Source organism: Pelophylax lessonae, assembly GCF_965119305.1.
Source record: "Pelophylax lessonae genome assembly, chromosome: 4".
Lineage (NCBI taxonomy): Eukaryota > Metazoa > Chordata > Amphibia > Anura > Ranidae > Pelophylax > Pelophylax lessonae.
Window position 1 is genome coordinate 671667631 of NC_138771.1, and position 72089 is coordinate 671739719.

Here is a 72089-nt window from a genome sequence, read left to right on the forward strand (position 1 = left end):
CATTTATTGGGTTTTAGGGCTTCAAAATTGTGTTTTTTTGATTACCGAACTTTGGGTCCCATTGATTTCAATGGGGTTCTGAAGTCCGGGCCGAACTTTCGGGAAGTTCGGGTGTTCTGGTCGAACCGAACTTTTGAAAAGTTCGATCATCCCTAGTAAGGACATGGAAGTGCAGGAGGCGGAATTATGAGCGGGTGGAGATGTCAGGTTTTCTAGGGTTCATCAGTCCAGTTCAGGACAATGTAGTGAAGGAGGCGAAGTGATAACCTGATGGGGATATCAGTTTTTTTTTTAGGGTTCATCAGTCCAGGTCAGGATACTGTAGTGCAGGGGGCGGAGTGATGAGTGGATGGAGATATTGGGTGTTTTTTAGGGTTCATCAGTCCAGGTCAGGACACTGTAGTGCAGGGGGCGGAGTGATGAGCAGATGGAGATATCAGATCTTTTCTAAGGTTCATCAATGTAGGTCAGGACACTGTAGTGCAGGAGGCGGAGTGATGAGAAGATGGAGATATCAGATCTTTTCTAGGGTTCATCAGTGCAGGTCAGGACACTGTAGTGCAGGAGGCGGAGTAATGAGCGGATGGAGATATCAGGTGTGTTTTCTAGGGTTCATCAGTGCAGGTCAAGACATCTTCTTCTCACAGATGTATGGAAAATTGTTGGAACAATGGGATTTTCTAAGTTCATTTTCATCCCTCAGCAGCCCGCACTCCTCCCATGTTCCATATTTCTCAAACATCCATTGGCTGTGCCAATAATTGGTCTCAATGTTCTTCCAGAACCTGCAGGAAAGAAGAGACATTACAGATCAGATTGAGGCTGTCACTGACCAAAAGCAAGGATGGAGGAAATCCACCTCTGGAGGAATCTTCACTGTCCATCCAGGGTGCTGACCTGACTTTCAATCGCTACAGTTAAGCAATACAGCCTGGTCACCTCCCACCCCCTGCCTGTGATTGGACAGTGAAGGAGCAGCAGTCTGATAAGCCCATGTTGCACTCTTGACTCTCTCTTGTCAGCTCTCCCAGTATAAGTGCTGCTGTACAGGACATTTCAGGATCCATAGTCTGGCTCCAGTAACAAGCAGAGATCTGTAGGGAGCGTGTTCCCCAATCTGCTCAGAAAAGGATACATTTTACTTTGATGGGACTATCAGTTTCTGTGCATTGAGGGAGGGGGGAGATGTAAATATTTGGGGTTTTTGTCTCTTACTTGGAAGTTTTGTCATAAGAAGTCCCATCCACCCATTTCCAGGCAGAGTCCTCCTCCTTCAGACCGATCCACACCCGCCAAACCGACTTCATGATTGTCCCCAGAAAACCCTTCAGAGAGACAAATACAACATTGTGATGGCGGCCATTTACCAATATTACCTGTATAGGTATTGACAACCAAAGGAGCTTACAGTCTAATGTTCCCCCACAGTCACACACTATTATTATTCATATAAATTTAAATAGCTCTAACATATACCGCAGTGCTGTACAGAGATCACTGAGCCAGTCACATCAGTCTCTGTACCAGAGGAGCTTACACTCTAATGTCCCCTCCCCCACAGTCACATCAGTCTCTGTACCACAGGAGCTTACACTCTAATGTCCCCTCCCCCACAGTCACATCAGTCTCTGTACCAGAGGAGCTTACACTCTAATGTCCCCTCCCCACACAGTCATATCAGTCTCTGTACCAGAGGAGCTTACACTCTAATGTCCCCTCCCCCACAGTCACATCAGTCTCTGTACCAGAGGAGCTTACACTCTAATGTCCCCTCCCCCACAGTCACACACTATTATTATTCATATAAATTTATATAGCTCTGACATATACCGCAGTGCTGTACAGAGATCACTGAGCCAGTCACATCAGTCTCTGTACCAGAGGAGCTTACACTCTAATGTCCCCTCCCCCACAGTCACGCCAGTCTCTGTACCAGAGGAGCTTACACTCTAATGTCCCCTCCCCCACAGTCGCACCAGTCTCTGTACGAGAGGAGCTTACACTCTAATGTCCCCTCCCCCACAGTCACATTAGTCTCTGTACCAGAGGAGCTTACACTCTAATGTCCCCTCCCCCACAGTCACATCAGTCTCTGTACCAGAGGAGCTTACACTCTAATGTCCCCTCCCCTCACAGTCACATCAGTCTCTGTACCAGAGGAGCTTACACTCTAATGTCCCCTCCCCTCACAGTCACATCAGTCTCTGTACCAGAGGAGCTTACACTCTAATGTCCTCTCCCCCACAGTCACATCAGTCTCTGTACAACAGGAGCTCAGCTTACACTCTAATTTACCCTCCCCCACAGTCACACCAGTCTCTGTACCAGAGGAGCTTACACTATAATGTCCCCTCCCCCACAGTCACATCAGTCTCTGTACCAGAGGAGCTTACACTCTAATGTCCCCTCCCCCCACAGTCACATCAGTCTCTGTATCAGAGGAGCTTACACTCTAATGTCCCCTCCCCCACAGTCACACCAGTCTCTGTACCAGAGGAGCTTACACTCTAATGTCCCCTCCCCACAGTCACATCAGTCTCTTTACCAGAGGAGCTTACACTCTAATGTCCCCTCCCCACAGTCACATCAGTCTCTTTACCAGAGGAGCTTACACTCCAATGTCCCCTCCCCACAGTCACACCAGTCTCTGTACCAGAGGAGCTTACACTCTAATGTCACCTCCACCCCCCCCCCCCCCCAGTCACATCAGTTTCTGTACCAGAGGAGCTTACACTCTAATGTCCCTCCCCCACAGTCACATCAGTCTCTGTACCAGAAGAGCTTACACTCTAATGCCCCCCCCCCCCCACAGTCACATCAGTCTCTGTACCATGAGCCCTCCTATTGGTGTCACTCACCAATCTTCTCATATACAGGTATTGGGGTCCAGTTGAGTGACCGTTAACCCCCTTTATCTCTTAATGAAATCCCACCATCACCCCTCTATTCTCACCATCTCCTCCTCATCGTTGATGACCACCAGGTGACTCTTCCTGTCCTCGCAGTCCTTCTTGGCAGATGACCATGGCTTGGTACTTCGGATCACCAAGTAGCAGCTGGGGCCATGGTGTACCCAACCCCGATCACACGATGGGTCAGCGGAGCCTGAGGGGAGAGGAGAGGATGCTGAGACGTCTAGAGGTTTCTTCTGGTCACAGTAGTCAAGGTTGTTGAAGTTGGTAAAATATTACTAATCTGAAAATAATGGAGACATCTGTTTGGGGTGCAGCGCTACCCCTGCAGGAGCCACTGGTGAATAAGGGATCCCCCACCCTGCACAGCCAGGCAAGAGTCAACAAACAGTCCTTGCAGCTTTGTTTTTGTATTATTATTGGGGGTATTAAACTTGGGTGGGGATAGGGGTATTATGGGATGCCCAATTGACTTTAGCAGAACTATTTTAGGGACAACTTCTTCTGCACAGTCTGCTTACACTCTTCAGCTTCTCCAGCACAACTCTTGCTTAAAGCACATTAAGCAAATTCCCAGGACCATCTAGTGATCTGACATTAAGGCTCAGTCAGATTTCAGCAAATGCCCTTTACAGGCAGGGACCATGGGCCCCTTGTTTGTGTAGTAATGCCCTAGTGCCCAACTGTCCTCCTGTGGCTACTGATCCCAGCACCACCTCTTCAGGCACTGCCAGCCCACCTGGCTGTAGCTGTCTCTTTCTCTAGCCCTCCTGGCTATGCTTCCACAGTCCTCCCAGACTGACTCTGCATCCATCCGAGACTGTTCTCATCCAATCCTCTCAGTCCTCCCCGACTGTAACATTCACCAGCCCACCTGGCTGTCTTTTCCTTGGAGATTTCCCGGATGTGCTCTCTGGCTCCTGCTGTCCTCACACTTGTTTTCATGCCACTAAACAGGATTTCTCACTGGGATATCAGAGGATACCTTCTGCACCCGAGCTCCCAGGCCCAAGGTCACCCCCCAGACTAGGGGGGTTATCCCTTAAGGGCCCAACAACAGCCTCCATCTCCAACTTTCACCTGAACTCTCCTGCCCAGCTGGGCTGACCCTAAGCATGCCCCCTGCCTACCCATATGTTGGGAATAGGTCAGGGTCCTCGTGAATACTCCAGGCAGCTCCTCCTATCCTCCTTCCCATTCTTCTGGAAGGTTCTAGCAAGTTCTAGAAGTAGGGGGAGGTACCAGAGATGCTGCCTAATAAGTCATACCAGCCTCCTTAAGTCACTCACCCGACCCAGATTCAAACACAGGCTTGGCTGCCAGCTAAGCGAAAACCTTTTCCCTATACTAACAAAAACTTAACACTACCTACTCTAGCACACTAGAGGGTTCTATAGGGGTTATAAGAGGGATTTTAATATACTGGAGGGTTCTTACAATGTTGAAGACTATAAAAGGAGTTTTATTATACTTTTATTATACTGAAGACTATAAAAGGGTTCTAATTATGTTGAAGAAGACTATAGAGAAGGTCTCATTATGTTTAGGACTATAAGAAGGGGTCTCATTATGCTAAAGACTAGTGATGAGTTGAACACCCCCCGGTTTGGTTCGCACCAGAACACTGCAAAAGGGGGAAAACTTTGTTAGAACTTTCAAACTCCATTGGAGTCTATGGGACTCGAACATGAAAAATCAAAAGTCCTCATTTTAAAGGCTTAAATGCAAGTTATTGCCCAAAAAAAGTTCATGGGGGCCCGGGTACTGCCCTGGAGGACATGCATCAATGCAAACATTTTTTTTTTTTAAAAAGGATCATTTTTACAGGAGCAGTGATTTTAATAATGCTTAAAGTGAAACAGTAAAAATTAAACATTTCTTTAAATATTGTGCCTGGGGGGTCCCCTGAATGTGCCTGTAAAGTGGTGCATCTGTACGATGTATGGAGCCTGCTGCAGCAATACTGACATTTCTAAAGGAAAAAATGTAATTTAAAATTGCTCACGGTTGTAATGTTCTGTTGGCTCCCGACAATACAGATGAAAATCTAGAGTCCTGTCTCTTATTGGGAAAACTTGCTACAAGAGATTGCTATGCTCTTCATACTCCCTTGAATAATCACTAAGCTTGTTCCGGTTCCTGCTTCACTCTCTGGGGAAAGAGAGGTTCACCCACTGGAACCTGGAGCTTTATCGTAGGTCCAGGGTGGGTAGGAGACGGCGAGACCCCAACCAAGCTGCGGGGGTTTGTGGGATCAGTGGTGGTTATGGTATCTGGTGGAATGCTTGGAGCCCTTGGGAAGCACTAGGAGTATCCGTCAACGGAGGTACCCAGTCGGGGTGCCAGTCAATCCGTCACACCAGGCCCTTCGGGTATGGTACTGATTTTATGCCAAAATTGAAAAAAAAATGATGTGGGGTTCCCCCCAAAATCCATACCAGACCCTTATCCGAGCAAGCAGCCTGGCTGGCCAGGATGGGGGTTGGGGGCGATCTCGTCCCCCCCCCCCCCCATCCTGGCTGATATATACTATACTGTTGATATATACTGCACTGTTTAATATATACTGCGCTACTGATATATACTACACTGTCGGATATATACTGCATGGGGTGATATATACTGCTCTGTCTGATATACAGTGCCTTGCGAAAGTATTCTGCCCCCTTGAACTTTTCGACCTTTTGCCACATTTCAGGCTTCAAACATAAAGATATAAAACTGTAATTTTTTGTGAAGAATCAACAACAAGTGGGACACAATCATGAAGTGGAACAAAATTTATTGGATATTTCAAACTTTGTTAACAAATAAAAAACTGAAAAATTGGGCGTGCAAAATTATTCAGCCCCTTTACTTTCAGTGCAGCAAACTCTCTCCAGAAGTTCAGTGAGGATCTCTGAATGATCCAATGTTGACCTAAATGACTAATGATGATAAATAGAATCCACCTGTGTGTAATCAAGTCTCCGTATAAATGCACCTGCACTGTGATAGTCTCAGAGGTCCATTTAAAGCACAGAGAGCATCATGAAGAACAAGGAACACACCAGGTAGGTCCGAGATACTGTTGTGGAGAAGTTTAAAGCCGGATTTGGATACAAAAAGATTTCCCAAGCTTTAAACATCCCAAGGAGCACTGTGCAAGTGATAATATTGAAATGGAAGGAGTATCAGACCACTGCAAATCTACGAAGACCTGGCCGTCCCTCTAAACTTTCAGCTCATACAAGGAGAAGACTGATCAGAGATGCAGCCAAGAGGCCCATGATCACTCTGGATGAACTGCAGAGATCTACAGCTGAGGTGGGAGACTCTGTCCATAGGACAACAATCAGTCGTATACTACACAAATCTGGTCTTTATGGAAGAGTCGCAAGAAGAAAGCCATTTCTTAAAGATATCCATAAAAAGTTTTATTTAAAGTTTGCCACAAGCCACCTGGGAGACACCAAACATGTGGAAGAAGGGGCTCTGCTCAGATGAAACCAAAATCAAACTTTTTGGCAACAATGCAAAACGTTATGTTTGGCGTTAAAGCAACACAGCTCATCACCCTGAACACACCATCCCCACTGTCAAACATGGTGGTGGCAGCATCATGGTTTGGGCCTGCTTTTCTTCAGCAGGGACAGGGAAGATGGTTAAAATTTATGGGAAGATGGATGGAGCCAAATACAGGACCATTCTGGAAGAAAACCTGATGGAGTCTGCAAAAGACCTGAGACTGGGACAGAGATTTGTCTTCCAACAAGACAATGATCCAAAACATAAAGCAAAATCTACAATGGAATGGTTCACAAATAAACATATCCAGGTGTTAGAATGGCCAAGTCAAAGTCCAGACCTGAATCCAATCGAGAATCTGTGGAAAGAACTGAAAACTGCCGTTCACAAACGCTCTCCATCCAACCTCACTGAGCTTGAGCTGTTTTGCAAAGAGGAATGGGCAAAAAATTTCAGTCTCTCGATGTGCAAAACTGATAGAGACATTCCCCAAGCGACTTACAGCTGTAATCGCAGCAAAAGGTGGCGCTACAAAGTATTAACTTAAGGGGGCTGAATAATTTTGCATGCCCAATTTTTCCATTTTTTATTTGTTAAAAAAGTTTGAAATATCCAATAAATTTCGTTCCACTTCATGATTGTGTCCCACTTGTTGTTGATTCTTCACAAAAAAATACAGTTTTATATCTTTATGTTTGAAGCCTGAAATGTGGCAAAAGGTCGCAAAGTTCAAGGGGGCCGTATACTTTCGCAAGGCACTGTATACTACACTGCTGATATATACTGCAGGGGGCTGATATATAATGCACTGGTGATACATATATACTGCAGGGGCTGATATATAATGCACTGGCTGATATATACTGCACTGGCTGATATATACTAAATGGGCCGATATATACTGCACTGGCTGAAATATCTATACTGAACGGGCTGATATATCTGTAGCACCCTCCTAGGTAGGTGCTAGGTAGTAAGTATAGTTTTTGGCTCTGTCTGCCTATTAGAGGAGCAGCAGGCAAATTCTATATTGCTGTCTGCTTAACAGAGGGCAGGATTTGTGAATTAGGTCTGCTCATGGCGGGGGCGTGGCCTGGCGCAGCATGTAAGAGGACGTGTGTGAGAGGAGCTCCGCCGGACCGATATCCTTTACCGCTAATCCTGCAGCCCTCCGGGCACGATAATCCTCCCTTCACCTCCCACACACCCGCGGCACCGACCTCCGCATGTCTCCGCCGAAGAAAGGCTCCGAAGCTGCGGCAAAATTGGCTGCATTCCGGAGGCTGGAGAAGGAGGCCCCGATCCAAGATGGCGCCGGCCCGTCGCTTGTGGTGGAGGAGCCTGAGAGCCCTGCTACATCCAGGGTATTGGAAGCGATTGCCACTTGCCAGACCATGCTGACAACTAAAATCGAGGAGGTGAAGGTAGATATATCATTGATGCGCCAGGATATGCAGAAGCTAAGGGACAGAGTTGGTGAGGCTGAACACAGAATTAGCGAGGTGGAAGACTCCCTCCCCCCATTGCAAAGCTCCTCAGACAGGCTGCAGCAACAAGTACACCTTATCCTCCAAAAACAGGATGACATGGAGAATAGGCTGCGCCGCTGTAACCTGCGGTTTATTGGCCTCCCGGAGGGCTCTGAAGGTGCGGACCCCTCATCCTATTTGGAACAATTGCTCACTCAGACGTATGGCAGAGCTTTTTGGAGGTCAAACGCAGGCTGCGTATCAAGAATATCAAATACTCTATGTTGTACCCAGCCCGTCTTAGAGTGGAGGGTGAGGACCGAGCCCACTTCTTTGAGGATCCGGAAACCGCCATCTCCTGGTTAGAAGGACTGGAAGCTAGAGCCTGACCACCTTGCCCTGGCGACTTCATGATACTTTCTCCCTGATTGCCTATACCTTTCACTGCTGCAGAGGTGGAGGGGGTTTTGTAGATCCTGCGGAACTCAAGACTTTGCATCCCCCTCCCCCCCCTCCCCCCTCATTTCCCTGACCTGCTGCTCCTGTGTTTGACCGGCGGAGCGTCCTAGCTCCACAGATGGAACTGACTTTTCTGTTCTCTTCCTATGGATTTCCACCTGCCCATAGGCTTTGCTACCCAGCGATACACCTGTTGGTTTTCGCCCCCTACACCCGCTCAGGCGTGTGTTTGCGCCCAACTCCCCTGTTGCCCCCTGCGACTTTTGTTGGACCTGGGCCCCCGGGTCCCCTTGCTTATCCTAGTTGTATTTTGCTGTACTTTTGCTGACTATCCTGGGGGTCCCTGGCTCCCTGGTTTTGCTCTTTACCAGTCGCATGTGGGCCTGTTCTGGTTGAGGCGCTTGTTTGGGAACATGCCCGCACAAGTTGGGGTTGGTGCAGGGCAGGGAGGGGGGATTTGGGTATTACCATTGTTTACAGTTTATATTTGGTACAATCTCTATACTGTTTATGTTCTATGCACATTGACCTCAAGTGCTAACTGCCTGCTCTTTTGCTGCCGTTTATTAATGCTAGTGTATGACCGTGGAATTGTTAGTTCTGTGGCCTTATTGCCTGGGATCCTGGGAGCCTCCGCTCCACGCTCCGTATTACCCCTGCCATGGCCGCATTGAAATTGTTGACGTGGAATGTCAGGGGTATGCGCGATAAGATTAAACGGACGGCTGTCTTTAATGTTTTACGCCGTGTCCGGGCTGACATTATAGTACTGGTGGAAACACACTTGGAGGGCCGCGTACAGCAGTCTCTCAAACGGCCCTGGGTTGGCTGGGTGCAGCACTCGGCATATAGCTCGCACTCCAGAGGTGTGGCGCTTCTGGTGGCCAAATCGGTACATTTCCAGCTCCTAGGATCTCAGGTCGACCCAATGGGTAGATATGTCTTTCTCAAAACGTCAGTCTATGGGGAATTGATGCTGCTGATGGCTTTCTATGTGCCCCCCCCTTACTCTACTGTGGTAATAATGGAGGGATTGGCGTTTATGGCACAATGCCCGGGGGCCCCGGTGATCTGGCTGGGCGACTTTAAGAATGTGATGGACTCGGGTCTGGATAGATCCGGTGGCGCCTCCCAGGCGCCGCCGGGGTCGTCCCCGACCAGGTTCTCCCGATTGTTGGAGAGCTTTGGTTTGGCCGACTCCTGGCGCAGCAAGTACCCCGCTCAGCGTGCGTACTCCTGCTTCTCGGCTGCACACCATTCTATGTCACGCATTGACATGATATTGTTGTCTCGAACCCTGCTCCCCAGGTTACTGGCGGCGGGCTTCGCCCCACGGACTCTGTCTGATCACTGCCCTTTTTGGATACTGTTGTCCTTGCCCTGTAATAGACCTCCCCCGGCCTGGCGCCTGAATCCCGCCTGGCTCCCCTTGGTGTCTGATGGGAACGACATTGAGGGGACCTGGACACAATTCTTTTCTGATAATGAGGGCACTGCCTCCCCGGCTGCGGTGTGGGAGGCATTTAAACTGTTCGCCAGATCCACTATGATTTCCAAAATCAAAGCTGTTAGAGCGCGGGCTGCCGAGGAGATCTCCAGGGCAACGACAAATCTAACTGAAGCTGAACAGGCCTTTATGGCGGACCCGACTCCGACACATGAATCCCAGTATAAATTGACCTCTAAAGTCCTTTCCCACCTTGAATATGAGAAGGCGAAATCTAAGATGTTTTTTCAGAAGCAGAATCTGTTTGCACATGGAGAGCGGGCGGGGAAACTCCTCGCATATTTAGTCCATTGTGAGGATAGGCCCCCGGTAGTTATTACTTTAAAGGATGACCTGGGTAATGAGATCACTGATCCTGCTGCGGTGACACAGTGTTTCCGATCATTTTTTAGTACACTTTACACCTCTAAGGCCCCTGCTGACTGCACTGACATGCATGACTTTTTGGACTTTATTGACTTTCCCACTTTGACATCCGACCAGTTGGCGACCCTCGAGGCACCCGTTTCTGTGGAGGAGATTGCAGAAGCCGTGTCCAAGTTCCCTAGATCTAAGGCCCCCGGCCTAGACGGCCTCCCGATTGAGTTCTTCTCCCAATATTCGGATCTCCTTTCTCCTAAATTATTGGCTTTGTTTCAATCCTTGTTCAAGGATGCAGCCCTGCCCCCTTCTATGCGGGAGGCGTTAATTGTGCTCATCCCCAAGCCGGGCAAAGACTTACACGCCCCAGAGTCTTACCGTCCCATCTCTTTGCTCCCAGTAGACACTAAAATCCTTCCGAAAATTTTATCCCTCCGTCTTAACAAGGTGATCCTTTCACTCATACACTCGGACCAGGCCGGGTTCATGCCTGGGAGGAACACCTCATTTAACCTTCGCCAGTTATTCATGAATCTCCAGGCACAACACAACGGAATGGGTGGCAGGGTGGTGGTCTCCTTGGACACGGCTAAAGCATTCGACTCGGTAGAGTGGCCATTTTTATGGACCTGCCTGGACCGATATGGCTTTGGACCTAATTTTATTAAGTGGGTCAAACTTCTATATAGCGCCCCGGTAGCTAGGGTCCTGGCCAACGGCTGGCAGTCGACCGCCTTCCCTTTATCCCGTGGCACTCGACAGGGGTGCCCCCTCTCCCCCCTGCTGTATGCCCTGGCCGCGGAACCCCTGGCGATGGCCATTAGAGCACATCCCGGGATTCGTGGCCTACGTAGGGGACCACTAGAGGAGAAAATCAGCATGTATGCTGATGACACTTTGCTGTATTTGGAAGACTCTCGAGAATCCCTGCTCACAGCCCTTTCTTTAATTGAACGGTACGGACGATTCTCCGGTTTTCAGATAAACTGGGATAAGTCTCAAATTCTTCCACTTGACGAGAGCCCGCAGGCGATCGCCCCCGCAAACCCAGCCCTACAATGTGTATCCCGCATTAAATACTTAGGGATTCAAGTGACAGCTAGCTCAGCAGATTATGTCCCGGATAACGTTCAACCCTTGTTCCCTCTGCTTAAGGCTAAAATTCAAGTATGGTCCAAATTACCTCTGGGAGTGATGGGTAGAGTCAATTTAATTAAAATGGTTCTCCTTCCCAAAATTCTCTATGTTGTATGGCACTCTCCTATTTATCTGCCACTCAAGCTGTTTAAGCAGATGGAATCACTCCTCAAGACCTTTGTTTGGGGTGCTAACCGGCACAAGATCTCCTGGCGCAAGCTCAAGAATCCTACAAATCTAGGGGGGTTGGCCCTGCCGGATTTTAATCTGTACTATCTGGCAGCTCAGTTGTCCCAGTTCTTTCACATAGATAAAACGGATAGAGAGCGCTTCTTGACCCTGCTCTGCCCTGGGTGGGCTCATCCCCTCGGGGACCCCCTTCTAGTTATCCTTAGGGGCGTCAGGGGCTCGTTGGAGCCCCTGTGCCCCAGATCTCTTCTATATCACTATTGTCGGATCTGGGAGGTAGTAGCGTCCAGGCTTCGGTGCCCTCCATTCCACACATTTACCCCTCTGTGGCATAATAGCACATTGCGTGAGTTTCTCTCCATCCCTGACCTGTCGGTATGGAGTGGGAGGGGTATTCTTCTCCTTAGCCATATCTCCACGACCACTGGTCTGCGGTCTTACGAGACCCTGCGAGACCAGTTTGCGCTCCAGGGCCCCATGCACTACAGATACTTACAGCTCTCCCATGCCTATAGATCTCAATTCCCTGACGGCCCTCCTGAGATGGAATCGATTACCACCCTTGAGATTGTTAAAAGTACAGAACCCAGTCACCTCATTTCCATGTTCTACTCTGAGCTCCACACACCTTCTTCGACCACTTTAGCTTTTGCACTTAAGACCCGCTGGGAGCGTAGTGTGGGGGCCATGGAGGATGAGGAGTGGGAGGATGCCCTGGAGACGTGCCGCAGAGTGTCGCCAAAACTGTCGGATCGCCTAACCCAGACCTTTATATTACACCAGGCTTATCTCACCCCACTTAGACTGTCCAAATATCACCCTGACTTGGTCCCCTCTTGTCCTATGTGCGGAGACCCTGATGCCTCCTTCTTTCATCTACTTTCATCTACTGTGGAGCTGTCCCCAATTACAGACTCTATGGCAACAGGTAGTCACATTTCTACATGACAAAATGGGGTCTCCTCTACAACTCTCTCCTAAGGAGTGTCTCCTGGGGGTCTATCCGGATGGAGAGATGCCCAAATCCACTGTCATATTTCTTCAGGAAACCTTGTTAAATTGATAGCCAGACGGTGGATGAGACCTACTCCTCCTACTTTAGGATTGTGGATTAAGGAAATTAATAGTGTCATCCCATTTCATAAACTTTTATATAAACATAGGGGGTGCCCTCAGAAGTTCAACAAGATTTGGGACAAATGGGTGCAATGCCCTGATACGGCTCAGTAGTGAAGTAGGTAACTACTTTATGCTGACCGTCCCTGTTAAACCAATATTGTTTGCTTGAGTGTTGGGCCGAAAGAAAGTAACTGACTACTGCCTTATTTTTCTTTACTATGTCTGTTCTGTTTCTAAGTGTTAATCACTGTGAATATTTGTATTTTTGTACCCCTGTGTATTGTGAATATGGTCGAAGTTTCAATGCACGGTCTATTTTTGTATTGTACCAAAAGTTTCAATAAACCTCACTGTTTTGAAAGGTCTGCTCATGGCGCTCAGTGTGTGATTCATCTGGTCTAGGGAGTGTTCCACACTGGTCCAATAGGGAGGCATATTGGAAAGTGGAGAAAACCAGGCCAATTGGGTACACAGGCTTTGATACAGCTTCAGTGATTGGCACAGACTGGTTGTCTCGGTGCATTCTGGGATGTGGTATAAAAGCCAGGAGCACATCATGTGCTCGGGATCTTTGGCTTATGAGCAGAGTCCCGGAAGGAGGGTGGCGGCTGCCTCCTCCTCTGTAGCAGTGGGTGTGTGGTCACAGGCGGTCGGCCTGGTGGACCAGAAGGAAGGAACCGAACCCAGAGGCCCCGGAGAACTGACTGGAGGGGTTAAGACACTGGAGACCCTCGAAAAACAGTACTGTGAGTACAGGGGTTCATGTCTAGGGTTCGTGTCTGACCTGAGGGGGGCCAACCCGGAGTAGTATAGTCAGAGGACAGGTGTCAGCTGGTGAAGTGAAAGGGGGTGCTAGGCGAGTACCCCCGAAGATAGTTGCTTAATCAAGTTATGTGCTAAGAGACTTAATACTAAAGTTCATCTAGTGGCAAGGTGAACCAGCAGCCTGGCTGCATCTACAGACAGGAGTCCACATCTTTGTGAATAGATTCTGGCATATCCCACTCTTCCCTTCTCCCATTCCTAATTTAAAATAAACTGCAAAACAACTACATCTCTAGACTGTTCATTGACTGAGCCAGAGTGAAAAGAGTTAAATTGTGCATGCTACAGTTGCTACCGGTAACCCAGGGGGACTCGAAAGTTCAATATCCAGCAGTCCTCAAGGGGGCAGTGCTACATATCTATACTGCATTGGCTGATAAATCCACTACCTGCCTAAACTCACTTCTATCTCGCCCTAACACACTATACACGGCTGCTGTGTCAGCAGCAGCCTTATATAGCGTGAGGTGTGGACTTAGCCCCTGTGTTATGATTGGTTAAAGACACCCTGCCTTTGTCCAATCATGGCAATGACAGGGCATTGTGCTGTGATTGGCCAGAGCATACAGGTCAGGTGCATGCTTTGGCCAATCACAAGCACTTTATGCACTGCAATGTGCAGTGCATTATGGGGCGCTCATCGGCGGGCGAATTTCCCGCAAAGCACTCCATATGTTAATGTGTTCAGTGAACACACGAACACCCGATGTTCGAGTCAAACTCGAAGCCCATATCTACTGAAGACTATAGAGGAGGTCTCAATATATTGACGACTATAGAAAGGGTCTCATTATGCTGAAGACTATAGAAGGGTTCTAATTATGTTGAAGACTATAGAATTGTTCTAATTATGTTGAAGACTATAGAATTGTTCTAATTATGTTGAAGACTATAGAGGAGGTCTCAATATGTTGAAGACTATAGAAAGGGTCTCATTATGCTGAAGACTATAGAGGAGGTCTCATTATGTGGAAGACTATAGAAGGGTTAAAATTATGTTGAAGACTATAGAAGGGTTCGAATTATGCTGAAGACTTTACAAGGGTTTTTCCAATTATGTTGAAGACTATATAGGAGGTCTCAATATGTCTAAGACTATAGAAGGGGTCTCATTATGTTGAAGACTATAGAAGGGGTCTCATTATGCTGAAGACTATAGAAGGGGTCTCATTATGTTGAAGACTATAGAAGGGGTCTAATTATGTTGAAGACTATAGAAGGGTTCTAATTATGTTGAAGACTATAGAAGGGTTTGAATTATGTTGAAAACTATAGAGGTGGTCTCATTATGTTGAAGACTATAGAAGGGTTCTAATTATGTTGAAGGCTATAGAAGGGGTCTCATTATGCTGAAGATTATAGAGGAGGTCTCATTATGTTGAAGACTATAGAGAAGGTCTCATTATGTTGAAGACTATAGAAGGGTTCTAATTATGTTGAAGGCTATAGAAGGGGTCTCATTATGCTGAAGACTATAGAGGAGGTCTCATTATGTTGAAGACTATAGAAGGGGTCTCATTATGTTGAAGACTATAGAAGGGGTCTCATTATGCTGAAGACTATAGAAGGGTTCTAATTATGTTGAAGACTATAGAAGGGTTTGAATTATGTTGAAGACTATAGAGGTGGTCTCATTATGTTGAAGACTATAGAAGGGTTCTAATTATGTTGAAGGCTATAGAAGGGGTCTCATTATGCTGAAGATTATAGAGGAGGTCTCATTATGTTGAAGACTATAGAGAAGGTCTCATTATGTTGAAGACTATAGAAGGGTTCTAATTATGTTGAAGGCTATAGAAGGGGTCTCATTATGCTGAAGACTATAGAGGAGGTCTCATTATGTTGAAGACTATAGAAGGGGTCTCATTATGTTGAAGACTATAGAAAGGGTCTCATTATGTTGAAGACTATAGAAGGGGTCTCATTATGCTGAAGATTATAGAGGAGGTCTCATTATGTTGAAGACTATAGAAGGGGTCTCGTTATGTTGAAAACTATAGAAGGGGTCTCATTATGTTGAAGACTATAGAAGGGTTCTAATTATGTTGAAGACTATAGAAGGGGTCTCGTTATGTTGAAAACTATAGAAGGGGTCTCATTATGTTGAAGACTATAGAAGGGTTCTAATTATGTTGAAGACTATAGAGGAGGTCTCATTATGTTGAAGACTATAGAAGGGGTCTCATTATGTTGAAGACTATAGAAAGGGTCTCATTATGTTGAAGACTATAGAAGGGTTCTAATTATGTTGAAGACTATAGAAGGGGTCTCATTATGATGAAGGCTAAAGACTAGTCTTCAACATAATGAGACCTCCTCTATAGTCTTCCCCTATAGAAGGGGTCTTGTTATGTTGCAGATTATAGAAGGGGGTCTTGTTATGTTGTACACAATAAAATGGGTTTCATTATGTCGAAGACTATAGAAGAGGTCTTGTTTTTTTGTTTTTTTTTTACATTTTTTTTAATTTTTCTATTTATTAAAAGAAAGGAAAATACATAATAAAATGTAATGTAACAATATTTAATAAAGGATAGTATTATATAAATCAATATAATATAATATAATTGAGAAATAAATGATAATACAGTATATTATTCCATTATATTTGCACTGTACAGCAGCTGCTCTGGATGGGCATCTGGCTGTTGGGGTATAAAGAAATGCCTTGCATGTCGTTCATGGACAGGTAAAATCTGCTTTTGATTGGATGAAGGTGTTGAAGTTCCCCATCCTGTTCATGGACAGGTAACATCTGCCTTTGGCTGGATGAAGGTGATGGGGTCTAGATGGGCATCTGGCTATTGGGGTATTAAAGAATCATATGCATGGTCCCGCCCTTTGTCCTGATTGAGGAATGATCCTTTTATTTATGGGATATTTGATGGAATAGCACATGTGACACTTTCTGGACTCAATGTACTATTACTATCAGTGACACTTATATTTCAGCTGGTTGTCAGAATGGAGGTTGTGATGGTTGGAGGTCACATCTGACAAACATTGACTATACATTATTGCTGACCTGCTGGAGGGTACCCGGCAGTACTAAAGCCTCGTACACACGAGTCGAAATTCGGCCGTGAATTTTCGGCCGACGTCCGATCTGCCGATTTTCGGCTTGTTAGTATGATGCTTTCGACAGCCGACTCCGACTTTTTGGCTGACAAAATCCTGATGTGCAGGCTATAAAATTTTTGTCCTCCGTCAACACACGTCCAATTTTAGTCTCATTAGTACAAATTTCGATAGGGAAAAATCTTAATAGCAAGACTAGGCATGCTCAGAGATGAAAGAACACATACAAAGCAATCCAACACATGACATCACTTCTGAAGTAGAATTCTGTCGTACGGGAAAATTCGTATGAAAATAACCTCTTCACTTTCCACATCAGACTAGCATGCCACAAAAAACGGACGACAGATCTTTCGATAATCTGATCGTGTGTACGGGGCTTTAGACTCTACTCCTAACCTCAAAAATAGGTTTCAGTATAAGATCGGTCTAGTGACTTTTGATGCTCTGCACAGTCTAGACCTCATGTATATGAAGAAACTCGAAGAAACTCCTAAAGCCACATACCCCAACTTGTGCATCTTCACCCTCCAGAGAGGGAAAGCCTACGTAGAGAGGATTGGTTCTTTCTGAGTATAAATTATATTTAATCTGGTTGTCACAGCAAAGGTTCTAATATTTGGTTGCCACATCTAACAAACTTTATATATCAGCCCATTGTCCAGAATCCCACTGCCTAAGACAGAAGAAACCTCAAAGTTCTCAGAATGAAGGCCTCGTATGAAGCTCTGTAAGCCTCCTCACACTTTTCTCTGCTTCCACCCTTCATTGCTAAATGTTCCATCCAAGGAGAACAATGATTATGTGGGGGAACACTTTGGGGAAGTTTTGGTGGTGGGAATCGGATAAACTTACTGCTATTCGGTTTAAAGATCTGGTCTGCCAGTTGTCCCAGAGCTGCCAATATCCTCTGATTGTCATTGGAAAGAGAACCTGTAATAGAAGAGAAGAGTCATTATCAGCAATTTCAGTGGTTGGGGAGAATGGGAGACATATTTGATGAGAGATAGGAAGAGCAAAACAAAGTCTGAGGACAGAGATGACCCCAGACCAATTGTGCTAAGTGAAAGGAGCAGCAAAATACATTTACTGTGCTGCACTACTAACCAGAGCAAAGATTTCCTTTCTATTAAGTGAGAAAACTTGATTATTTCCATGCACATACACTATATTACCAAAAGTATTGGGACACCTACCTGTCCACAAAGTTTGGGAGTGTGTCTATGGGAATGTTTAACCATTCTTCCAGAAGCGCATTTGTGAGGTCAGGCACAGATGTTGGATGCGAAGGCGTGGCTCTCAGTCTGTGCTCTAATTCATCCCAAAGGTTTTCTATCGGGTTGAGGTCAGGATTCTGTGCAGGTTAACCAATTTCCTCCACCCCAAGCTCGCTCATCCATGTCTTTATGGACCTTGCTTTGTACACTGGGGTCGCAGTCATGTTGGAATAGGAAGGGGCCATCCCCAAACTCTTCCCACAAAGTTGAGAGCATGAAATTGTCTAAAATATATTGCTAAGCTGGCGCCTTAAGAGTTCCCATCACAGGAACTAAGGGGCCAAGCCCAACCCCTGAAAAACAACCCCAAACCATAATTCCCCTCTCCACAAAATTATTTGGACCAATGCACAAAGCAAGGACATCAAAGACATGGATGAGGGAGTTTGGGGTGTAGGAACTTGACTGGAATGCGCAGAGTCCTGACCCCAACCTGAAAAAACACCTTTGAGATGGTTTAGAGCAGAGACTGCGAGCCAGGCCTTCTCTCCAACATCAGTGCCTGACCTCACAAATGCGCTTCTGGAAGAATGGACACACATTCCCATTGACACTCCTAAACCTTGTGGACAGCCTTCCCAGGAGAGTTGAAGCTGTTCTAGCTGCAAAGGGTGGGCCAACTCGATAGTGAAGCCTATGGACTACGACTGGGATGCTATTAAATTTCATGTGTGTGTAAGGGCAGGCGTCCCAATACTTTTGGTAATATAGTGTATTAAATTACAATCTATGGGAAAAAAAAGTTTATAGACAGTAAAACAAGGTAATATGTAAGTATTTTAATTTACAATGTTACCTTCAACCTCTGATAAATCCAAATATTTCCTATACTTGTTTCTATATCATCAAAACACCACCAGCATCTGTCTTTGGTTAGATAAAGGTGATAGAACGTATTTTATCCTATATTTGGAAGTAAACATCTGAGTTTGGTTGGATGTAAATGTTGAGGTGTTTTCCATCATGTAGGTGAAGGTGGTGGGTGTTTCTTTGGGGAATTAACCTCTGTCATTGATTGTATAAAGGTGGTGGGGTGTTTCCCATCCTGTTCATGGACAGGTAACATCTGCCTTTGGCTGGATGAAGGTGGTGGGGTGTTTCCCATCCTGTTCATGGACAGGTAACATCTGCCTTTGGCTGGATGTAAATGTTGAGGTGTTTTCCATCCTGTTTTTGGACAATCAACATCTACCTTTGGTTGTATGAAGGTGGTGGGTGTTTATTTGGGGAATTAACCTCTGTCATTGATTGTATAAAGGAGGTGGGGTGTTTTCCATCTTGTTCATGGACAGGTAACATCTGCCTTTGGTTGGATGAAGGTGGTGGGGTGTTTTCCATCCTGTTCATGGACAGGTAACTTCTGCCTTTGGTTGGATGAAGGTGGTGGGGTGTTTTCCATCTTGTTCATGGACAGGTATCATCTGCCTTTGGTTGGATGGAGGTGGTGGGGTGTTTCCCATCCTCTTTATGGACAGGTATCATCTGCCTTTGGCTGGATGAAGGTGGTGGGGTGTTTCCCATCCTGTTCATGGACAGGTAACTTCTGCCTTTGGCTGGATGTAAATGTTGAGGTGTTTTCCATCCTGTTTTTGGACAATCAACGCCTACCTTTGGTTGTATGAAGGTGGTGGGTGTTTATTTGGGGAATTAACCTCTGTCATTGATTGTATAAAGGTGGTGGGATGTTTCCCATCCTGTTCATTGAAAGGTAACATCTGCTTTTGGTTGGATGAAGGTGGTGGGGTGTTTCCCATTCTGTTCATGGACAGGTAACATCTGCCTTTGGCTGGATGAAGGTGGTGGGGTGTTTCCCATCCTGTTCATGGACAGGAAACATCTGCCTTTGGCTGGATGAAGGTGGTGGGATGTTTTCCATCCTTTTCATGGACAGGTAACATCTGCCTTTGGATGGATGAAGGTGGCGGGGTGTTTCCCATCCTGTTCATGGACAGGTAACATCTGCCTTTGGATGGATGAAGGTGGTGGGGTGTTTTCCATCCTGTTCATGGACAGGTAACACCTGCCTTTGGCTGGATGAAGGTGGTGGGATGTTTTCCATCCTTTTCATGGACTGGAAACATCTGCCTTTGGCTGGATGAAGGTGGTGGGGTGTTTCCCATCCTGTTCATGGACAGATAACATCTGCCTTTCGCTGGATTGAGGTGGTGGGGTGTTTTCCATCCTGTTCATGGACAGGAAACATCTGCCTTTGGCTGGATGAAGGTGGTGGGATGTTTTCCATCCTTTTCATGGACAGGTAACATCTGCCTTTGGCTGGATGAAGGTGGTGAGGTTTTTTCCATCCTTTTCATGGACAGGTAACATCTGCCTTTGGCTGGATGAAGGTGGTGGGGTGTTTCCATCCTGTTCATGGACAGGTAACATCTACCTTTGGATGGATGAAGGTGGTGGGGTGTTTCCAATCCTGTTCATGGACAGGTATCATCTGCCTTTGGCTGGATGAAGGTGGTGGGGTGTTTTCCACCCTGTTCATGGACAGGTATCATCTGCCTTTGGCTGGATGAAGGTGGTGGGGTGTTTCCCATCCTGTTCATGGACAGGTAACATCTGCTTTTGGTTGGATGAAGGTGGTGGGGTGTTTTCCATCCTGTTCATGGACAGGTAACATCTGCCTTTGGCTGGATTAAGGTGGTGGGGTGTTTTTCCATCCTGTCCATGAACAGGTAACATCTGCCTTTGGCTGGATGAAGGTGGTGGGATGTTTTCTATCCTGTTCATGGACAGGTAACATTTGCCTTTGGTTGGATGAAGGTGGTGGGGTGTTTCCCATCCTGTTCATGGACAGGTAACTTCTGCTTTTGGTTGGATGAAGGTGGTGGGGTGTTTTCCATCCTTTTCATGGACAGGTAACATCTGCCTTTGGCTGGATGAAGGTGGTGGGGTGTTTTCCATCCTTTTCATGGACAGGTAACATCTGCCTTTGGCTGGATGAAGGTGATGGGGGGTTTTCCATTCTTTCCGTGGACAACCAACATCTGCCTTTGATTGGATAAAGGTGGTAGTTGTAGTCCTGTTCTTGAACAATCAACATCTTCCTTTTGGTTGGATTAAGGTGGTGGGGCATTTCTCATTCTATTCTTGGACTATGTTTAAGTCTATAGAAGGAGTCTCATTATGTCGCAGACATATTGCATGGGGGTGCCATGTTGATGAAGATAAGGGCCTCTCCTCCACAACCCTGGCTTGGTGGTTGTGGTGGGTGGGGGGTTTAATCAGAATCTTGGCGCTTACCCAAAAATAAGAGTGCTCCAAATAAACCCCCCCCCCCCACCCACCTCGCATTAATGAGCTGAGACATAATTCTGAATAGGCTGTGTACCATCTCCAACACCCTGAAATGTGTTCCACAATTACCTGCCACCTCGTCTGATACAATCTGTAAAACCAGGGACTCGATGTCCTCCACTTTATTCATCACTTCGGATTCTATAGAGAAATAAACAACAATATTGATACATAAGAACAAAAATAATGACATCATTTTAAATGTATTCCTTCAGTCTCTAGGACCCTCTTCATTCCACATTCAATCATTTCAGATCATGGTATACAATATATTCATCGGATGTATATATGTCCTCCAGTCTCTAGGACCCTCTTCATTCAACATTCATTCGTGTTGGATCATTGGATACAATATACTCAGGAAATATATAAATGTCATCCATTTTTTATGCCCCCCCCTCACAACTCACCTTGGATGCTTTTCAAAAAGTTTTGCATGACTTTCATTCTCACCATCATCTGGGATCCTGGTGGAGGAGAACATTTATATGGTGAGTAGATGGGATAACCCCGGTCTTACCTCCCCCCCCCCCCCCCCAGAGGTCCATCTCACCGAGTTCACTCAGTCCCTCCACTCTGGATTGCACCCCCATACTCAGATTCATCAGCTTCACCTCCATGTTATGCTCCACCTGATTCACCCCTTGACCTGCCGGAGACAAGGAAGCAGAAATAATGTCAGTGGCTGAAGAGGGGGGAGGGAGATATGTATGGGGTGCCCTACGACTGACTCCAAACTGGAGCACCCCAAGGTTGCCCAGTGGGGGTCACCTCAGATACATTGTGGATCTGGGAAAGGTGGAGTTCCTCCACCCTAGTGCCCTGATCTACATCCAATTACTAAAGACAAGTGAGAGGGTAATGCTAAATTTACTAAAGTTAAAGAGGAAGTAAAGTCTAAGGTATAATTTGTACCTATGGGTAAGCCTCTCTATAGGTATTGTAAATATCTCCTGAACTTGTACCGTTTAGGAGATATTTACATTGCATGCAGCCAGTGACATCATCAGCGCATGCTCTCTGAAGGAACCCCCCCCCCCCCATGCTGTTCCTTCAGATACCTGGGCTTTGAATGACGGCTCCCCCGCGCATTCGCCGGAGTGATGTCATCGGAGGCCCGGCCTGTCACACAGCCAGAGTCCGTGGACCCGGAAGGAAGACTGGGAGAAAATGGATGACTACATCGTATCGCTGGAGGCCTTTGTTTTCAGGTAGTTGTCGCATAGGGTGCTAGGATGCCATGCATACTAGCACATTATGCCTTTACCTTGCACCAAGCGGTTTACAACTGCTTTAAGTCATGTTACTAGTGACCAACGTGATGTCATGTTATCAGAGTGTTGCAATGTGGCCGGTGTGATGTCATATTATCAGTGTGATGTCATATGGCCAGTATTATGTCATATTATCAGTGTGATGTCATATGGCCAGTATTATGTCATATTATCAGTGTGATGTCATATCGCCAGTATTATGTCATATTATCAGTGTGATGTCATATCGCCAGTATTATGTCATATTATCAGTGTGATGTCATATCGCCAGTATTATGTCATATTATCAGTTTGATGCCGTGTTATCAGGAGATATCATATTATCACTGTGATGTCATGTGACCAGTGTGATTCATGTTATTAGTGTGATGTAATGTGGCCAATGTGATGTCATATTATCACTGTGATGTCATGTGACCAATGCGATATCATGTTATCAGAGTGTTGCAATGTGGACTGTGTTATGTCATATTATCAGTGTGATGTCATATCGCCAGTATTATGTCATATTATCAGTTTGATGCCGTGTTATCGGGAGATATCATATTATCAGTGTGATGTCATGTGACCAGTGTGATATCTTGCCATCAGATTGATGTCATATGGCCAGTATTATGTCACATTGTCAGTGTGATGTCATGTATCCAGTATGATGTCATATTATCAATGTAATGGTGTTTTTAGTTCAATATTATAAAAGTAAAGTACTTTTTTACTAGTGCGACTTCATGTTATAAATGTGATGTCATGTGACTGGTGTGATTTCATCTTATCAGTGGGATGTCATCCTTTCATTATGTCATGTTAGTGTGATGATGTTTATGCTTATCACATTAGTAATTATCTACAATATCATATTAGTAAAATATTATGTCACCAGTGTGATGACATATATCATTAGTGTGATGTCATGTGACAAGTGAGATTTTCTGTTATCTGTGTGATGTCATAGATGGATGTCATCTTACCAGTATGATGACATGTTATTAGTGTGATGTCATGTGACCAGTGTGATGTCACAGAGGGATGCAATGGTAACAAATGACTGTGTATTGATTGGCCCCTTGTCATAGTCTTACCTTCTTGCTGTTCTCCTTCGTTTGACATGTGCTGGCGGCCATCTTGGTTTCTGGGTTTCTTGTAGCCTCCCACCCTGCGGCTCCTCCTTCCCACTGGGAGGAGCTGGATGCCTAGCTCATATATATAGGAGGTCTGTGGCTTCAGTTCCTTGCTTGGTCCTCCTATGTTCACATGCTTCTAAGACTGCTGCTGCTTCTGGTCCCTGATCCTGGCTTCGTCTGACTACCCTGTTGGTTCCTGATCCTGGCTTCGTCTGACTACCCTGCTGGTTCCTGATCCTGGCTTCGTCTGACTACCCTGCTGGTTCCTGATCCCGGCTTCGTCTGACTACCCTCCTGGTTCCTGACCTCTGGCTTCGCAAGGACTCTGCCTCGGTTTCGCCATCCGTTTGGACTTTTGCTTTACAGCTTGATTTTCAATAAAGCCTTCTTATTTTCACTTATCTGTTGTTGTACGTCTGGTTCATGGTTCCGTGACATTAGGACCAAGCCATGAATTCTGACGGTACAGGGCCATCCTCGCTACCCACGCTGGTTGCCAGACTTGATCAGCAGGATAACCTGTTGGGTCGGTTCGCCGTGGCGTTGCAAACCCTGCTTGAACGCACGGCTCATTTCGCTCCCGTTGCCGATGGGTCGGTTGTCGCTCCTGGGCCCGCTCCTACTGCCGCTCCGGTTGTTGCGCCAGAGTCTACCCCGACACCTGTTGTTGCGCCTGCGGTGTTTCGGGGTATGACCGGTTCTGCCCCCCTTCCACAGCGCTTTGGGGGAGAGCCAACTCAGTGCCGAGGTTTCCTTAACCAGGTGGGCATTTATTTCGAGTTGCTGCCACATGCCTTTCCTACTGAGAGATCAAAGGTGGGCTTCTTAATTTCGCTGCTCTCGGACAAGGCCTTGGCCTGGGCCAGCCCTTTATGGGAGAACAACAATCCGGTGGTTGCCGAGTTTTCCGGTTTTGTTGCTTCTCTTCGGAGGGTATTCGATGTGCCGGCTCGTGCTGCCTCTGCTGCGAAGCTCCTTATGTCCATCAGACAGGGTTCACGATCCGTAGCTGAATACGCCATTGAGTTTCGTACCCTGGCAGCAGAGGTAGGCTGGAATAATGAGGCTCTGGTCGCTGCTTTCTCTCATGGTCTCTCGGATGCCTTGAAGGATGAGGTTGCAGCTAAGGACCTACCAGTGGAGCTCGAGTCTCTTATTTCCTTCTTGATTTTGATTGACACCAGACTCAGGGAGAGACCTTCCTTTAAGGAGAGTCTGCGGAGACCTCCTAACAGATTGGCGCCTACCTTTGCTGTCCCACCCGTGCCTCCCTCTCCTCCCACGCCTCCTGGGGATGACTTGGCTGGGGGTGAACCCATGCAGCTGGGCTTTGCTCGCCTGTCCGAGGGGGAGAGGGTACTCCGAAGACGCGAGGGTCGATGCATGTACTGTGGTCTCGGTGGGCATTTTCGGTTGGCATGTCCGAACCGTCCGGGAAACGCTCGCACCTGAGATCCTGTCGGGGGCAGATCTTGGGTGGAGTCTCCTCGTCCCCGGTTTCCCGTGTTGACAAACCACTGATCACTGTTGTCCTCTCCTGGGTCGGGGGCTCAGTGACGACCCAGGCATTGGTGGACTCTGGTGCTGGTGGTTTGTTCATTGATAGTGTGTTCGCTGCCACCAATTCCATTCCTCTGCAGGCCCGAGGTTCTCCACTGGCTCTTGAGGCGATAGACGGCAGACCCCTTCTGCCGCCACACGTGACTCATGAGACCCTTCCAGTGGGGATAGCCATTGGTGCCGTTCACAGAGAGTCGGTCTGCTTCCAGGTTATTTCGTCTCCACACTACTCGGTGGTCTTGGGGTACCCCTGGCTCCAGAAGCATAATCCGATTTTCGATTGGAGATCGGCCGAGATCCTCTCGTGGTCACCGCAGTGTGGGGCTAGTTGCATCCATGGGCCTGTCAAGTTGCTGTGTACTTCCTCAGACTCTTTGTTGCCTCCTGAATACGAGGAGTACCGGGATGTATTCGATAAGGTGCGCGCGGTTGCCCTACCTCCGCACCGCCCATACGATTGTACCATCGAGTTACAACCTGGTACCGTTCCTCCTCGTGGCAAGGTCTATCCACTGTCGGTAGCGGAGAATGAGGCCATGGAGGTGTACGTGAAGGAGGCGCTTTCACGCGGACACATTCGCAAATCCTCGTCCCCGGCAGGGGCTGGATTTTTCTTTGTGAAAAAGAAGGGCGGTGAGTTGAGGCCTTGCATCGATTACAGGGGTCTTAATCGCATCACGATCAAGAACGCTTACCCGATACCCTTGATTTCCGAGCTGTTCGATCGCCTTAAAGGGGCCACGGTCTTTACCAAACTCGACCTGAGGGCGGCATATAACCTCGTAAGGATCAAGGCGGGCGATGAGTGGAAGACCGCGTTTAACACCAGGACCGGTCATTATGAATCCTTGGTTATGCCCTTTGGGTTGTGCAATGCGCCCGCAGTCTTTCAGGAATTCATTAACGATGTTTTCCGTGACCTGTTGCAGCAGTGTGTGGTGGTCTATTTGGATGACATCTTGGTATATTCTGAATCCATGGAGACCCACATTCTGGATGTCAGACGAGTGTTGCAACGGTTACGAGAGAACAAGCTGTTCGGTAAGCTTGAGAAATGCTAATTTCACCGATCCCAGGTAACCTTCTTAGGTTACATCATTTCCGCTGAGGGGTTATCCATGGATCCTGAGAAGGTTTCGGCTGTCTTACAGTGGCCCCAGCCCAGTGGTCTTCGCTCCCTGCAGCGCTTTTTGGGCTTCGCCAATTATTATCGGAAGTTCATCAGGGACTTTTCCATGCTGGCCAAGCCTCTCACGGATCTGACCAGGAAGGGCAGTAATTCCCAGGTCTGGCCGCTCGAGGCCATCCGAGCTTTTGAGGCTCTAAAGTCCGCCTTTGTGTCGGCTCCGATTCTGTCGCATCCCAACCCTGGGTTGCCCTTTGTCCTCGAGGTGGACGCGTCTGAGACGGGAGTAGGCGCCCTTCTGTCTCAGCGTAGAACACCAGAGGGTCCTCTGCTTCCTTGTGGGTTTTACTCCCGGAAACTGTCTTCCGCGGAGTGCAACTATCAGATTGGTGACAGGGAGTTATTGGCCATCGTGCAGGCCCTTAAAGAATGGAGGCACTTGCTCGAGGGTTCGGTGGTTCCGGTCATCATCCTGACGGACCACAAGAATCTGACCTACCTTTCTGAGGCCAAGAGATTGACACCACGTCAGGCCAGATGGGCTCTGTTCTTGTCACGTTTTAATTACGTGGTCTCCTACCTACCCGGTTCCAAGAACATCAGGGCGGATGCCTTATCACGGCAGTACTCCGACCTGTCCAGGGAGGAGTCGATTCCGACTTCGGTCATACCTCCGAATCAGATCCTGGCCGCCATTCGCACCAGCCTGACCTCTCCCCTGGGTGAGCAGATTTTGGCGGCTCAATCTGGTGCTCCCTCTGGGAGACCCAACGGCAGATGTTTTGTGCCTGAGGAGTTGCGCACTCGGTTGTTGCGAACCTACCATAACTCCAAGACCGCGGGGCATCCTGGAAAGAATCAGCTGTCCTGGGCTGTTTCACGTCTGTTCTGGTGGCCTTCCCTACGTTCCGACATCGCCGCATATGTAGCGGCATGCTCCGTTTGTGCCCAGAGTAAGTCCCCTCGGCACCTTCCGTTGGGCCTTCTGCAACCCATAGCCACCGGGGAGCGCCCATGGTCACACCTGGGGATGGATTTCATTGTGGACCTCCCTGCATCCCGAGGCCATACGGTCATTCTCATGATTGTGGATCGATTTTCCAAAATGTGCCACTGTGTTCCTCTCAAGAAGTTACCCTCTGCACATGAGTTGGCCACGATTTTTTCCAGGGAGGTCTTCCGGTTGCACGGTTTGCCCAAGGAGATTGTGTCGGATCGGGGGAGTCAGTTTGTGTCCAGGTTCTGGCGCGCCTTTTGCTCCCAGTTGGGGATTCATCTCTCCTTCTCCTCGGCCTACCACCCTCAGTCCAATGGGGCCGCAGAACGATCCAATCAGGCCTTGGAGCAATTCCTTCGTTGCTATGTCTCCGATCACCAAGACAATTGGGTTGACCTCCTGCCTTGGGCTGAGTTTGCCAGGAACACGGCGGTGAACTCTTCCTCTGGGACGTCTCCCTTCATGGCCAATTATGGGTTCCAACCTGCCGTGTTACCGGAGCTATTCTCTCCCCAGGATATTCCGGCTGTGGAGGATCACCTTTCCGTCCTACGTGCTTCTTGGGTACAGATCCAGAAGTCCCTTGAGGTCTCTGCGCAGCGCCAGAGACTCCAGGCTGATCGCAGACGAGCGCCTGCTCCTTCCTACCAGGCCGGAGACCGTGTATGGTTGTCCACCCCCAACCTCAACCTTCGAGTGCCCACTCCCAAGCTGGCGCCTCGCTTTGTTGGTCCCTTCCGAGTGCTTCGCAGGGTAAACCCGGTAGCCTATGCCCTTGCGCTTCCTCCTGGCATGCGGATCTCCAACGTGTTTCATGTCTCCCTGTTGAAGCCACTGGTGTGTAATCGTTTCACTTCCTCGGTTCCTCGGCCTCGTCCGGTCCAAGTGGGCAATCGTGAGGAGTATGAGGTGAGCAATATCCTGGACTCACGCCTGGTCCGCGGGCGGGTGCAGTTTTTGGTTCATTGGCGTGGTTATGGTCCAGAGGAGCGTTCCTGGGTTCCCTCCGCAGATGTCCATGCTCCTGCCTTGCTCCGAGCCTTCCACGCACGCTTCCCTCAGAAACCGTTCTTTACTCCGCGGAGGAGGGGCCCTTGAGGGGGAGGTACTGTCATGGTCTTACCTTCTTGCTGTTCTCCTTCGTTTGACATGTGCTGGCGGCCATCTTGGTTTCTGGGTTTCTTGTAGCCTCCCACCCTGCGGCTCCTCCTTCCCACTGGGAGGAGCTGGATGCCTAGCTCATATATATAGGAGGTCTGTGGCTTCAGTTCCTTGCTTGGTCCTCCTGTGTTCACATGCTTCTAAGACTGCTGCTGCTTCTGGTCCCTGATCCTGGCTTCGTCTGACTACCCTGCTGGTTCCTGATCCTGGCTTCGTCTGACTACCCTGCTGGTTCCTGATCCTGGCTTCGTCTGACTACCCTGCTGGTTCCTGATCCCGGCTTCGTCTGACTACCCTGCTGGTTCCTGATCCCGGCTTCGTCTGACTACCCTCCTGGTTCCTGACCTCTGGCTTCGCAAGGACTCTGCCTCGGTTTCGCCATCCGTTTGGACTTTTGCTTTACAGCTTGATTTTCAATAAAGCCTTTTTATTTTCACTTATCTGTTGTTGTACGTCTGGTTCATGGTTCCGTGACACCCCATTCACTGGTTTCTTACAAAATCCCTAATTTGGTATGCGCCGACTCTTCTACATTTCGGAGAGAAGCGCGGTCACCCCCCCCCCCCCATGTGACTTTACATTAAATAAACATTAACAAAAGAAAAATATAAAAATACAAAACATAGAAGAAAACAATGAAAGTGAACATGGCTGAGCTAATAGGAAACTACTAAAATACTTAACTTCTTCACCTGACCAATCACTTTGGAATGGGGTGGAGCCTGTCTATCTGCCTGCGGAGGAGCCCTGCCACACCCCTGAGGAGCAGAACTTTCAGTAATATCTTCTCACTAATAGTACAGAATACAGAAGAGTGTTACTGTAATGTGAGGTGTGTGGGGAGAACTCACGTGTGAAGATGATGAAGAGGATGATGATGATGAAGAGGAGCGCAGTGCAGATAAATGACAGGAAGCAGATCAGAGCGGAGGAGGGCTGAGCAGTCTGTCTGTCCATCAGGATTCCTGATATCAATGAGAGAGAGAGAGTCAGAAATCTACAAACCTGTCCATATCACCGAGGAACATCTCACCAACTGAGGACCGATACCGAGATTTACACCAACTGAGGAACAACACCTTGACTTACACCGACTGAGGAACGATACCGAGACTTACACCAACTGCGGACCGATACTGAGACTCACACCAACTGAGGACCGATACCGAGATTTACACCAACTGAGGAGCGATACTGAGACTCACACCAACTGAGGAACGATACCGAGACTTACACCAACTGCGGACCGATACTGAGACTCACACCAACTGAGGACCGATACCGAGATTTACACCAACTGAGGACTGATACTGAGACTTACACCAACTGAGGACCGATACCGAGACTCACACCAACTGAGGACCGATATCGAGACTCACACCAACTGAGGACGATACCGAGACTTACACCAACTCAGGACGATACCGAGACTCACACCAACTCAGGACGATACCGAGACTCACACCAACTGAGGACGATACCGAGACTTACACCAACTGAGGACGATACCGAGACTTACACCAACTGAGGACCGATACCGAGACTCACACCAACTGAGGACGATACCGAGACTTACACCAACTGAGGACGATACTGAGACTCACACCAACTGAGGACGATACCGAGACTTACACCAACTCAGGACGATACCGAGACACACACCAACTGAGGACGATACCGAGACTTACACCAACTGAGGACCGATAGTTACCGTAGTTACCAAGACTTACACCAACTGAGGACCGATATCCAGACTCACACCAACTGATGACCGATACCGAGATTTACACCAACTGATGACCGATATCCAGACTCACACCAACTGAGGACCGATACCAAGACTTACACCAACTGAGGACCGATAGTTACCGTAGTTACCAAGACTTACACCAACTGATGACCGATATCCAGACTCACACCAACTGAGGACCGATACCAAGACTTACACCAACTGAGGACCGATAGTTACTGTAGTTACCAAGACTTACACCAACTGAGGACCGATACCAAGACTTACACCAACTGAGGACCGATACCAAGACTTACACCAACTGAGGACCGATACCGAGATTTACACCAACTCAGGACTGATACCGAGACTTACACCAACTGAGGACCGATACCGAGACTCACACCAACTGAGGACCGATACCGAGACTTACACCAACTGAGGACCGATACCTAGATTTACACCAACTCAGGACTGATACCGAGACTTACACCAACTAAGGACCGATATCCAGACTCACACCAACTGAGGACCGATAGTTACCGTAGTTACCAAGACTCACACCAACTGAGGACCGATACCAAGACTTACACCAACTCAGGACTGATATCCAGACTCTCACCAACTGAGGACCGATACCGAGACTTACACCAACTGAGGACCGATATCCAGACTCACAACAGCTGAGGACCAATACTGAGACTACACCAACTGAGGACGATACCGAGACACAGCACAGTACATCTTCAATGTTATTCTCAGTATCTGTTCTTATTCTGCACAGAAGTACTTCTCTTGTCCTGTACCAGGTGTAATTCTCGGTATCTGTCTCACACACACTGATGATTGGTACCTTGGAGAGGCCAGGCTCCTGGAGGACTTTTGGCCGGCTTTGTGTCTTCTGGAAGGTTCTGGAAGTTCTGATATTCCACCGACATGACCTGTGGGAAGGACAAACAGTGAGGAATGATTGAACAGATGGGCGGTGCTCAGCATGTTTGTGGGCGGGGATTACAGGTCAACTGTGTAAAGTGACACAGATCCTCTGGCATTGTCACTGAGTAATACAATGTAATGACAGATGGTTACATTGTGTTTACATTGTATTTATTGCTTCTTTCATATGGAGGTGGAAGGGGGGACCTTTTTATTGAATAAAATGTATTCCTATTTAAATCCTTATTCCCCTTTTCTCCTTAGCTATTATTTTACTTTCTTTTTTTTTTTTAACGCTAATTAATAATTAATGTCCAATTTCATCTGCTTTTTTTTTATTTTTTATTTATTTTTTTACTTTTTTAGTATTGCATACCAAGAAACTGCACATTTTTTTTATGTGTCCTTTTAATTTAATTTATAAATACCTTTGCTATGGTTGTGGAGCAGAAACATAATTTTAATGTCATTTTAAACTGGACAAATTCTAAAATTGAAATGAAATTAAAAAATAAATAAATCTATATCTATCTATATCTATATCTATATATATATACACAGTGCCTTGCGAAAGATATAAAACTTTACCAAGCCCTTATCACATTAGCACCTCCCCATCACATCAAAGCCCCCCATTACTTCAGGAGACTCCTTGTCACATCAGACGGCCCCCCATAAAATCAGAGGCCCCCCCATCACATCAGAAGTCCCCTATTACATTAGGGGCCCCTCATCACATCAGAAGTCCTACATCATGTCAGAGCACCCCCCCCCATCACATTATACGTCCCCCATCACATCAAAGGCCCCCCATCAATCAGATGTCTGCTTAATACATAAGAGGCCCCCCATCACATCAGAAGTCCCCCATCACAATAGAAGAGGCCCCCCCATCACATCAGGGACCCCCATTACATCAGAGGCCCCCCATTACATCAGAGGCCCCCCATCACATCAGAAGTCCCCCCATTACATCAGAGGCCCCTCATCATATCAGAGGTACTCCCATCACATCAGACATCCCCTATCACATCAGAGGCCCCCCATCACATCAAACGTCCCCCATTACATCAGAGGCCCCCTATCACAATAGAAGTCCCCCATCACATTAGAAGTCCCCCATCACATCAGAGGCACCCCATCACAACAGAAGTTTCCCTTTACATCAGAGGCCCCATCACATCAGAAGACCCCCATCACATCAAAGCCCCCCCCCATCCGTCAGATGTCCCCCCATTACATCAGAAGTCCCCCCATCACATCAGAAGTCCCCCATCATATTAGAGGCCCCTCCCATCACATCAGAGATCCCACCATCACATTAGAAGTTTCCCCTTCACTTTAGAGGTCCCCCATCACAACAGAGCCCCCCCCCCCCCCCATCACATCAAAGCCCTTATCACATTAGCACCTCCCCATCACATCAAAGCACCCCATCACTTCAGGAGTCTCCTCATCACATCAGATGCCACCCATCACATCAAACGTCCCCCCATTACATCAGAGGCCCCCTATCACAATAGAAGCCCCCATCACATCAGAAGACCCCCATTACATCAAAGGCCACCATCACATCAGACATCATCCAATTACATTAGAGGCCCCACATCACATCAGAGGCTCCCATCACATCAGAAGTCCCCCATAATATCAGAGGCCCCCCATCACATCAGAAGTTTCCCTTTACATCAGAGGTCCCATCACATCAGAAGACCCCCATCACATCAAAGGCCCCCCATCGCATCAGATGTCCCCCCATTACATCAAAAGTCCCCCATCACATCAGAAGTCCCCCATCATATCAGAGGCCCCTCCCATCACATCAGAGATCCCACCATCACATTAGAGGTTTCTCCTTCACATCAGAGGCCCCCCCTTCACATCAGAGGCCCCCCATCACAGCAGAGCCCCCCATCACATCAAAGCCCTTATCACATTAGCACCTCCCCATAACATCAAAGCCCCCCATCACTTCAGGAGACTCTTCATCACAGCAGATGGCCCCCCGTTACATCAGAGGCCCCTCATCACATCAGAAGTCCCCCATTACATCAGAAGTCCTACATCACGTCAGAGCCCCCCCCCCCTCACATTATAAGTCCCCCATCACATCAAAGGCCCGCCATCAACCAGACGTCTGCTCAATACATCAGAGGCCCCCATCACATCAGAAGTTCCCGTCACATCAGAGGCCCCCCATCACATCAGGTGCCCCATCACATCAGAGGCCCCCATTACATCAGAGGCCCCCCCATCACTTCATAAGTCCCCCATCACATCAGAGGCCCCCCATTACATTAGAGGCCCTAATCACATCAGAAGACCCCCATCACATCAAATGCCCCCCATTGCATCAGATATCCCCCATTATATCAGAGGCAATCCATTACATTAGAATTCCCCCATCACATCAGAGGCCCCCCATCACATAAGCAGTCCCCCATCACATCGAAGGCCCCCCCCTTTCACATCAGAGGCTCCCCATCTCAAAAGTCCCTCATCACATCAGAGCCCCCCATCACATCAGAGGCCCCCCATCACATCAGATGTCCGCCCATTACATTAGAGGCCCCCTATTACATCAGAGGCCCCCCATCACATAAGAAGTTATCAGAGGCTCCCCATCACATCCTGAGGCCCCCATCGCATCAGAGGCCCCTTTATCACATCAGAGCCCCTCCCATCACATCAGAGACGCCTCATTACATCAGACATCCCACCATTACATCAGAGGCCCCCCATCACATCAGATGTCTCCCCATTACATCAGAGACCTCCATCACATCAGAGGCCCCCCCATCACATCAGAGGTCCCCCATCACATTAGAGGCCCATCTTCACATCACAGGTCTCCCATCACATCAGAGCCCTCTTTCACATCAATGGTCCCCCACCACAACAGAGGCCCATCTTCATATCAGAGGTCCCCCACCACATCAAAAAACTATCAGAAGACTATATAATTTGAAGTGTTGGTGGAGATCTCAGAGGTGATGCTGTACTATGATATAATTTGAAGTGTTGGTGGAGGTCTCGGAGGGGATGGTGAACTATGATAAGATATAAAGGGTTGGTGGAGATCCTGGAGGTGGTGGTTTAGTATGATATGATATAAAGGGTTGGTGGAGACCTCAGAGGGGATTGTATAGTATAATATGATATGAAGGGTTGGTGGAGACCTCAGAGGGGATGGTATAGTATAATATGATATGAAGTGTGGGTAGAGACCTCAGAGGGGATGGTATAGTATAATATGATATGAAGGGTGGGTGGAAATCTCAGAGGGGATGGTATAGTATGATATGGTATGAAGGGTTGGTGGAGACCTCAGAGGGGATTGTATAGTATAATATGATATGAAGTGTTGGTAGAGACCTCAGAGGGGATGGTATAGTATAATATGATATGAAGGGTTGGTGGAAATCTCGGAGGGGATGGTATAGTATAATATGATATGAAGGGTTGGTGGAAATCTCGGAGGGGATGGTATAGTATAATATGATATGAAGGGTTGGTGGAAATCTCAGAGGGGATGGTATAGTATAATATGATATGAAGAGTTGGTGGAGACCTCAGAGGGGATAATATAGTATAATATGATATGAAGGGTTGGTGGAAATCTCAGAGGGGATGGTATAGTATAATATGATATGAAGGGTTGGTGGAAATCTCGGAGGGGATGGTATAGTATAATATGATATGAAGGGTTGGTGGAAATCTCGGAGGGGATGGTATAGTATGATATGATATGAAGGGTTGGTGGAAATCTCAGAGGGGATGGTATAGTATAATATGATATGAAGGGTTGGTGGAAATCTTGGAGGGGATGGTATAGTATAATATGATATGAAGGGTTGGTGGAAATCTCAGAGGGGATGGTATAGTATAATATGATATGAAGGGTTGGTGGAAATCTCAGAGGGGATGGTATAGTATAATATGATATGAAGGGTTGGTGGAGACCTCAGAGGGGATGGTATAGTATAATATGATATGAAGGGTTGGTGGAGACCTCAGAGGGGATGGTATAGTATAATATGATATGAAGAGTTGGTGGAGACCTCAGAGGGGATGGTATAGTATAATATGATATGAAGAGTTGGTGGAGACCTCAGAGGGGATGGTATAGTATAATATGATATGAAGGGTTGGTGGAGACCTCAGAGGGGATGGTATAGTATGATATGATATGAAGGGTTGGTGGAAATCTCGGAGGGGATGGTATAGTATAATATGATATGAAGGGTTGGTGGAAATCTCGGAGGGGATGGTATAGTATGATATGATATGAAGGGTTGGTGGAAATCTCGGAGGGGATGGTATAGTATGATATGATATGAAGGGTTGGTGGAAATCTCAGAGGGGATGGTATAGTATAATATGATATGAAGGGTTGGTGGAAATCTTGGAGGGGATGGTATAGTATAATATGATATGAAGGGTTGGTGGAAATCTCAGAGGGGATGGTATAGTATAATATGATATGAAGGGTTGGTGGAAATCTCAGAGGGGATGGTATAGTATAATATGATATGAAGGGTTGGTGGAGACCTCAGAGGGGATGGTATAGTATAATATGATATGAAGAGTTGGTGGAGACCTCAGAGGGGATGGTATAGTATAATATGATATGAAGAGTTGGTGGAGACCTCAGAGGGGATGGTATAGTATAATATGATATGAAGAGTTGGTGGAGACCTCAGAGGGGATGGTATAGTATAATATGATATGAAGGGTTGGTGGAGACCTCAGAGGGGATGGTATAGTATGATATGATATGAAGGGTTGGTGGAAATCTCGGAGGGGATGGTATAGTATGATATGATATGAAGGGTTGGTGGAAATCTCGGAGGGGATGGTGTACTATGCTATGATATAAAACGTTGGTGGAAATCTCGGAGGGGATGGTATAGTATAATATGATATGAAGGGTTGGTGGAAATCTCGGAGGGGATGGTATAGTATAATATGATATGAAGGGTTGGTGGAAATCTCGGAGGGGATGGTATAGTATAATATGATATGAAGTGTTGGTGGAAATCTCGGAGGGGATGGTATAGTATAATATGATATGAAGGGTTGGTGGAGACCTCAGAGGGGATGGTATAGTATAATATGATATGAAGTGTGGGTAGAGACCTCAGAGGGGATGGTATAGTATAATATGATATGAAGGGTTGTTGGAAATCTCGGAGGGGATGGTATGGTATGATATGGTATGAAGGGTTGGTGGAGACCTCAGAGGGGATTGTATAGTATAATATGATATGAAATATTGGTAGAGACCTCAGAGGGGATGGTATAGTATAATATGATATGAAGGGTTGGTGGAAATCTCGGAGGGGATGGTATAGTATAATATGATATGAAGGGTTGGTGGAAATCTCAGAGGGGATGGTATAGTATGATATGATATGAAGGGTTGGTGGAAATCTCGGAGGGGATGGTATAGTATAATATGATATGAAGGGTTGGTGGAAATCTCGGAGGGGATGGTATAGTATAATATGATATGAAGGGTTGGTGGAAATCTCGGAGGGGATGGTATAGTATAATATGATATGAAGGGTTGGTGGAAATCTCGGAGGGGATGGTATAGTATAGTATGATATGAAGGGTTGGTGGAAATCTCGGAGGGGATGGTATAGTATAATATGATATGAAGGGTTGGTGGAAATCTCGGAGGGGATGGTATAGTATGATATGATATAAAGGGTTGGTAGAAATCTCAGAGGGGATGGTATAGTATATTATGATATGAAGGGCTGGTGGAAATCTTGGAGGGGATGGAATAGTATAATATGATATGAAGAGTTGGTGGAGACCTCAGAGGGGATGGTATAGTATAATATGATATGAAGGGTTGGTGGAAATCTCGGAGGGGATGGTATAGTATAATATGATATGAAGGGTTGGTGGAGACCTCAGAGGGGATGGTATAGTATGATATGATATGAAGTGTTGGTGGAAATCTCGGAGGGGATGGTATAGTATGATATGATATGAAGGGTTGGTGGAAATCTCGGAGGGGATGGTATAGTATGATATGATATGAAGGGTTGGTGGAAATCTCGGAGGGGATGGTGTACTATGCTATGATATAAAACGTTGGTGGAAATCTCGGAGGGGATGGTATAGTATAATATGATATGAAGGGTTGGTGGAAATCTCGGAGGGGATGGTATAGTATAATATGATATGAAGGGTTGGTGGAAATCTCGGAGGGGATGGTATAGTATAATATGATATGAAGGGTTGGTGGAAATCTCGGAGGGGATGGTATAGTATAATATGATATGAAGGGTTGGTGGAAATCTCGGAGGGGATGGTATAGTATAATATGATATGAAGTGTTGGTGGAAATCTCGGAGGGGATGGTATAGTATAATATGATATGAAGTGTTGGTGGAAATCTCGGAGGGGATGGTATAGTATAATATGATATGAAGGGTTGGTGGAAATCTCGGAGGGGATGGTATAGTATAATATGATATGAAGGGTTGGTGGAAATCTTGGAGGGGATGATATAGTATGATATGATATGAAGGGTTGGTGGAAATCTCGGAGGGGATGGTGTACTATGCTATGATATAAAACGTTGGTGGAGATCTTGGAGGTGATGGTGTAGTATGTATGATATGATATGAAGTTCTGGTCGAGATCTCGGAGGTGATGATGCTGTATTGATATGGTATGAAGGGCTGGTGGAGATCTCAGAGAGCATTGTGTAGAATGATATGGTATGAAGTGTAAGTGGAGATCTCGGAGGTGATGATGCAGTATGATATGGTATGAAGTGTTGGTGGAGATCTCATAGAGGATGGTGTAGTATGATATGGTATGAAGTTCTGGTGGAGATCTCGGAGGTGATGATGCTGTATTGATATGGTATGAAGGGTTGGTGGAAATCTCAGAGAGGATTGTGTAGAATGATATGATATGAAGTGTAAGTGGAGATCTCGGAGGTGATGGTATAGTATAGTATGGCATAGTAGAGCATAGTTTAGTATTGTATTGTATGGTAAGGGATAGTATAGTTTAGTTTGGTATAGTATAGAATCTTTTTCTTCCCTCTCACCTTCTAGCGATGTCTATTCAGTCCCTGGAGTTGTTGGTGGAATGAGTTGCTGATTTCTTTCTCAAGATATTTAATCCGGGGTTCTTCTTATGAAGAGACCTGTCATCTCCATCCTCCTCTCTTCAGCTGACACCCTTTCCAGCTAATATTTCATCATCTGGGAGGGCACATCACTGTCTTATAACTGTACTGTTTTGGTCAGGCCATTCCTGTGGTCACGGCAGTAATATGGAACTTTGGGTTCCTTTCCTGTCTCATGAGTTAAGGCAGCTCTCTGCGGTGGGAATATTATGGTAACATGGTGTAAACTGTCTGATCTCCTACTATGTAGAAGTAGTAAAAAAAAATATGTGACTCATGATGACTGTCGCAATATGAACTAAAAAGCTTCTGCTTTGCATTAGATTTCAGTAGATTGAAGTGGCCACCAGGTGGGGTCAGGACCTGCTATGAAGGGAACCAGAGCTCAGAACTAGTGCTGCACATGCTGATTTCTCTTGGAAATCCAGATGGTCCTTCCTTTATACCAGTAAAGATGACTTCTAGGTGTGTGTGTGTATGTGTGTGTGGGGGGGGGGGGGGGGGCAAGTTTTATTGGTTGCTAGGATGCAAGTGGTTACCTTCATGCTAGCAACAGAGGATGCTGCGCGGGCCGGAAATCTGGGTCTTAGACTCTGATGGTAATTATTGGATATTAGTACTATGATGAACCATAACACCCAATTTTCTATTTTTTTTTTTTTTGTGGAGTTCACCCCAAAATCTATACCAGACCCTTATCCTAGATATGAGTCTAATTTCTATTTTAAGGGTGAAGATTATGCAAAAGGAAAAACAAACAGTGTGGGGTTCCACCCAAAATACATAGCAACCTTATCCCAGCATCAGCCAAGCCAGGAAAGAGGGGCAACAAGCATGCGTCTCCCCCTCCTGAACTATACCAGGCGCTGCCTAAAAGGTATCTAAAATTCAGGTAAGTCAATAGCTCATATACAGAAAAAACATTTCATATATATATAAATACATATAAATATAAAGTGCAATATAAAAAACAGTGTGTCATACAAAACATATATGTTAGTTATAAATACAACTGAATAAATATAAATTGAGATAGTGCAAATACCAGTGCGCATAACACCAAACTATATCTACTATATATATGTGCACGTGTGCAAAAGTAATGGGTTTGGCCAGTGGCAATCCATACTATTGGAGACCCAGGGGATACCAACAGGGTCCACCGCCACATTACAACCCACCCCCCTACCCACAAAACACAGAAAGAAAAGAGGATGTAGAGGGGGGAAAAAGCAAAAGAAAAAGGGACAACTAGGAGCAGGAATATATAACTTGAGCAAAGAAACTTTTAATGATGAGGAACTCCGTATACTTGATTTAGGACTAAAATTTGCCCCTCCCAAAAATATAAATAAATTTCAAGCATACATAGATGTGCAAAAATTTGTAAGAACTTTGAATATAAAAAAGTTTTTTGCCAATAAAAATGACACTAAAGAAATAACCACATCATCATCAACGGGAGTCACACATAGCAATTTAAAAAATAAATCTACGTTCAACCCGAAACCCAGCAATAACCAATGTTTAGATGTTTTTAAACTGTTAGTACAACAGGACATTGAAAAAATCTCGACTCACCCCGTCCCTGGCAGCAAGAAGTTGCAACAAAGCATAGAGGCATTAGAAAAAAAGAAAAGCATTGTAATAAGACCAGCGGACAAAGGGGGAGGAATTGTGATTTTAGATAAACAAGAATATATGGAAGAGTTGGATCGCATTGTCCATGATAGTGAGACTTATATCAAATTAAAGAGTAATCCACTGAATAAATTAAAAGCTAAATTAATTAAAAAAACAAAAAAAGCTTATAAAGATGATATACTCAATAAAAAAAAAGAATTGAAATACTTGGTACCTGAGGCACCTAAAATGCCTATCATATATCAGGTACCAAAGATTCACAAAAGACTTATCAAACCGCCAGGACGCCCGATTATAAACGGAATTGAATCCATATTCGCAAGAGTTGGAGAATACATAGATTACTATTTACAGCCCCTTGCACAAAAAACTACATCTTACCTCAAGGACAGCAAAGATGCAATTAACTACATTGAAAGCCTGAGTACAACTGACAATACGATTTTAGCAAGTGTGGATGTAAATTCACTTTATACTAATATTAAGCAAAAAGATGCTCTGACAGCAGTTAAGTGGGCTCTGCAAGAAGATAAATCCCTACCCCCAGCACAAATTGATTTTATCTTAGATATTTTAGAATTGGCAATGTGCAATAATTATTTCTGGCACAATAAGCACTTTTTCAAACAAATCAAAGGCGTAGCGATGGGGGCTAAGTACGCACCCACAGTAGCCAACATTTTCATGAGTAAGTGGGAAATGGAACATATTTTTATGAACCCCCATCCACAGCTACGTGGTTTCAAGCGCTACATAGATGATATTTTAATTATATGGGAGGGATCAAAAGAATCTCTTGCAGAGTACATAGAATATATGAATGACAACAAATACCAAATTTCTTTCACGGCCACCATAAATCAGACAGAAATAAATTATTTAGATTTAACTATCTTCAAAACTGGGAACCAAATGGCTACAAAAACATTCTTTAAAAGCACTGACAGGAATAGCTATATTCCAACAAACAGCAACCATCATCCCAAATGGCTATCAGCAGTACCGAAAGGACAACTGCTTAGGATTAAACGAAACTGTAAGTCAGAGCAAGACTATCACACACAGTCCGAGGTATTGATAAAAAGATTTAAGGATAAAGGGTATAAACCAACAATTTTACAGCAGATTCAACGCAAAGTTTTGAAAATTGATAGAAAGGAACTCTTAAAACCAAGTAAAAAAACGCACAAATCTTACCAAACGGCTTTTTGCACAGAGTTCAATAAACAATATAAACAATTAGAACATATTTTTAAAACACACTGGCCTATTTTATTGAGAGACCCAACTTTCAGCAAAATTTTACCCAAAAAACCACATTTTATTTATAGGAGACCCCCTATTTTAAAGGACAAATTGGCAAAAAATATACCAGACCCTCCAAGAAAATTGAATACATTTTTAGATCAAAAAGGATACTATAGATGCGGTGATTGCGTTATATGTCGCACATGCAGAAAAAACAACAAACGAAGAAAGGAAACACAATTCCAATCTACAGTCACTGGGCAACAATTTAAAATTGATAAATTTATTACATGCAGAACCACACATGTTACGTATTTATTAGAATGTGAGTGCGGTCTCCAATATGTGGGACGCACAACAAGAGAACTCCGAATCAGATTGAGGGAACATATCAAAAATATAAAAAATGGGTTCCAAAAGCATAGTTTGTCCAACCATTTCCGTATCTGCCACAACAAAGATCCGAGCAAGTTGAAATTCTGCGGGATAGACACCATTGTAAAACACTGGAGGGGCACAAATATGACAAGAGCTATCTCACAGAATGAAACATGGTGGATACACAAATTAGGAAGTATGGTACCAAAGGGTTTGAACGTAGAAATAGACATTAATTGTTTCATAAATGATTTTTAAATTTTTAACTTTTTAACTAATTTATTCAGATAATTTCAACTTTTTAATTCATATTTATATTTATACATTCCATGAATATACAGTTGTTCCTGATTTTATTTATATATTGAAAGATTGTAGCACTTTATCGGTTACAAATCGGTTACAAATTGGCGTTTGTATGGCCACAACATAAGATAAATTGTGGTAGCAGTTACCCACTAAAATCACTAGGGGTCGACATAATCATTTATTGATTTAGTATCGTAATAGAGGTTATACTTAGTGATGATTGCATGACATTTATTATAAATACTTAAATTACCATATGAGGAATAAATATTAAACATAGAGAACGTAGAACTAAGGTTAAAATAAATAAAATAAATATTGACAGCAGAAAAAGATATCCGTTATAAGTTATATACTACATAGATCCACGAGGGGGCAAGTAAAAAGTATTTAGAAAGTCAGTCAGTAATAAGGTGTATCAAATAGAACACATAACTGGAGCAGACTAAACTAAAGATACAGTGTTACAGATCTATGATACCAGCAAAGTTAGAAATTATCAAATGTAACAAGTATAGTACAATATTCAATACACCGGAAGGATAGCACAGCACGGCTTTATAACACTGGTGGCACCTCTAATTAGCCAGCTACAGATGACGCTGTGTTCACAGCGAAACGCGTCTAGCCATTGGCCGAGAGGCAGCCACGTGACTTCAGGTCGGTGAGGAGAACGCTGAGGAGCGGTACACCACCGTACCAAGCTTAGGCACATACAGGCTCTTTCATGTTTTATGTTTGTGAGTATCCCATTGTATTTTAACTCAATAAATGTATTTTAAACGGTCCTCACTATGTCCAGCAATTTTATTTTTATGAGGACACCTGGGAATACCGCCTTGTGAATAAGGATCGCTTCCAAAACACAGTCCATACAGCCGTGCAGGAGACATATGAGAAACAACAGCTCACTCTACATTAACCTGCTTCAATTTCACCACATAGTGGTAAGTAGATACCCTAAGGGGGACACCCCGAAGCCACAAGAATAAGCATCCAGTTTCTGCTACCTCAAAGGACTGTTTTATGGACTGTTTGCACACAGATTGCACTTTATGAGTTTTACATTGTAATATCTGCACTTTATATGAGTTGGCATTTTGCACAGAAATATGCACTTAACGGCACTTTATTGATGGTTGATCAATTACCATTTGCAGTCCAGGATAATTGTTTTTCATGAACAATTATTTTAGTATTCAATCATTTAATTATTTTATATAGCAGCGCTGCAATCACTGACCCTCACTGGCTTGTGAGCCCTCAGTTATCCAAATAGGAAAGTGATTTAGTCTTCCAATCTGAGAAAATTGCTGGTAATTATATCAGAAAAAAGAGACTGAGAGCATGCGATTGGTGCAGTGAGATCCCAACTGGATATTAAAGTGCAATGTGATGTATATGATCCAAAAAATATTTTTTAATAAATAGTGATAAAGTGCTATTAGTGCAAGTGGTTCAGATAAAAAATATGTCAATATTAGAAAGGGTGAAAGGAATGTAATTTATATATAATTGGTCTGTAGCAGTATTCAAAAGAGCTCAATCGATCGAATAAGTAGAAAATGTCCAAAACAAGTCCATATAAAGGTGAGCTGTGACAGTATTCGGCTCCGCGAGTGATTTTTGTGGTGCTCCAAATATTAAGGTGCCGGGTGTGGAAACGGTGCAACCTTTTTCCCAATCTCTCCCGCACTCACCAGAAAATATCACCCCTACAAGGGTAACCAGCATGTAAGACACAGATCCACTGTCCGGTCCCAAGGTGTTCCTATAAGCTGATCCCTCTGTTAAAGTAATCTTGGAGCCGTGTATACCGTATAGGTCATATACCAATTGTACTCATAGGGCATGGATCCAGGGTTCTTTTTCAGCACCCGATCCTGCCCGGTCTCCAGCGACTGAAGCTGTGTGCAGGAGAGGACCGACAATGGCTATGAAATGAATGGGAAGTGACGTCACCGATAGACTTACTGAACCCGATCTCTGTCCAGTGATGTCCACAAGTCCCTCAGCCGTCCGGAACTCCAGGTTACCCGCTATATTTACTATATTAAAATAATAATAGAAATATAATTACATAGTTAGTCAGGTTGAAAAAAAACACAAGACCATCTGGTTCAACCAAAAAAAAAAACACAGTAATGAAAACCCAACCATACAATCCCATATACACAATCCTATACCCGCAGTTGATCCAGAGGAAGGCGAAAAAAAAAAAACCAGCAAAGTATGATCCAAAATTCCTTCCTGATCCCCCCGAGAGGCAATCGGATATTCCCTGGATCAACTTTACCTAAAACAAATGTTAGTACCCATTTATATTATGTACGCCTAGGAAAGAATCCAGACCTTTTTTTAAAGCAATCTAGTGAGCTGGCCAGAACCACCTCTGGAGGGAGTCTATTCCACATTTTCACAGCTCTTATGGTGAAGAAACCTTTCTGTATTTGAAAAAAAATCTGTTTTCCTCTAGACGTAAAGAGTGCCCCCTTGTCCTCTGTGATGACCTTAAAATGAATAACTCAACACCAAGTTCACTATATGGACCCCTTATGTATTTATACATGTTGGTCATATCCCCCCTTAATCTCCTCTTCTCAAAAGAGAATACATTCCTTTCCTCTAATCTTTTCTCATAGCTGAGCTCCTCCATGCCTCTTATCAGTTTGGTTGCCCTTCTTTGCACTTTCTCCAGTTCCCCGATATCCTTTTTAAGAACTGGTGCCCAAAACTGAACTGCATATTCCAGATGAGGTCTTACTAATGATTTGTACAGGGGCAAAATGATATCTCTCTCTCTCTCTGGAGTCCATGCCTCTGTTAATACAAGAAAGGACTTTGCTTGCTTTGGAAACTGCAGCTTGGCATTGCATGCTATTATTAAGTTTATGATCTACCAGAACACCCAGATCCTTCTCCTCTATGGATTCCCCCAGATCCTTCTCCTCTATGGATTCCCCCATTTCTACTCCCGCCAGTATGTATGATGCATGCAAATTCTTAGCCCCAAAGTGCATAATTTTATATTTATCAACATTAAACCTAATTTGCCACACAGTTGCCAAATGAAACAGTGCATTGAGGTCAGCTTGTAAATTGGAGACATCCTGTAAGGAAGTTATTCCACTGCAAAGCTTGGTGTCATCTGCAAAGACTGAAATGGTACTTTTAATCCCAGACCCGATATCATTTATAAAGATATTAAAAAGTAGTGGGCCCCAACACTGAGCCTTGGGGTACACCACTGATAACTTTACACCATTCAGAGTAAGATTTATTAACCACTACTCTCTGAATTCTATCTTTTAGCCAATTTTCTATCCAATTACAAACCGATCTTTCCAAGCCTGTAGACTTTACCTTACGCATTAGCCGTGTGTGTCAAACGATTTTGCAAAATCCAAGTATACCACGTCCACAGCCACCCCTCTGTTGAAGTATACCACATCCACAGCCACCCCTCTGTCCAAGTATACCACGTCCACAGCCACCCCTCTGTCCAAGTATACCACGTTCACAGCCACCCCTCTGTTGAAGTATACCACATCCACAGCCACCCCTCTGTCCAAGTATACCACATCCACAGCCACCCCTCTGTCCAAGTATACCACATCTACAGCCACCCCCTCTGTCCAAGTATACCACATCCACAGCCACCTCTCTGTCCAAGTATACCACATCCACAGCCACCCCTCTGTCCATGTATACCACATCCACAGCCACCCCTCTGTCCGAGTATACCACGTCCACAGCCACCCCTCTGCCCAAGTATACCACATCCACAGCCACCCCTCTGCCCAAGTATACCACGTCCACAGCCACCCCTCTGTCCAAGTATACCACATTCACAGCCACCCCTCTGTCCAAGTATACCACGTCCACAGCCCCCCCTCTGTCCAAGTATACCACGTCCACAGCCACCCCTCTGTCCAAGTATACCACATCTACAGCCACCCCTCTGTCCAAGTATACCACGTCCACAGCCCCCCCTCTGTCCAAGTATACCACGTCCACAGTCACCCCTCTGTCCAAGTATACCACGTCCACAGCCACCTCTCTGTCCAAGTATACCACATCCACAGCCACCCCTCTGTCCAAGTATACCATGTCCACAGCCACCCCTCTGTCCAAGTATACCACATCCACAGCCACCCCTCTGTCCAAGTATACCACGTCCACAGCCACCCCTCTGTCCAAGTATACCACGTCCACAGCCATCTCTCTGTCCAAGTATACCACATCCACAGCCACCCCTCTGTCCAAGTATACCACATCCACAGCCACCTCTCTGTCCAAGTATACCACATCCACAGCCACCCCTCTGTCCAAGTATACCAGGTCCACAGCCACCCCTCTGTCCAAGGTTTTACTTACCTCCTCATAAAAAGAAATCAGGTTTGTTTGACAACTTCTGCCTTTCATGAATCCATGCTGTCTGTTGCTTAACCGCTTCCATACAGAGCAGTTAGACCCCCTTCCTGCCCAGACCAATTTTCAGCTTTCAGCACTCTCACACTTTGAATGACAATTGCTCAGTCATGCTACACTGTAACCAAACAAAATTTTTATCATTTTTTTCACACAAATAGAGCTTTCTTTTGGTGGTATTTGATCACAACTGGGGTTTTTTTTTCCCGTGATATAAGCAAAAAAAGAGCAAAAATTTTGCAAAAAAAACACTTTTTTTTAGTTTCTATTATAAAATTTTGCAAAAAATTAATTTTTCTTCATACATTTGGGCCAAAATTTATACTGCTACATATCTCTGGTAAAATTAACCCAAATTAGTGTATATTATTTAGTCTGTGTGAAAGTTATTGAGTCTAGAAGCTATGGTACCAATTACTGAAAATTGATCACACCAGATGTACTGATGGCCTATATCCTTTCTTGAGGCCCTGAAATGTCAGGACAGTACAAATACCCCCCCAAATGACCCTTTTTTGTAAAGTAGACAGTCCAAGGTATTTAGTAAGAGGCATGGTGAGTTTTTTGAAGTTATAATTTTTTCCCACAATTCTTGGGAAAATGAAGAAAACATTTTTTTTTCTTTTTTTTTCCCAAAACGTTGTCAATTTATAAGCTATTTCTAACACATAGCATGTACACAGCAAAAATGACACCCCAAAATTCATTCTGCTACTCCTTCTGAGTATGGTGATACCACATGTGTGAGACTTTTACACAGCCTGGCCACAAAAAGAGACTCCACGTCCAAGTAGCACCATAAGGCGTTTTAGGAGCATAAATACACATAAAACTTTCTTACTACCTATCACACTTTTCAAGGCCCTAGAGCACCAATACAATGGAAAAGTCCACAAAATGACCCCATTTTGGAAAGCAAACACTCCAACGTATATTCTATGAGGCATTATGGGTCCTTTGAACATGTCATTTTTTTTCCACAAGTTTTTGGAAAATGTGGGAAAAAAATAAAAACTTTTTTTTTTACACAAAGTTGTAAATTTATAGAATATTCCTAACACATAGCATGTACATAGCAAAAATGACACCCCAAAATACATTCTGCCACTCCTCCTGAGTATGGCAATACCACATGTGTGAGACTTTTTCACAGCCTAGCCATATAGAGGGGCCTAAACATCCAAGGAGCATCATCATGCATCCTAGCCACTTGCCTAGGCCTATTTTTGACATTTGGTGTTTACAAGCTAAAATCAGTTGTTTTTGCTAGAAAACTACTTAGAACCCCAAAACATTATATATTTTTTTTAGCAGAGACCCTAGAGAATAAAATGGAGATTATTGTAATATTTCTTATCACACCGTATTTGCGCAGCGGTCTTCCAAACGCAATTTTTTGGGAAAAAAATCACTTTTTTTAATTAAAAAATAAGAAAACAGTAAAGTTAGCCCAATTGTTTTCCATAATGTGAAAGATAATGTTACGCCGAGTAAATAGATACCCAACATGTCATGCTTCAAAATTGCGCACGCTCACAGAATGGTGACAAACTTTGGTACTTAAAAATCCCCATAGGCGACATTTTAAAAAATTCTACAGGTTGCTATCTTAGAGTTACAGAGGAGGTCTAGGGCTCAAATTATTGCTCTTGCTCTAACGATCGCGACGATACCTCACATGTGTAGTTTGAACACTGTTTACATATGTGGGCGGGGTTTCCGTATGCGTTCGCTTCTGCGCGCGAGCTCGCGGGGACAGGGCGCTTTAATTTTTTTTTTTTTTTTTTTTACTATTTATTTTATTTATTATTTTTTATTTTTACACTGTTTTTTTTAAAAAAAAAAATGATCATTTTTATTTCTATTACAAGAAATGTAAACATTACTTGTAATAGAAAAAGGCACGACAGGACCTCTTTTTTGTGAGATCTGGGGTCAAAAAGTCCTCAGATCTCACAAGTACACTAAAAGATAGAAAAAATAAAAAAAAAAAAAATAAAAAAAAAATTAAATAAAATGAAAAAAAAAAAGGGACCTTTAAACTGGTTGCTAGGCAATGACGTTTGCCGTAGCTCCGGTCCTCCAAGACCATAGAGTCAAGTGAGGGCAAGCTTGCCCTCACTCGACATCCTGTCTGTGAGGATCTGGGACCGGATCGTTTTCCCCGCTGCCGGCGGGTCCGGTAAACGGGGAAAAGGACCAGAATGCAGCGGGAGGGGGGGGGCACCTCTTCCGCCACCCCGGAAGGGTGATCCCGCGGCGAATCCGCCGCTGGGACCACCCTTATCGGAAAGCCAACCGTCCACCGTTTAAAAAAATACCAGGGTTATGGCAGCTATCTGCTGCCATAACACCAGTATTTAGGTTTAAACGGAGGACGTATATAAACCTTTTTGGACTTGGACATGGTGGCTGTATGAAGGGTGACAGGTACTCGGGTACTTTGCTGGGCAGGTGACAGGTACTCTGGTACTGATGAGCAAGTGGCAGGTACTTGAGTACTCCGATAGGCAGGTGACAGGTACTCGGGTACTCTTATGGGCAGGTGACAGGCAGGTGATAGGTACTGATGAGTAGTACTGATACTGATAGGTGATACAGATACTGTACTGATGATGGGTACGGATGATCAGTACTGATACTAATAGGTGATAGGTACTGATGGGTACTGATGAGTACTGATGAGTAGTGATGGGTAATGATGAGCAGGTGGCAAGTACTCGGGTACTTCAGGTGTCAGGTACTCTGATGAGCAGGTGGAAGGTACTCGGGTACTCTGTTGGGTAGGTGACAGGTACTTGGGTACTCTGATGGGTAGGTGACAGGTACTCGGGTACTCCGATGACGGGTACTCAAAGTACCAGAGTACCTGTCGTCAGAGTACCCGAGTACCTGTCATCAGAGTACCCGAGTACCCGTCATCAGAGTATCCGAGTACCCGTCATCAGCGTACCCGAGTACCTGTCATCAGAGTACCCGAGTACCTGTCATCAGAGTACCCGAGTACCCATCATCAGAGTACCCGAGTACCTGTCACCAGCCCATCAGAGTACCTGTCATCAGAGTACCCGAGTACCTGTCACCAGCCCATCAGAGTACCTGTCATCAGAGTACCCGAGTACCTGTCATCAGAGTACCTGAGTACCCATCATCAGAGTACCCGAGTACCTATCATCAGCCCATCAGAGTACCCGAGTACCTGTCATCAGAGTACCCGAGTACCTGTCATCAGCCCATCAGAGTACCCGAGTACCTGTCATCAGAGTACCTGATGGGCTGGTGACAGGTACTCGGGTACTTTGATGGGCTAGTGACAGGTGCTCTTTATTGGGGGGGGGCAATCAGTGTGTTTGGGGTGCACTGTACTTGGTAACTAGCTGTTACCACAATCTCCTCCTCACATAGGATCAGTGTGTGAGGAGGAGAACACGGTGACAGCTAGTTACCGTGTTCTCTGATGACATTTGTGACCGGCTGTGATTGGACACAGCCGGTCACGTGGTAAAGAGCCAATTTCATTGGCTCTTTACCTAGATCGGGGATCGACTCTGTCCGAGGGACGAGCCTCGTCCCCGATCGCCGCGCTGCGCGCCCCCGGGGGCGCGCATTAAGGAAGGGACGAGCGGCTCGCGCTGGAGCCGCTCATGTGATCGGCTGTGATTGACACAGCCGATCACGTGGTAAACAGCCAATTTCATTGGCTGTTTACCTTGATCGGGGTTGGGCTCAGTCCGAGGGACGAGCCTCACCCCCGATCGCCGCGCTGCGCGCCCCCGGGGGCGCGCAGTAGCGGGGAGATCCGGGCGCCGTCATATGACGTCCGCCCGGATCGAGAAAGGATTTGTGCCGACGTCATTTGACATGACGCGGTACGGAAGGGGTTAAATATATTTTTTTCCAGCAAGAACTCATCTATGTGGTCTTTTATTAAACTCTCCAGTATCTTCCCGACTATAGAAGTTACACCAACAGGTCTATAGTTACTTAGCAAAGACTTTGATCCCTTTTTAAATATAGGCACCACATTGGCCCTATGCCAATCCAGTGGTACTATTCCAGTGCTTAACCACTTAAACCCCAGCCCTATTTCAGACACTTTTTGTTTACAAGTTTAAATCAGTATTTTTTCCTAGAAAACTACTTAGAACCCCCAAACATTATATATATTTTTTTAGCAAAGACTCTGGAGAATAAAATGTCGGTCATTGTAATATTTTTTATCACGCGGTATTTGCGCAGCGGTCTTTAAAGCGCCATTTTTTTGGAAAATTTTTGAAAAATCACATTTCACTAATTTTAAAAAATACTAAACAGTAAAGTTAGCCCATTTTTTTTTGTATGTTGTGAAAGATGATGTCACGCCGAGTAAATAGATACCCAACATGTTACGGTTTAAAATTGCGCCCCCCCCGTGGGATCGCGACAAACTACGGTCAATAGAGATCTCAATCTGCGACGCTTTAAATTTATTTAACGGTTACCAGTTAGAGTGTAGCTCTTTTTTTTAAATTATTGCTCACGCTCTGGCGATCGCGGCGATACCTCACATGTGTGGTTTGAACAGCGATTTCATTTGCGGCTCGACTTCCGTATACGTTTTTTTTTGTGCGCGAGCTAACGGTGACGGGGGCGGCTAAATTTTTTTTTTTTTTTCCCATTTATTTTATTTATTTTTTTAACTTTATTAAAGTTTTGAAAAAAAAAAAAAAAATCTGATCACTTTTATTGCTGTCACAAGCAATGTAAACATCCCTTGTGACACCAATATGTAGTGACAGATACACTTTATGGAGGGATCGAGGGTCTAAAAGACCCTAGACCCCTCCACTACACTTCCCTGTATGCAAAACGCCAAAAACGGCATTTTTGCATACAGCCGTTTTTCAAATTTGCCGCCTTTTGCAGCACAGTAACCCGGAAGTGACGTCATGGACGCCGCCTCCGGGTTACGTCATCGGAGACCCGATCGATGCCGTTTCCAGCATTCATCGGGACTCCATCCAGCCGGCGGACGTGCCGGCTGGGTGCTCGGGGCTCCCGGTGGAACGGGAGCCCCGGGCAAAGCCACGGAAGGCGGCGGGAGGGGGGGGGGACGTCCTCTCCCGCCCCCCGGGTACCGATCGAGCGGCTCCCGAGCCGCATCGGTCGGTACCGACGGAAAGCCAACCGTCGGCTCTAAACCACGGTGCCGGGATGGTGCCTCTAGCTAGAGGCATCATCCCGGTACACTACCGCAAAGTTTACCGACGTAGACCTACGTTAGTATGCAATAAGTGGTTAACGAGTCCCTAAAAATTAGAAACAAAGGCTTTGAAATTACAGTGCTCAATTCTTTTAGGATCTGTGGGTGGATGCCATCTGGTCCAGGTGCTTTATCCACCCTTAATCTGTCTAAATATTTCTTGACCATATCACTTTTGAGCCATTGTGGATCATTTGGGGCTGTGTCAATACCATCCTCATTATGGTCATGAGCTCCTCCCCCGTGCTCCTTTGTATACAAAGAGCTGAAGAAAGTATTTCATAAATTTGCCTTCTCTTTGTCCCCAGTCACCCACGCCTGATTATTTTGTAAAGGGCCTACATGCTCAGACCTAACCTTTTTACTGTTAATATATTTGAAGAATTTTTTGGGGTTTATCCTACTATCTTTTGCAATCTGTCGTTCTTTTTGAATTTTTGCGTCCCTGATTTCCTTTATACATATTCTGTTATATTCTATGTAACAATTAAATGATGATAGTCTTCCTTCATTTTTTTATTTTCTAAAAGCTCATTTCTTTTTATCTATAGGTTTTTTAACTTTTGCTGTGAGCCACATAGGTTTTATTTTTAGCCTTTTAAACTTATTACCCATGGGAATATACATTGCAGTGAGTTTGCATAGTCTTTTTGAAAAATTCCCATTTCTGTTCTGTGCTCATCGATGCCAATATTCCCTCCCAGTCTAAATCCTGGAGAGCACCTGATGACGTCAGCTCTGACGAAACGCGTCATGCGCGATTACGTCATTTCCGCCCCACTGCAACGCAGATCCGGTCGCTAACACGCATAGCGTCCCGGAAGTAGCCGCCAACGAGGGATTCGCAGCCCCTACTGCTTTGGATGCCTACTAATACTGTTTTTATGTGAGTACCTGACTTTTACTTGATATAATAAAGCAAATTTAAATGGTACATCACTATATTAGCGCTTCTTCTTTACATATCATCATCTGACTGAGTGATAAAAGGAGATCCTAATATCCAGGTGAAGGGGTCCCTCCCCCCAGGAGTCCCACATAACACTGGCTAAGAGGATACTATACTAAGGCCTGTTACCCCTGTAGGGGTATATACCTCCGGTGAGTGCGGGATCAATTGGAGGGGTGCATCTGTGTGTCTCACCCATCACCTAAACAAGTTTTGGATCACTGGGATCACCTCACCAGCATTTTTATAACTGCTTTGTCACTGCCTAGGGAATATCACTTTTTTATATCACTTATTCACCCAGCAACTAAATGACTGATAATTTATTTAGTGGACTATCATATGTTTTTTGCATGAACACTATTTATATTTTTATAAATTTTTTCAATATTTATTTATTAATTGCTCAGATTGGCACAAATTGTAATATTTATTTATTGCACAATTTTGCACTGATTATATTGATTGGCACAAATTGTAATATATATTTATTTATTGCACTATTTTGCACTGATTATATTCCTGTATTTAAGGTACATATTACCCACACGTATTTAATGTGCTTTTTAGTATTTCTTCACGGGTCTAATACAACATCTATTTATTTATTTATTACTTCTAACACTTTGCAACACCTCAACTAGGGGATCACCCCGGTTATTAATTTTGTTTTGCTCTTTCACATATGCACTTTAGATTTTGGATTAACCAACCCAACACTACAGTACTTTATTTTCATTTATTCTTGTGAACATCACATCTTATTTATTACACCAATTAGGCAGCGCCACCTTACCTCACTTTTCCTACTTATCCTTGGAAGATTTGCTCTCTTAAAGTTAAGTGTTTTTGTATTTCCTGTATGCGTTTTTTGCTTACAGCTAACATTAAATGAAATCATGTTATGGTCACTGCTACCCAGATGTTCTATTTTATGAACATTGTGAATAAGCTCTGCATGGTTTTAGATTACCAAATCCAACAGAGCACCATTTCTAGTGGGGGCCTCAATAAACTGTACCATAAAATTGTCTTGTAATAGGTTTATAAATTTGTGCCCTTTACCTGTTCCAGCAGTGCCATTACTCCAGTCAATGTCTGGGTAGTTACCATCCCCGATTATTAACACTGTCCCAGCCCTTGCAGCCCTTTCTATCTGTGCCAGGAGCTGAGTCTCCACCTCCTCATTAATACTGGGAGGTCTATAACAAACTCCAATGATAATCTTTGTTTTATGCACACCCATGTACATTTCAACCCATACAGCTTCCGATTCAGGACACTCTCCATCAACTAGGTCCTCTTTCACACTCACTTTGAGATCACTTCTCACATAGAGACAAACACCACCACCCCTCCGTTTTACCCTGTCTTTCCAAAAGAGAGCATAGCCAGGAATATTAATAGCCCAGTCATGTGAAGAATGAAGCCAAGATTCAGCAATACCAATTAAGTCATAGTTCTCCTCGTGCACCAGAGCTTCCAACTCACTTATTTTGCTTGGCAGACTCCTGGCATTGGTGAACAAACATTTTAAATCATTGTCCCATTTTGAACACTTATTTTGCATGTTTTTAATTTTGGTACAAATAGTTCCATTCCCATAATACTGTTATTCAGTCTATAAGGTGAGTTTACTGCTAAAAATAAATATAACATTCAAGACTTGCGTGGGTGTAAGCTGCTTCGTGTCACATTAGGAAAGCTATTGGAACGCATAGCGGCCATGTTGGAATGCATGGCGCATGCGCAGAAAGTTGTTCTTGTCCGAACGTCACTTCCGGTTGCCGAATCTTATGGGTAGCGCTATTCCTATAGAACACCGGCATCCGTCTTCCGGATTCTCTTCCCTGCGAGCGCCACGCGTGGGGAAATTTAAAAAAAAAAAAGTACACAAAACATGAAATGATACATTGTAATCTGTTAGGATTTCATTACTGTATCAAATAATTTCACCTAAATTTTTTCCCTAGTGCTTTGTCCAGTGCCCTGCCTGCACTTTTATTGTTTTATTCCTTTTATGTGTATTAATCATTTTTTTATTTATAATTAATTAATTTATTTATTAATTTATCAATAATTAATTAATAACTTTTATTCACTTTTACTGCTATTTGTCCCTAAGAATTACAGGCCTACAATATAAAACAACAGATTTCCATGTAAAACAATGTACCACTTTGACATTCAAAAATACTGACATCTTCAGACTGTCAGGGAGGTTAATAGTTCAAAGGTCAAGTACCTTGGACCATTAAAAAAGAATCCATGTATTAAAAATAGGAAAATACTTTTTTTTTTTTTTTTTACATTTTTATACTTATTCTTCAGAATTTTGCATATTTTTTAGCCTTCGAAAAAATAACGAAATAAATAAAATTTCCAGTGTAGACAGGGCCGCCGATAAGGCAATACAGCCAGCCCTCCTGTACTGGGCCTGGGCCCCATCAGTTCAAATTGGGGACCAGACACCCGTTCAGCAGGAGGTCTGGCTGTAATGTCCTATTGTAGACACAATCCTCTTCTAGCTCCCCCTGCTGCGCTGCCAGCTTCTCCTCTTCTTTCCCCCGCATCAGGGGGATTGGTTTTAGCACATGCGCCCCTTCCATGTGCTGTCCAGGCCTCCCTGTGGGCCCCTTTCCCCCACAGTGCTGCCAGCTTTCATCCTCTCTCCCCAGCAGCTGCTGTGGGCACACATGGGGATGTTTCAAAATGGAGAGCGGGGGGAAGAGGGTGGTAATGATGTAATTTAGTGACCCCTTCCTTTGCTGAATGAACACAGCGAGCAATCAGTACCAATCACTCATGTGTCCGTTCATCACTGAAGCATGGTAAGCTGTGTTTATTATGCTTCAGTTTGTGAATGAGCAGGAAGCCTCAGATTGCTCCCGAGAAAAGGAATGATACATCTAGGTCCTCATTCACTTTCGGACTGGGATAGGGGGCCCTGTCAGGTAGGCTGTATGGGGCCCCGTGGTTTCTAACAGCAGCCTTGAGTCTAGATACATCTTTACAATCCATGTCATAGGGGGCAGCTGTGAGGAGGATTCTGGAGAAAACAACAAAAGGAATGAATTCCTGAGAAATGATATCTGATAACACGGCAATCTTCTAATCTTCTGGAGGAAACAGGAACTGAGATGAATCATTTTCTGAGCTAGAAAGTGTGAAAATGAGAAGACTTTACGGTGCCGGAGAATACAATCCGTGTGTAATAATATACAGCAGAAACACAGAAGAGTCATGGCAGAAAAAGACTTCGATGTCTATAAAGCAGAACAATATTTATTAGCTTGATCATGAAATTTGTCCTCATGTTCTTCATCTTAGATTCATAGTAAAAAATTCCTGCCGCCCCTCCAACCTAATTTGTATACTTTATATATTAAAAGGTTTCAGTCATGTTCATCCTTTCCTCCAAACTGTACATAATAAGTTCCTGCATTCATTTCTCATCAGTTTCATCCTTCAGACCTTCAAAATCAATTATTGTCAATTTCTGGACTCATTCTCTCTTATCTTTTGTCACTATATATATACACAGTATATATTTTTTTACCACTAGAGGGGTCACCAGCAGGAGGAAGGAGGTCCTGATTCCTCTATATAGATCTTTATATCATTAGAGGGGTCACCAGCAGGAGGAAGGAGGTCCTGATTCCTCTATATAGATCTTTATATCATTATTGGGATCACCAGCAGGAGGAAGGAGGTCCTGATTCCTCTATATAGATCTTTATATCATTAGAGGGGTCACTAGGAGGAGGAAGGAGGTCCTGATTCCTCTATATAGATCTTTATATCATTAGAGGGGTCACCAGCAGGAGGAAGGAGGTCCTGATTCCTCTATATAGATCTTTATATCACTAGAGGGGTCACCAGCAGGAGGAAGGAGGTTCTGATTCCTCTATATAGATCTTTATATCATTAGAGGGGTCACTAGGAGGAGGCAGGAGGTCCTGATTCTTCTATATAGATCTTTATATCACTAGAGGGGTCACCAGCAGGAGGAAGGAGGTCCTGATTCCTCTATATAGATCTTTATATCACTAGAGGGATCACCAGTAGGAGGAAGGAGGTCCTGATTCCTCTATATAGGTCTTTATATCTTTATATCACTAGAGGGGTCACCAGCAGGAGGAAGGAGGTCCTGATTCCTCTATATAGGTCTTTATATCTTTATATCACTAGAGGGGTCACCAGCAGGAGGAAGGAGGTCCTGATTCTTCTATATAGATCTTTATATCACTAAAGGGGTCTCCAGCAGGAGGAAGGAGGTCCTCATTGCTCTATATAGATCTTTATATCACTAGAAGGGTCACCAGGAGGAGGAATGAGGTCCTCATTCCTCTATATAGATCTTTATATCACTAGAGGGATCACCAGCAGGAGGAAGGAGGTCCTGATTCCTCTATATAGATCTTTATATCACTAGAGGGGTCACCAGCAGGAGGAAGGAGGTCCTGATTCCTCTATATAGATCTTTATATCACTAGAGGGGTCCCCAGCAGGGTAAAGGAGGTCCTGATTCCTCTATATAGATCTTTATATCACTAGAGGGGTCACCAGCAGGAGGAAGGAGGTCCTGATTCCTCTATACAGATCTTTAATCACTAGAGGGATCACCAGCAGGAGGAAGGAGGTCCTCATTCCTCTATATAGATCTTTATATCATTAGAGGGGTCACTAGGAGGAGGAAGGAGGTCCTGATTCTTCTATATAGATCTTTATATCACTAGAGGGGTCACCAGCGGGGGAAGAAGGTCCTGATTCCTCTATACAGATCTTTAATCACTAGAGGGATCACCAGCAGGAGGAAGGAGGTCCTCATTCTGCATGAGCATCATGGGAAATGTAGTTCCAGAACATCTGGGGTGCCAAGGTTCATTATCACAGCTCTATATAGATTTTAATATAACTAGAGGGGTCCCGATTTCTCTATATACTGTAGATCTTTATACCAATAGCATACTTGCCAACTGTCCCATTTTTGCCGGGACAGTCCCGGCAAATAGGAGCCCGCCCCGGCTAATTTACATTGTCTCGGCAAGCGCCTGCTAATCAGACTGCACGTAAATGCCTGTTATGGGCAGCCGGTGCCCGTAAAAAAAAAAAAAAAAAAAGGTTGCGGGCCAACATCGTAACTGCGCATGTGCTGTTCTGATGCCTGCTAGGCTCGGGAAAGCTCATACAAGCTCGGCCAGGCGGACGCATGCGCAGTTACGTAATGGCGCTGCTCACACCTGAGCACATTTCACACTTTAGAATTGCAGGGAATTGTGATGAGAATTTTACATTTTAGACAGAAGTAGTGCAGCTGAATGGGAGAATTATTCCAACTCTGCTACTTTGGCCTTAAGTTTGAAATTCCCTTTTCGATTTCCTGTAATTCTCTCTTTTTTGAGTAGACTCTATAATCTGATGACAAGTAGGCGGGGATTAATTATGCAGGGGGGGGGGGGAGCTTCATTGAAGTGGGTGTGGTAAGTAATTGATAGCTGTGCTGCAAAGTGTTCCTGGAAATTTTTTTCAAATGTTGGCAACTATGCAATAGGGGGGTCACCAGCAGGAGGAAGGAGGTCCTGATTGCTCTATATAGATCTTTATATAGCTAGAAGGATCACCAGCAGGAGGAAGGAGGTCCTTTTTCCTTTATACATAGATCGGGTCACCAGCGGGAGGAAAGAGGTCCTCATTCCTTTATATAAATCTTTATATCTCTAGAAGGGTCACCAGTGGGAGGAAGGAGGTCCTGATTCCTCTATATAGATCTCTATATCACTAGAGGGGTCACCAGCAGGAGGAAGGAGGTCCTCATTCCTCTATATAGATCTCTATATCACTAGACTAGAGGGATCTCATGCAAGAGGAAGGAGGTCCTCATTCCTCTATATAGATCTCTATATCACTAGACTAGAGGGATCTCATGCAAGAGGAAGGAGGTCCTCATTCCTCTATATCGATCAAGTCATCAGCAGGAGGAAGGAGGTCCTGATTCCTCTATTTAGATCTTTATATAACTAGAGGGGTCACCAGCAGGAGGAGGGAGGTCTTGATTCCTTTATATAGATCTTTATATAACTAGAGGAAGGAGGTCCCGATTTCTCTATATAGATCATTATATAGCTAGAGGGATCGTCAGCAGAATAAAGGAGGTCCTTTTTCTTCTATATAGATTGGGTCACCAGCTGGAGGAAGGAGATCCTCATTCCTGTATATATATGTTTATATCACTAAAGGGGTCACGAACAGGAGGATAGAGGTCCTGATTCCTCTATATCAGCCATCATTAAATGGCGGCCCGCGGTCCAAGAACGGACCGCACAATGCTTACGCCTGGAACGTCAGGCCGCCACCTACGAGCAGTCATTGGTTTGCTGGTACCGCGGGTGTCCCAGCAACCAGTGACATCCATGCCCCTCCGCTTCTGACTGCGGCTCCCGGTGTTCGGCTCTCACTCCCAGCCGAGCCACCAGTTGGGGGCATGACATCTCGTGCGCGCCCCACCCCCCTGCTCCTAACTGCGGCTCCCGGCTCTCACTCCCAGCCAGGCCGCAAATTGGGGCGTGACATATGCGCCCCGCCCCCCTGCTGCTCGCGGCTCCTGGCGCGCACACATTGCGGTATGTCTCATATTTTCTGCCCCCCCCCCCCAGCCTCCTGACTCCAGCCCCAAAGGTATGTGGGGAACATTTCAAAAGGGATTGCTGATCAGAATATTTTGTGCACACTGTTGGGCATATTTTGTTAAGGGGCACACTGATGGGCCCATTTTGTTGTGCCCATCAGAGTGCCCCATAAAATAAAATGTGCCCATCACTGTGCCCCTTAACATAAAAAGTGCCCTTTAGCATGCTACTTATTTTACGTTAAGGGTCACGCTGATGGGCACATTTTATGTTAAGAGCAACGCTGATGGGCATATTTTGTTGTGGCCATCAGCGTGCCCCCTAACATAAAATGTGCCCATCAGCGTGACCCTTATTTTATGTTAAGGGTCACGCTATTGGGCAAATTTTATGCTAAGAGGCACGGTAATGGGCATATTTTATGCTAAGGGTCACGCTGATGGGCATAGTTTGTTCTGCCCATCAGAGTGCCCCTAACGTAAAATGTGCCCATCAGCGTGCCCCTTAGCATAAAATAAGGGGCACGCTGATGGGCATATTTATGCTGTGGGACACACTGATGGGCATATTTTAGGTTAAGGGGGCACACTGATGGGCACAATTTATGTTAAGGGGGCACACTGATGGGGACAACTGATGTAAGGGGGCACTGTGATGGGAACACCCGATGTAAAGGAGCACTGTCATGGGGACTCCTGATTTAAGGGGGAACTCTGACGGCAATGCCTGATGTAAAGGAGCACTGTGATGGGGACACCTGATGTAGGGGGCACTCAGACAGGAATGCCTGATGTAAGGTGGCACTGTTATGGGGACACCTGATGTAAAGGTATACTGTGATGGGCACAGACTTGAGATTCGGACCTCGGCCCAAAGAAAATTTTAGCAACCGGACCTCCTTGAATTTTAACTCAATACCCCTGCTCCATATAGATCTTTATATCACTAGATGAGTCACCAGCAGGAGGAAGGAGGTTCTGATTCCTCTATATAGATCTTTATATCACTAGAGGGGTCACCAGCAGGAGGAAGGAGGTCCTCATTCCTCTATATAGATCTTTATTTCACTAGAGGGATCAGCAGCAGGAGGAAGGAGGTCCTTATTCCCCAATATTGATCTTTATATCACTAGAGGGGTCACCAGCAGGATGAAGGAGGTCCTGATCCCTCTATATAGATCTTTATATCACTACTCACTAGAGCGATCACCAGCAGGAGGAGGGAGGTCCTGATTCCTCTATATAGATCTTTATTTCACTAGAGGGATCACCAGCAGGAGGAAGGAGGTCCTCATTCCTCTATATAGAACTTTAGTTATCACTAGAGGGAACCCCAGTAGAGGGAAGAAGGACATTCTTCGGTGTTTCAGGTGTCAGCGATGACCAGTATTATATAGAAATACACTAAAGGCAGCTACACTGTATGAATTCCGGAGAAATTATATTTGACAAGATAGTTTCTGGATAAGAGAAAACAGGAACTGAGATGAATAACTTCCTGAATTGCAAAGTGTGAAAAATCAGAATTATGTTGCCAGATTGTACGATTGGTGTAGTCTAATAAAATACAATGGAAATGATGAAGTAGAGTGATGGCAGAAAGTGACCTCGTTGTCCATTAAGTAGAATAATATTTTTATCAGTTAATCTTGAACTTTTCTCCTTCTAGATTGAAGTTGTGTCCCCGTGTGCTTGATCTTAGCTTCATAGTGAAATTTCTTCCTTCCTGAACCTTATTTATGTCATTTTTAAAGGTTTAACTCATGGCCCTGCACATTGGGGCTATCCTTTCACTGTGTATGCACTGATCAATGCCAGGTGGGGACCACGTTCATCTGCGAATCAACATTATATCTCAGGCTTAGAGACAGTGGCGGCTGGTGCTCAAAATTTTTGGGGGGGCGCTGCTGGTGAAATAAATAACAGCGGGTCCTGCCTGTACCCCCCTGATGGCGTCCCTGAGCGCTGCCCTTGGGCTGGATGAGAAAGGAGAGAGACGGAGGCACTAGCTGGCGGCTGCTTCAATCATTCACTTACCTGCTCTTGGGCTGGCTCTGGCTGACTCACTCGACCGGACCGACTGCTGTGTACTGCTGAAGACGGGAAAGATGACCACGCATGCCGCTGCTCCTCCTCACTCTGACGGTGGGCGGGAAGGTGACGGACGGTGAGTGACTGACGCACGCACCGCCTCCACGACGACGTCACCGGGATGTCCTGCATGATTGGTCCAGGCTGGAGTCTGGACCAATCACAGCCAGGACTGGACTAGTTGGGAGTGTCGGGGCGCATTGCTCTGCGCCCCCGTGACACCCAGAACGGCCGCCAATCGGCACCTCTGCCTGGCACCACATGGGATGCCAAACCCCACCCTCCCCATAACCAGCAATAGGTCCGGCGCCCCATAGTGGGCTTTAAATGGTAATTTATTTTTTTTCTTTGAAGATGATTGGGGGGGTGGTGCCCCTGCGCCCCCTATCGACCGGCTGCCACTGCTTAGAGATGAGCCGTACACTGTGTGCAGCAGTAAAAATACAGAGTCCTTCTGTAAGAGTGCTGTCCCATGTCACTACACAACGTCCTCAAAGTATGTTGAATTTAGGAGGGACACCACAGAGCCCATGCCCTCTCCACCACTCCCAGTGACAGAATGGGGTCCCACCGTGCGTCTAGCATGAATCTCATGCATGCCCCTTTACTTTTCCTGTGCCATGTGGCTAAGCTTTCCACTTTTCCTCATAAATACTATGCTTCCTGTGTCTAAATTTGTTGACTGGTAACTTTTAGCACAGGGGGCAAGTACAAACCAGAGGCCCATGGTGCAGCGACTCGGCCCCCTTCCCACTCTCCCTCATCCTGAACCCCATTCCAGGCTGAAGGTACTCTCTACTGATCAAATCCAGGTTCCCCACCTGGTCAGCAGGGGGCAGTTGGGGGAGCTGGGACAGCTCTGTCAGGGCTGGCTGGGGGAGGAGAGTCTCCAGTGGGGCATGGAACCGACCTCTGCTCAGACACCATTTACACCATCCATGCTGGCGGGGGGGCTGCGCTTTTCTTAACCACTTAAGCCCCGGAAGATTTTACCCCCTTCCTGACCAGGCCCTATTTTGCGATTCGGCACTGCGTGACTTTAACGGACAATTGCACGGTCGTGCAACGCTGTACCCAAATTAAATTGACGTCATTTTTTTCCCACAAACAGAGCTTTCTTTTGGTGGTATTTGATCACCTGTGCGATTTTTACTTTTTGCGCTATAAACAAAAAAAGAGCGTAAATTTAGAAAAATAACAATATTTTTCACATTTTTTATATGAAATTCCCAAAAAGAAAATTAAGAAATCAAATTTTTTTTAACATTTTTGGCCAATTTGTTTTCTGCTACATATGTTTGGTAAAAAAAATTGCAATAAGCGTATTTTGATTGGTTTGCACAAAAGTTATTGCATTTACTAACTAAGGGAAAGATTTATGTCATTTTTGGTGTTTTTTTTCTTTAACAAGTAATGGCGGCGATCTGCGATTTTTTTTGCGGGACTGCGACATTGCAGTGGACAGATCGGACCCTTGCCTGACATTTTTGACACTTTTGGGGTTACCAGTGACATTACTACAGTAATCAGTGCTATAAATATGCACTGTTACTGTAAAAATGACACTGGCAGGGAAGGGGTTAACTTTATTAGTGATCAAGGGGTTAAGTGTGTCCCTAGGGGCGTGATTCTAACTGTAAAGGGGTGGCTAGTGGTGTAACAATAAAGACATACCATCCTACATAGCAGGACCGTATGATCTCTGTTATTACACAGGGGAGAATGACAGGCGCCTGCCTTTCTTCCTCTCCACGGGGAGATTGCGAGTGACCGGCGGACATCGGGTCCGCCGGTCACTCGCGCGGACTGCTTAGGGAACGAGCGGGGGCGGGAGCGGGAGTGCGCCTCTGGCAGCGCACGCTCGCCCCCTAGAGCCTCAAAGGCGAGCGACGTAGTACTATGTCACTTTGCCTGTGAGGGGCTGACCACCGCCGTAAATAGTCGTGCGGTGGTCGGCAAGTGGTTAACTCAGTAGGTCAGCAGTGGGGACTTTTTAATTCTCTTTACCAGGAAGCCTTTGGGCATGTCTGTGGCAAAAGCAGTGCAGCCTTTTTATGGTGCATCGGAGCAGCCCGGGGGGGGGGGGGGGCGATTGCCCCCCTGCCCCCCTGGGTCAGTCCTCCCCTGGTTGTAGGGTATCTCAGTCTGTGTTTTGCCCTTAGCGGTGGATAAATACAGGCGCCACTGTTTTGCTGTGGTATTGTGAAATGGTGTATTTCTTTACTGCGCGTGGGCGTGCTGCACCCGAATGGCCGCACACCCGATGGGATCATTATGAATGGCGTGGCCATTCTACGTCACCCTCTCTGGCACCAAAACGCACCATACTTTTCAGTTCACTGTGCATGGCTGTGGAGGTGCATTTGAATCATCATATGATTTGGAGAATTGGATGTTCCTTTTGTTGCCTATGGTAGCATTATACAGATGCATCTCATAAAATTAGAATATCATCAAAAAGGTAATTTATTTCAGTGATTAAATTCAAAAAGTGAATATTTTATATAGGTGCATTACACACAGAGAGATATACATTGCTCAAAAATATGAAGGGAACACTTTTTAATCAGAGTATAGCATCAAGTCAATGAAACTCCTGAGATATTGATCTGGTCAGTTAAGTAGCAGAGGGGGTTGTTAATCAGTTTCAGCTGCTTTGGTGTTAATGAAATTACCAACAGGTGCACTAGATGGGCAACAACGAGACAACCTTCAAAACAGGAATGGTTTTACAGGTGAAGACCACTGGTATTTTTTTATTAATACTATATTTTCCGACTGTTTGTCACTAGTTTTGTGTTTGGCTGGGGTCAGTGTCACTACTGGTATCATGAGACCATACCTGGACCCTATAGAGGTTGCACAGCCAGTCCAACTCCTCCAGGATGGCCCATCAATATGTCCCATTGCCAGAAGGTTTGCTGTGTCTCCCAGCACAGTCTCAGGAGCATGGAGGAGATTCCAGGAGACAGGCAGTTACTCTAGGAGAGCTGGACAGGGCCGTAGAAGGTCCTTAACCCATCAGCAGGACCGGTATCTGCTCCTTTATGCAAGGAGGAACAGGATGAGCTCTGCCAGAGCCCTACAAAATTACCTTCATCAGGACACTGGTGTGAATGTCTCTGACCAAACAATCAGAAAAGACATCATAAGGGTGGTCTGAGGGCCCGACATCCTCTAGTGTGCCCTGTGCTCACTGCCCGGCACCATGGAGCTCAATTGGTAATTGCCATTGAACACCAGAATTGGGAGGTCCACCACTGGCGTCCTGTGCTTTTCACAGATGAGAACAGGTTCACCCTGAGCACATGTGACAGACATGAAAGAGTTTGAAGAAGCCGTGAAGAACATTATTCTGCCTGTAACATTGTTCAGCACGATTTGTTGGTGGGTCAGTGATGGTCTGGGGAGGAATATCCATGGAGGGACGCACAGACCTCTATTGGCTAGACAATGGCACCCTGACTGTCATTAGGTACCGGGATGAAATCCTTGGACCTATTGTCAGACCCTACACTGATGCAGTGGGTCCTGGGTTCCTCCTAGTGCACAACAATGCCCGGCCTCATTAGACAAGAGTATGCAGCCAATTCCTGGAGGATGAAGGAATTGATACCATTGAATGGCTGCCACCCTCGCCTGACCTAAATCCAATAGAACACCTCTGGAACATTATGTGTCGGTCTATCCAACGCCGCCAGGTTGAAGCTCAGTGATGCCCTGGTCCAGGTCTTGGAGGAAATACCCCAGGACGCCATCCGTTGTCCCATTAGGAGCATGCCCCGATGTTGTCAGGCATGCATACAAGCACGTGGGGGCCATACAAACTACTGAGTACCATTTTGAAACGCTGCAATTAAATTTCAGCAAAATGGACTCGCCTGCTGCATTGTTTTTTCACTTTGATATTCGGGGTGTCTTTGAATTCAGCCCTCTATAGATTGATAATTTTTACTTCCATCAAACGATGTGGCATCCTTTCCTTCCTAACACATTACCCAGTCCATACCAGTATAGATCCTAACACATTACCCTGTCCATACCAGTATAGATCCTAACACATTACCCAGTCCATACCAGTATAGATCCTAACACATTACCCGGTACATACCAGTATAGATACAAATACATTACCCAATCCATACCAGTATAGATCCTTACACATTACCCAGTCCATACCAGTATAGATCCTTACACATTACCCAGTCCATACCAGTATAGATCCTAACACATGTCCCAGTCCATACCAGTATAGATCCTAACACATTACCCAGTCCATACCAGAATAGATCCTATAACATTACCCAGTCCATACCAGTATAGATCCTAACACATTACCCAGTCCATTCCAGTATAGATCCTAACACATTACCCAGTCCATACCAGTATAGATCCTAACACATTACCCAGTCCATTCCAGTATAGATCCTAACACATTACCCAGTTCATACCAGTATAGATAACCAGCATGAGATTTTTCTTCATTGAGATCTAATGTGTTTTCAAAGTGTTCCTTTCATTTTTTTGAGCAGTGTATTTCAAACATTTCTTTCTTTAAATTTTGATGATTATGGCTTACAGCTAGTGAAAACCCAAAATTCAGTATCTCTGAAAAATAGAATATTACATAAGACCAATAAAAGAAAACTAAGACTTTTTTGATGAATAGGTAGGGTACCCCATACTTATTCACATAGGGTGGGGGTTACCAGATTCTGATAAGCCCCCTGCCCACAGACCCTCACAACCACCGGCCATGGTTGTGGGGATGATGCACTTCTCCACTTCAACATGGGGGCAAGGTGCTGTGGTGCACGGGGGCAAGGTGCATATTGAGGGCACTTGGCATTGTATAGTTCAGGAGGGGGGGGCACTTGCTCGTTCCCCCCTCTCCTAACCTGCCAGGCTGCATGCTCAGACAAAGGTCTAATATGGATCGGGGGGGGGGGGGCCACGGCCCACCCCATTTTTTTAATAATGTTGGCAGTTTTTTTTTTTTTTTAACTGCCAATTTTTTTTTTAATATCCAGCTGTCAGTGGGGAAACCAATTGACAGCTGATGACCCATCGGTTGTTAAGGACGCCGCTTTGCCCAATCAGTGCGCAAAATGCATCCCCCCACCCCCACACGTACACACACTTACTGCAGGGGTTAAATGGTCATTAGGTCTAGGAGTACCTTCCACCCCACTCTGGTAGGCCCTGGCATTGTCCTTCTCTCTCGTCCACTCCAGGCTGTGGGTGGTCCCACAGGCCCGTCAAATAAATTGCAGAGCTTATAACTCTATAGTGAACGTGGAGGTGGCAGGTTTGCTATCGAGGCCACGGTTATGTTAGAAAAGAGGTTTCATGAGAGCAGTCACATAGCTTGGGGGAGCGTTCAGAAGGGGTTATTAAGGTATTACTCCTTATCCTTGTACATTTAGACTTAACAAGCAGTTAAATAAGGGTAATCGTTTTCCTGTGCCCACAGTTGGGCTTTGAAGCAGATTAAATTTCAGCTTTAAACCACTCTCAATGCAAGTTCTTGTTTCATTGTGCCATCAGTAAGATCAGTCTCTACAAAGGAAGGAGATTTACAGAAGTTCATTTTATTTATTATATTTACGCAACAATGTGCATCTCATTAAGATTTCACCACTCCAGTCATCCTCTGTGTGTGTGGATTCCTCCAAGGCCAACCCAGACACTGCCATAGAGATGATGGTATGTACATAGAGAGTCTCTGCCTGTATACGTTTATTTACATTGCTCATCCAGGCACACCGGACTCTACAACATGATGATATAAAGGGAAGAGACACCCATGGAAACATTCCTCAACCATTCCTCAACCCCAGGTCACAATGGGCAGGAAAGTCTAGAATAAGATTGCCCGCCCCTGGGGAACACACAGCCCATTTTGGTCTATTCTTTTTTTTTTAAAGGGCAGTTAAACTCTGCCACCTAAAAATAAAGCAACTTTAGTGAATGGTCTTCTCGTTTTCACCTTCTTATTGGAATATGGCAAGGGTCACAGGTTTCATTAAGTATATTGGACCATTTAAGTATATTGGACCATGAGTTTATGAGGAATGTTGCTTTAGGTTGATGGCTTTTGTTGAGATTTAGACTTAGAGGCTAAGTTGAGGATTATGGGTAAAAATCCCTTAATGCAAGCTGCTTCCTAACCCTAAGTACGAGATCTGACCTGTACCCCCTCCCCTCCTGCCTTGATCCATCCAACAACAGCTAGGAAGGAGACGGCTGCCTCATATCAGCTCCTTGTCTTTGCTCTGAGCAACTGACAAGAGCAATGCAGTGGATGACACACTCTCCTTACCTACACATTCCTCTTGCCGCTGCTTGTCTCTGGAAAGTGATCTGAGCTGAGACAAGTGGCTGTTATGAGGCAGCCCTCTCCTTCTTAGCTGTTGTTGGATCGGCCATGGTAGGAGAGGAGTAGATGCAGGTCTAACCTCACTAACTATGGTTAGGGAGCACCTCAAAATATGGGACAAAGTACTTCATATACTTTTTCCATAGGAGAAAGAACTTTAAAAACCATATATAAATGGGGGCGTGGCTTGCAAGCGCTCGTGATGGCAGCCTAAGCCGAGAGCTCTCTACAGCCAACTGGAAAATGCCAGCATCCAGACAGGAACCCAGGGACTCTCAGGCTCCAAACTACCCTCACTTGCCCAGAGAACCTCTACCAGCAATGTCCCACAAAGAGAAGGAAGATCGGTGCCTAAAGAAGCTCACAGCATTCTTCCTCTGGCCAACTCCAGGGAGAGAGAAGATCCAAGATGGTGCCGCTGCTCGGGCCTCAGGCACTTCTTCATCCTACACTGCCCTCCCTGATGCAGATCCAGAAGAAGAAATTAATGGGTTAGCACCCAGCTCCCCTCACCACTCTCCCCGACTAGCGTGGTGTTGATGAATTCTCCCCACCAGGCCGCAACCACAGTGAGTACAGAGCTCCATCCTGAACACACTCCACTACAACTACAATCATCCATAGCAGCCTTCCCTACTTCAGGACAGCCTGTCCTGGATATGACCATGAAGGATATGTTACTATCATTACAATGCTCCCTCATGACTAACTTTGCTTCCCATATTAACAAATTCACATCTGACATGCAGCAAAAGAGAGACAGAGTACAATGCTTAGAAAACAAAATGGAGGAATGCACTGATACAGTAAATGACTTAGTGGATGGTTATGTAGAAAAAAAAGATGACACCTTGTGGAGTAAAAGGAAATCGGTGGATCTTGAAGATCGCTCACACTGCAACAATATTAAAATGTGGGGCGTCCCTAAAACTGTCCCACCTTCAGATCTGCAGGCCTACACCAGAAATGTATTCTCTGCTCTAATGCCTGAATTATCACCAATAGAACTTACTATCGATCGCATACATAGGATCCCTAAGCCAAAGCACCTTGAGGACTCAATCCCAGAGATTTCCTTATGAGGATTCACTTTTACCAAGTAAAAGAGCAAATCCTCTCTAAAGCAAGGGCAATCACCACTCTACCAGCACATTACACAGAAATCCAAATCTATGCAGATCTCTCACAACATACTCTGCAAATGATAAGACTAGTGTTGAGCGAACAAGGAATAATTGGATTTTTGTTACCCGAACACGGACCCGAAAACTTTACAGTATGTTCGGGTTTAAAATCCGTGTTCGGTCATTTTATTTCCTGTTTTGTATGTAATGGCGCGCTTTTAATGGCGGGCTGTCAACAGCCAATCAACAAGCGTTTAACTGGGTAAGCCATCCCAGCCATGCCTACTAATGTATTAGTAGCTGTGATTGGCCATCTGAAGCATGTGACCATGTCTTTATAAGTTCGAGAGCCCCAGCGCGCTGCGTCATTCTGCTGTAGATTAGGGACAGAGCACACATCATACGTGCTGGCTGCTGCTGATTAGGGACAGACAGTGATTCTGTGAAAAATTGTGTCCGAAAAGAATGCAGGGACAGGTCGGAGTGCAGGCAGGGAGAGTTATTTGAGCATTTTAGGGCAAGGCTGGAGATTAGGCAGGGTCAGTCTTCTACATCGATTTTGCTGTGTGGGGGGTGATGAAGTGAACAATCTTTTTGCCCTCACTTGAGCCCACTGAAGAGGAGGAGGGAGAAAAAAATCTATTTTTATCAGTCAGTTGTGTGCAGCGTTCATCTTAGATCTATTTTACTACAAGTTAAAAGGGATTTTTTTTTTTCCCCCTTCATAGCCTTTTTGCTCCAGTGCTGACTGTGATAAGACACTGCTGTGTTCACATGTGCTATTGAGTGATTTTCAATTTTATACCCTTTTTTCTATTCAAGGTCATGTTACCAGTGGGGTACCTGAGGGATCTGTACTGGGACCAATTTTGTTTAATATCTTCATAAGTGATATTGCAAAAGGCCTCGATGGTAAGGTTTGTCTTTTTGCTGATGACACAAAGATATGTAACAGGGTTGATGTTCCTGGAGGGAAACGCCAAATGGAAAAGGATTTAGGAAAACTAGAAGAATGGTCAGAACTCTGGCAACTGAAATTTAATGTGGATAAGTGCAAGATAATGCACCTGGGGCGTAAAAACCCAAGGGCAGAATATAGAATATTTGACACAGTCCTGACCTCAGTATCTGAGGAAAGGGATTTAGGAGTAATTATTTCAGAAGACTTAAAGGTGGGAAGACAATGTAATAGAGCAGCACGAAATGTCAGCAGAATGCTTGGATGTATAGGGAGAGGTATAAGCAGTAGAAAGAGAGAAGTGCTTATGCCGCTGTACAGAACACTGGTGAGACCTCACTTGGAGTATTGTGCGCAGTACTGGAGGCCATATCTCCAGAAGGATATAGATACTCTAGAGAGAGTTCAGAGAAGAGCTACTAAACTAGTACATGGATTGCAGGAAAAAACTTACCAGGAAAGGTTAAAGGACCTTAACATGTATAGCTTGGAAGAAAGAAGAGACAGAGGGGATAGGATAGAAACTTTTAAATACATAAAGGGAATCAACTCGGTAAAGGAAGAGAGCATATTTAAAAGAAGAAAAACTACCACAAGAGGACACAGTTTTAAATTAGAGGGGCAAAGGTTTAAAAGTAATATGAGGAAGTATTACTTTACTGAGAGAGTAGTGGATGCATGGAATAACCTTCCTGCAGAAGTGGTAGCTGCAAATACAGTGAAGGAGTTTAAGCATGCATGGGATAGGCATAAGGCTATCCTTCATATAAGATAGGGCCAGGGACTATTCATAGGATTCAGATATATTGGGCAGACTAGATGGGCCAAATGGTTCTTATCTGCCGACACATTCTATGTTTCTATTCCACTATTCAATATAAACCCTTTTGGGTTAAAAAAAATTAAATTGTGGCATAGTCTGTACTAATCTATGTAAAAATTACAAACTTAAAGGGGAATTTTCTTTTTTTTTTTTCCCTTCATAGCCTGCTGCAGAGCACACTGCTGTGTTCACATGTGCTATTGAAAAATCACCAATTTTATATCATATATTTTCTATTCCGCTATTCAATCTAAACCCTTTGGGGTAAAAATAATTAAATTGCGGGATAGTCTGTATCGGTACGTGTGAGATACACCTTCCAAATTTTTTGGGGCGCATCTTCCACCGCCGAGGATTGCAGGGTGCTTCTGTTTGCCTCCTGTTCCGAACTCCTCCTACTCCTCATCCTCATCCTGCCTTTAGGGTACAAAAAATTGTAATCGGGGCCTAGTCTGTGTTTGTACATGTGAGATACACTGTTTTATAAAATTTTTTCTATTCCGCTATTCAATATACACCCTTTTTGAGTGTAAAAAATTAAATTACGGCATAGTATGTATCGGTACATGTGAGATACACCTTTTTAAATTTATTTGGCGCATCTCCTTCCACCACCGAGAATTGCAGGGCGCTTCAGTTTGCCTCCTGTTCCGAACTCCTCCTACTCCTCATCCTCATCCTGCCTTTAGGGTACAAAAAATTGTAATCGGGGCCTAGTCTGTGTTTGTACGTGTGAGATACACCGTTTTATAAAAAAATTTCTATTCCGCTATTCAATATACACCCTTTTTGAGTGTAAAAAATTAAATTACGGCATAGTCTGTATCGGTACATGTGAGATGCCCCTTTTTAAAATTGTTTGGCGCATCTCCTTCCACCGCCGAGGATTGCAGGGCGCTTCAGTTTGCCTCCTGTTCCGAACTCCTCCTACTCCTCTTCCTCATCCTCATCCTGCCTTTAGGGTACAAAAAATTGTAATCGGGGCCTAGTCGGTGTTTGTACGTGTGAGATACACCGTTTTATAAATTTTTTCCTATTCCGCTATTCAATATACACCCTTTTGGAGTGTAAAAAATTAAATTACAGCATAGTCTGTATCGGTACGTGTGAGATACACCTTTTAAATTTGTTTGGCGCATCTCCTTCCACCGCCAAGGATTGCAGGGCGCTTCAGTTTGCCTCCTGTTCCGAACTCCTCCTACTCTTCTTCCTCATCCTCCCTTTAGGGTACAAAAAATTGTAATCGGGGCCTAGTCTGTGTTTGTACTTGTGAGATACACCGTTTTATATCCTTTTTTCTATTCCGCTATTCAATATACACCCTTTTGGGGTGAAAAAAATTAAATTTGCGGCATACTTTGCATATTTGACTGTAAGATACACCTGTTGTATTTGTATACTGTTTTTCTATTCTGCTATTTAATAAACACCCTTTTGGGGTAAAAAAAATTAAATTGCGGCATAGTTTGCATATTTGACTGTGAGATACACCCGTGCGATACTGTTGTTGTTTTGTTCCGCTATTCAATAAACACCTTTCTAGGGCAAGATCATAAATTACAGAAATATGAGGAGACCGTCAAATAGGGGCCATGGCCTGGGTCGTGGTGCTGCTGGTAGAGCTCCTGTTGCAAGGAGAGGACGTGGTCGATCTGTGCCAGCTACACGCACAAGTGA

At 45.1% G+C, this 72089-nt stretch overlaps 1 protein-coding gene across 1 annotated transcript; it reads right to left on the reverse strand.

Moving 5' to 3' along the window:
• Positions 1 to 298: 298 nt before the first annotated feature.
• LOC309554230 (asialoglycoprotein receptor 1-like) lies at positions 299 to 31051 on the reverse strand (the record flags this gene model as incomplete). The annotated part of the gene is made up of 9 exons (XM_082255866.1): positions 299 to 785; positions 1216 to 1325; positions 2954 to 3105; positions 17418 to 17495; positions 21215 to 21286; positions 21556 to 21612; positions 21699 to 21794; positions 29236 to 29349; positions 30967 to 31051. The coding sequence occupies 9 exons, from the start codon at positions 31049 to 31051 to the stop codon at positions 626 to 628; spliced, it is 924 nt and encodes a 307-aa protein (XP_082111992.1). The 3' UTR covers positions 299 to 625.
• Positions 31052 to 72089: the final 41038 nt, after the last annotated feature.